Below are 71010 nucleotides of genomic sequence, written 5' to 3' on the forward strand. Positions count from 1 at the left end.
CAAAAGCGGCCGCTCGTGCGTTCCTCGTAGCGTTTCTCTCTTTCGACGGGACCGCGAGGAAGCCTTCATTACCAGGAAACGGAGACACCGCGCGCCGGCCTTGGCGCTAAGCCCCGGCGCTCGACGGGTCTTGCGGGCGGCGGATTTCGCCTCTTCCCGGCGCAACAGCAGCTCGGGGCATCGGCGGCGCAGCTATTCTCGGAATATCAACGCCGAAGGCTGCCGCGAGGAGCGGCCCTGGGTCGTGACCATGCGGGGGCTAATCAGGAAGCGAGCGCGCTAATCGCCAGCGCGGGATGTGGCGAAAGGCGGCGACGTCCGTTAATTGATGTTAACGACCTGCGCTTTTACGCGCCTCACTGCGCATAAGCGGCTGCCATAAGGTGCGTCGCATCTGTGCGACGTGGTTGCGAAACGGAGGAGGGTGATGCGAAATTTGTACGCGCGCCTTCCGTAAGAGCTCGAACCCGACCACGTTTCGACGGAGGCGTAACTCAAAGGCGCCCGTGTGCTGTGCGGTGTCACTCAGTGCACGTTAAAGGTCCCCAGGCGGTCGAAATTATTCCGGAGCCCTTCACTACGGCACCTCTTTCTTCCTTTCTTCTTTCACTCCCTCCTTTATCCCTTCCCTTACGGCACGGTTCAGGTGTCCGCCGAGATGTGAGACAGACATTGCGCCATTTCCTTTCCCCAAAAATAAATTTTCATTTTTCCGTAAGAAGCCGTGAACAGAGGCTACATTGTGTATGCATAGTAACAACTTTCACTTATGTCAACGTCGAACCTGTACGGTTTTCAAGGATGATCTAGTTGCCATGACACCCAGATCTCATGCGGGGACAAAGCTGTGGAATGCCCTTACAGATGCCGTGAAGCAAAGCAGTAATTTTCCTGTCCTGTTAAAAAAATATAAATCAGAGTGATGAGATTCAACTTTCTGAGCAGTTTTTTTTTTTTCGTGAGGAGCAAAACCGCAACACAGGACGGGACAGAGGCAGGCCACAACGCAGCCCGATTTTTTCTTTGTCTTTTTTTGTATGCCGCATTGTATAGAGACTTCGTATTTATGTATGTTTATACATATTTGTTTAGTTTATACCTTTGCTGGCTAAGTAGATTTCAACTTCCTATTTGAATGCCAGAAATTTCATGTGTAATGTAAATAGTTTGTTCAATTATGCCTGCATCCAGCTTCACTAGTTAGGATTTGCATGGATACCAACTAACTTTAGGCTAGGGATCCAAATTTTGTTTCAAACATGCTCTGTATAAATTTTAAGAAATAAAATTCGATTCAATTCAATTCAGCCTTTTTGCCACGGAAACACTCGGCGCCACTGTTTCTTTCTTGTCACCACGAAATGATTACGACTGTCTCACGCAAATTTCAACTATGCCTCATCCACAGCGTCGCACCAAAACTTTGCGTCGCCATTGATTACGTCGATAAAGCTCGGAAAACATGTATCCAGCACCGGCAGAGTAGAAAGGCGAGTCTCAAACCTCTCGACTGCTATAGGCCAGCTCTCAACTGGCTGCTGCCGTACGTGACTGTCGTCATACGAACCCGTCTGCGGCACCGGAGTCCTTCAGTAATACGACACCATGCGGCTGGGATTGAGCGCGTATGAACATAAAAAAGAATGTTTTACTAGTTTGACAAAAACGACGATGCATGGTTGCTCATGAGGTGAGCGCAGTTAAGCATTTTTGCCTGCAACTCAGAGTCTAAAGCCTACTTAATTCTCTTACCGAAGGCGGGTGGGCAGTGTTTGTTTATAGTATATCGCGATGCTTGAAAAGTCGCACCAGTGTGTACAGTCTCCATATATTCGCTTTCAAGACCAAAATTACCAGGGCTGCGAACGATACGAGAATCGTAGGATGAGTCAGGGAAAAAATGTAAGTTGCACTCTTTCTTTCTGGGATCGAATACGTGTTTATTCTCAGTGTCGTACAAACTGACGACTCTCGCATATAGTCCACCGAGTTTGATGACGACGATGATGATGATGAATTTTGAAGGCGCAAGGGCATCTTCGGCCAATGAGCAGCAAGGCATAAGGTGTTTTTCGTTACACAAGGTGGAGCCACAGACCCATTTCCTCGAAAATTTCACCCCAAAGAGCCCGAGTATAGTCTAGGGAAAGCTTGTACCCATTGTATCACCGTTGGGTCCTGGCCGCACAGGAGATCGAACCCCGCACCCCCCCCCCCCCCGCCCCACCCCACCGCTCATACTCCTCCGAATTTTCATTTATTTTTCCTCCCTTCAGAAAAGTAGGCGTTGTGTAAAAAAAAGAAAGAAAGAAACATTTACAGCGACGACGCCATTGCTATAGGACAAGACTACCTTCGTAGCGAGCTAGATTTTTAGGTTTTCCAACAAGAACAAATCAGACTGGGCCAAATTCAAAAGGGTGCGTGTTCAATGTGTGTGTGGGTGTGTGTGAGTAGGCGGGGGGGGGGGGGGGGGGGGGAGAATATTCAATTTTAAAGTTATATGCGGAAATTTTGATACGGAAATTTGGTTGTGACGGTCGATTTCATGCTGGAACAGCGCTTTCTTTTCTCTTTTTCTTTTTTCTTTATTAGAGACAGTTCAAAACAGATTGCCACAGGGGGCATAATAAAAGACCCAAGAAAGAGCCTGACGTGGCTAAGCCGTCCTGGCAGCATTCGTAGCAACGTAATCTGAAAGCATTTCACACCATTCAGACATCATGTGCGTCAGTCTGGGCTCTTGTTTTTTTTCTTTTACTGACCTTTTCTTCCAAACTCTAGCTATTCCTTTGTCCTTCTGCGAGTAGTCGAGCAACAAAGATGATTCCTTGGCTGTCCCCCCAAAATACCAGCACTCACCAGACAGAGTCCACCTTTGTATTTTTGTCACCATGAACAGCTTTTTACTAGTGTAATGTGCGAATGGTTTTGTATACTTATAGCTGTTCTTGTAGAAGAAATTGCTATCATTAAAAATGGACGCAAGTTCAATGAGATACCGGCAGACAAAAATGCAAGTGGAAGCTTACTTTAACTAGGTTGACATGTTACTGCTGGCTTGTCGTAATGGGTTGAGCGAGAGGTCGGGTCATCATGTGCTCTGCGCACAGTTTCGTCTCGGTGTCCTACACGCAGTTTATAATCCTGCTTAAACGACTAATTGGTCAAAGCGGATGATGATAGTGAACAAACAGTGCTTAGCTAGCAGGCGGCCAGGCGGTGCTGCTTGCCGGCAGAGGCGTGTAAGCTAGTTAAACAGTACCTCAAATCGTACAACTGCGAATGTTTATCCAACAATAACACCGTCGCATCCCGTCCCTGGCTTCCTTACTTCGTTAATTGCAATTTTGACAGTAGGTGTAACTCGCACTCAATAGTCAGCTAGCTATGCCAGCTAGCAATGACTACTGACCTTTTTCGGTCGAAACAGAATTTAAAAAACTAAATTCGGCGCACTTCTAGTTCGGCGCAGTATAGTTGAGGGCTCGGGATTAACTTAGACTGCCTAGGGTTCCGTAACGTGCACTGGCATCGCACAACGCAAGGCGGCTTTTTGCGTTTCGCCTCCATCGAAACGTGGCCGCTTTGGCCGAGATTGCATACGGATCCTCCGCCTCAGTAGCCGAGAGCTCCTAAGCTGTGAGCCATCGAGGCAGTGCGTGCATGGTGACCTTTAATGGGTCTTCTGACAGCGCTCCATTACGAGCGCATGTCCGCCCACGTTCAACTTCGTCGATCCGAAAATAAACCGCCCTAATTCAGCGCTTGTGGAGCTGTTCGCGTGAACTTCACTCGACTCGCCACTCATCTGCGCGTCCGTCCGACTACTTTATATGGAAATGCCGCCTCCTTGCATGAAACTCGTCTTTTTACATCTTCTTGGAAAGTGCTTGTCCCAAACGTGTGCTTTAAGTAAAAACCTTTGGCCTAACGTTTGACCTGAGGCAGATGATAAGAGTGGCGCTTGCCAGACGTGACGTCACCACTGAAGTTATGACGTAATCTTAAAGAGGGTTACCGGAGTTATCCAACTACCCGCGCGCGGGTTTGTCTCCACAGCCCGCCTCTATCTGACGCCCACAGAAGTAATTAAAGGCGTGCTTCTTCGCTGCACTGCGCGACCAGAAACCGTGCTCTGCCAGCGTGATGGGAAGCGACTCCCACGTGGTGCTCATTATACGAGGCCGATCCTCGGGGTCTGTTTGCCTTAGACAAGCCAAACACGAGACACGCGCACAGAGAGACAAGAGAGACAGCGTGTTGTAAACGGAAACGCACTTGCAAAATTATTGTCTCGGCAGCGTGTGCGTATAGAGAAGTTGGAGACGCTCCAAAGGGGATCCTAGGCACTACTGCAAAGTCGAGAGGCAAAGGAAAACCTAATGGTAAACAAAAGAAGGAAAAGAAGACAGAAATTTAGAAAGGACGGAAAGAAAGAAAGAAAGAAAGAAAGAAAGAAAGAAAGAAAGAAAGAAAGAAAGAAAGAAAGAAAGAAAGAAAGAAAGAAAGAAACAAACAAACAAACAAACAAAGTGTACCCGCAAGTGGCTTGTTAACAAGCATATGCAGATCGTCAGCCACAACGCTCCCACCTAAGCACACGGCAACAAAGCAGTGCTCTTGTGTAACGCAGTCGCTGCTGCAACGAGTGGTACTGAGTGTTTCGTTGCAAGGCGGATATGCAAATTTAGTGCCTGATGAAGCGAGCTCTATCGAAAGAATGAAAGAATCAGATGGGCTATGTCGTTAGCAGTGATGTAGCGAGCTGTGTTGGAGTGTCGTTCTTAGCGGATAATAATTTCGAGTTCAAGCTTTAGGCATTCTGTTTGTTCGAGAGAGCCAGCCAGGGCATGCAAGTGAACTGCTCATATTTCTGCAAACGGCGTCGACTTAGAATTTGTAGTCTTTGACATATCGAGACATTTTACAGCCCCGATATTCCTTGAGCAAGATATAGAGCTACTGAAAGCGGCATCTGTGGCGAACACCTTAGCCGCCAGCATTGACCTGGATTGCAATGCACAGTTTAGGAACTAACAGAGAAAGTACTATAATGTCGATATAAAAATTAATATTAAGAGATATTATGTAATATTGAAAGTCTGGATGGGAACTACCGCTTAGAATGGGGAGCAAGGTGTTGGAACTTCTAAGGAAGCTGTGCTGACTACTCAGAGCAGTGGGCACAGGTCGGAAATATGGGAAATAAATTACCCACAGAAAAAGAAGTGGCTGGGGCGCATATGGAAGGCACTCTCAGGTTATGAACGGCAGCTTGGCGGTATCCTTCATAACAGCTCTATGCTGCCAGTATCCACATATGGGTCCAAAACTCGGGGGATAAGGTAAAGGCTCGAAATTAAGCTGAGTACAGCACAACGAGCTATACGGAGGGAAATCAAAACGAGTAGCGTTAAGCGGTGCAGATTTAGAACGACATTGAGTAAGTTATAAATGAAGCGAAAATAAATGGAAAATCATTGACTTAGGAGGGACGTGTAACGCGGCGAACCGGTGACCTCTAAGGTTAACCGAGTGGATTTCTAAGGAGTTAAAACGTAGCCTGGGGCGCCAGAGAGTCGGGTGGAAGATGAGATTAGGAGACTAGGATAAGACGACCGCGGTTGGCGCAGGGCAAGGAATAGGCCTTTTGTCCTGCAGTATGTACGCGACATGCCAGGTCATGGTGAATGAGTGCAGCTTCAATCAAACAAATGTTTATGGAAGACAATACTGGCGAAAAACAAAAAAAAAACAAATTATTTCTGTACCGCCTTTCAATGCGTCCTGGAATAATATATACCAGGTGTTTCAGGGAAGACTTTCAAAAATTTTCACAAATAGGCTTTTTGGGGTAAAAATATGGCTTTTGCAGCATAGTATTACCAGTGTTGGCGCACACCGCGGAAAACTGGTGAATCGTCTTAAGTATAGTAAGCTGGTTAACTAATTTTTAATGATTAACTTTTTACCTAATAGAGTTAAGCGCCTAGTTTCAATTAGAGATTTGTAGCCGGACGTTAGTAATAGCCATATCAGTTATTATAATTTAGAAAAAGCGACTACCCTTGGAGCTATAGCTCGACAAATTTGGCTTTTTTTCTTTTTTTATCACTAGTTAAGTGCACTGGGAAGGTTACTTTGCCTGCATGCTTTTCGAAAGCGCATGTATTCTGGCACGATGTTGCCAAATTTTGTCGAGCCACAGCGCCGAGGACAATCGCATTTTCAAAATTCTAAATACTTATATGGCTATTACTCACGACCCGCTACAAATCTCTAGTTGCGACGAGTTACATAGCTGTGACAGTAAAAAAGTTAATTATCAGAAATTAGTTTAGTTTACTACATAAGACAGATCACCGGCTTTCCGGTGTCCGCAACATTGGTAATACAAAGTTTTTACTCCAAAAAGTCTTTTTGAAAATGCTTGAAAGTCTTCCCTAAAAAATGCTTGAAAGTCTTCCCTAAAATTTATAATAAACTGCACATCTCCAACCAATATTTTAACTTTAACCCAATGTTTCGAAGCCGAGTCGGCTTCGAAACATTGGGTTAAAGTCTCTGCCCTCAGTCATCCCTGATGAAGGAGCCGAGTCGGCTTCGAAACATTGTGTTAAAGTTAAAATTTTGGTTGGAGATGTGCAGTTTATTATAAGTCTTCAAACCCAACCAGACAGGCAAATCTGTCAAAATGTTTAGTTTTCAATCTTCCCTAAAATGCACACCCGGTATATGCCGGCCTAAATGTCATTGTGCGAATTCAACATTGCACCATTAAATCTCGAGCAATACACTTTGAATGAGAAGAAAACAAATTTCTTCGACACAGCCGCCTTCCTTGAACTTTTGACAGCGAGTTTTATTACTGCACGGCGACGCATGACGGTTGCAGCGGCATTCTATAGTTCCTACTTCCAGAGTATGGTTATTTCAGTTCACGAGGGCAGATGCGACGTGCGACATTAACGTTGTTTTCGCATTCGCAAATGTTTCAATAAAGCGTGTGCATCTTATAATGAAACTCCACGTTATAGAGACAGCTCTCTTCTGTGCATATATTTGTTGCTTGTTTTTTGTTTCGTGCTGTCGTTGAAAAGGGATGAACTGGCACGAACTGTACCCGATACTTTCATATCCCACATTCACTGGTACATTCACATTATCGCAAAACTGCTGCGTTCAAGGGAACCTCATCAAGTTTTCTTCGGATGGCTCGTTTTGAGCCATTCGTCTTGACGGCGACCGTGTCATCTACTTCTCTGCACTTGTCTTCCGCACCTTTCAACATTAACGGGCGGAACTTCGATTTCCTCCCCTTGATGCAACGGCACATACGCTCCCAGTTGGATGTTTCACTGTGCACGACACATAATTGATCCGTCGTTATTAGAATGGAGAACGGCGCGTGACAATCAGCGCACCGTAATGAAAGGCAGACAGGGACAAGGGCTGACTTACATCTGCATTTTATTTGTTCTAAACTTTCATCCGTAAACGTTATCCTTTTGACCCGAGAGACGAGGGTTCGATCCCGCGGCCGCGGCGGTCGAATTCCGATTGAGGCGAAATTCTACAGGTCCGTGTACTGCGCGATGTCAGTGCACGTTAAAGAACCCCTGGTGGTCGAAATTATTCGGAGCCTTCCACTAGCCTCAGTCGCTTTGGGACCTTAAACCCTATAAACCAACCAAACCAAACCAAACGAAGCCAAATATTAAGCTTTAAATTCATCTTTCTGCGGCCAATGCCCCACCGTGGGCACGCGCCATTTTTCAAGTGCACCTGAACAGCATTTCAGTAGAACTCAGGAGTAAGGATGCGCTCGTCTTTGTCTGCAGCTCATCCGCCCTGTGTTTATTCTCGTTTATCCTTGAGAACAAAACACGTTCCCAGCCGGCGCTGCAATTCGCCGAAGCACTAGCTACGACGCTTTCTCCGCCTTGCGTCCAGATAAGAGCAAGGAGTGCTAAGCCTCGGCTGCAGTCTCTCTCTGTCCGGCCTGCGCAAGCGTAGGAAACAAACCTTCGCGGAAAGAAGCTGTCTCGCCTTCTTCTCGGGACGGCGGCGAGACGGGTGCGAGACCGATGCCTCCTCGGGCTATTTGCGTGTCGCCCGACACCGAAGGGTGCTGACTGCCGCGGCTGGCGCAACCGAGCCGCCCTGCGCGGGCCTGCATGCGCGATCGCTTTTCGACGCAGCTGCGCCGGCGGTTGTAAACAGTGCGCGACGCACATACGCTGCGCTATATCGAGTGTCACACCGCGTGCGCGCAGTGCACCCGCCCCGTGTGCGCGTCGTTTCGATAACCCCCAGCTCTGTTTGCCGCGGTGAGATGATTTAGTATATGCTCCCCGCGCCACGTGCTGTACAGAATTGCATGCCAACGAGACGTCTGTTTTGGTGGGTTTTATCAATGTCAGCCAACCGCGCATGTTTAGTCTGGTCGGCGCGCGGAAGACGGTTAAATTTTACGCGGCCGAGTCTGTGTTGCATTTTTTTCTAAATCCCGTCTGTCAGTCTTCTGCGCTGTTTACCGGTATTACCGAGTAGATACACTACGCGTTTCTCTCTTCTCGTCTGCATTGCATAAGCATCTTCTCCTCATACCACTGGTAATCGCAAGGCAACGTGCTTTGTCGAATGCTGGCAACCGAGTGCGTTCAAAGTCGCGGCTTCGGTCGAACTGTATACGTCTGTACTTCGATCAGATCAGTTTTCACCAGCTGCCCTCCATGAAAGAGCTCAAGGGTACCAGGATCCCTGAATTCTTTATTCTTTCGGAGCCTTTGAACCACAGCCGTTGATGACCGCTTTATTTCTCTCGTAGAGTTTACAGCTGTCGGCAATCACGCACGTACAACAGGAGAAAACACTTCATAAACTATACATACGTTCAGAGTATCAAAAGGAAGATGCTACAGGAGCATATGTCTCCCTTCTTTCGCACTGACTTTCACTCCGACGCATTTAGAGTCACGTGTGTGCTGGTCCCATTCACAGTTTCAGTACTGACTGCGCTTGCACTCATATTTAAGCATAAAACAACCGCAAATACACTGGCTGCCATGCAGGCACGCAGTTCCCACAAATGGCACAGAGTACAGTGATATATATATATATATATATATATATATATATATATATATATATATATATATATATATATATATATATATATATATATATATATATATATATATATATATATATATATATATATATATATATATATATATATATATATGTGTCGCCGATCGCCGTAGCTCACTTGGTAGAGCACCGGACGTGATATTCGGGGGTCGTGGGTTAGGATCCCATTGGCGGCATGATTGTTTTTTCTGCTGCTTTATAAGTAATTTTTTTTAAACGAAAAGCTTGGCACTACAAATTAAAAAAAAAATAGAAACATTCCCCTGTGCACCTTGGTTTCGGTGTCTGTTGGCTACAGTGTGTGTGTGTGTGTGTGTGTGTGTGTGTGTGTGTGTGTGTGTGTGTGTGTGTGTGTGTGTGTGTGTGTGTGTGTGTGTGTGTGTGTGTGTGTGTGTGTGTGTGTGTGTGTGTGTGTGTGTGTGTGTGTGTGTGTGTGTGTGTGTGTGTGTGTGTGTGTGTGTGTGTGTGTGTGTGTGTGTGTGTGTGTGTGTGTGTGTGTGTGTGTGTGTGTGTGTGTGTGTGTGTGTGTGTGTGTGTGTGTGTGTGTGTGTGTGTGTGTGTGTGTGTGTGTGTGTGTGTGTGTGTGTGTGTGTGTGTGTGTGTGTGTGTGTGTGTGTGTGTGTGTGTGTGTGTGTGTGTGTGTGTGTGTGTGTGTGTGTGTGTGTGTGTGTGTGTGTGTGTGTGTGTGTGTGTGTGTGTGTGTGTGTGTGTGTGTGTGTGTGTGTGTGTGTGTGTGTGTGTGTGTGTGTGTGTGTGTGTGTGTGTGTGTGTGTGTGTGTGTGTGTGTGTGTGTGTGTGTGTGTGTGTGTGTGTGTGTGTGTGTGTGTGTGTGTGTGTGTGTGTGTGTGTGTGTGTGTGTGTGTGTGTGTGTGTGTGTGTGTGTGTGTGTGTGTGTGTGTGTGTGTGTGTGTGTGTGTGTGTGTGTGTGTGTGTGTGTGTGTGTGTGTGTGTGTGTGTGTGTGTGTGTGTGTGTGTGTGTGTGTGTGTGTGTGTGTGTGTGTGTGTGTGTGTGTGTGTGTGTGTGTGTGTGTGTGTGTGTGTGTGTGTGTGTGTGTGTGTGTGTGTGTGTGTGTGTGTGTGTGTGTGTGTGTGTGTGTGTGTGTGTGTGTGTGTGTGTGTGTGTGTGTGTGTGTGTGTGTGTGTGTGTGTGTGTGTGTGTGTGTGTGTGTGTGTGTGTGTGTGTGTGTGTGTGTGTGTGTGTGTGTGTGTGTGTGTGTGTGTGTGTGTGTGTGTGTGTGTGTGTGTGTGTGTGTGTGTGTGTGTGTGTGTGTGTGTGTGTGTGTGTGTGTGTGTGTGTGTGTGTGTGTGTGTGTGTGTGTGTGTGTGTGTGTGTGTGTGTGTGTGTGTGTGTGTGTGTGTGTGTGTGTGTGTGTGTGTGTGTGTGTGTGTGTGTGTGTGTGTGTGTGTGTGTGTGTGTGTGTGTGTGTGTGTGTGTGTGTGTGTGTGTGTGGAAGCGTATAGCTATAGAAATCTGCGTCATTTCGCTAAGAAACACGGCGTGCGCTGGTGTACTGCATGTTAACCGGCTTTACAGACATGGGCTAAGAAAGGCCTAAGTTGCGCACGGGCACGTTAAACTGCGAGCAATCCGCTCGGCGACTCAGTACCTCTTCTCGCCGCATCGGCCAAGTGGCGCGATAGCACGTGACCGGCGACTGCAAGGATCCGGTTCTCATCTATCTATCGGTTTACTCAGCTCGCACAGGGCGTAGCTGAGCAGCGAAGATAGGAGTACGCGCTCTATTATTGGCAAGCTCGAGAGCTTTGGCAGCGAAAAACAAGAGGAACTATACAGCGAACAACGGGAGGCGCTTGTCCGCGTTTCTCTACAGCACCGCGCGAACACAGCAGGCAGGCAGCTCGCTTCGCGGAACGCGAGTGATTCTAGGGCCTCTTCAATCCCAATAAAGTTTACCCTCTTTCCCTCTTTCTTGGCGCACTCACCCGCTTTGGGGGAAGGGGCGCGTACCTTGACCCGATTTATGCGTGTTTAGCGAGGAAGCGGCGTTCGGAATGCAGTATCAGTGGCTCGTTTCTACGCCTCCATGGAACACCTGCGCTGCGCCCTTGCGTATATATCGCCACCAGCGCTATATAGACAATCGAGAGCACGCATCTAGCTCGATATAGTGCCGAGTGGCAGGATTTTCCGAGTTTGCGGAGTTGGTCCTATCGTTCATTGGTCGGTAGAGTCGAGTGCACAGTGCGAGGCCGCGAGCAGTATCGCAAAACGACGTAGAAGAAGGAGAAGAGGCTTGAGAACCGAAACTTCCGTGTGCACACTCCCGAGACCAGTTATTTCCAGTTTTTGTTCTAACCGCGGAGCGTCTTGAATTCGAAACCGACGTGGCTGCGGTCCCCTATCGGAACGGGAAGGATCTTTGGGCCGTCATTTGTCTCGCAGCACGGAGTCCAGTCCCGTATATATATATAGCAACCGGAAAATATTTATACACGTTTATACGCTGGGAGGAAAAAAAGAAAAAAGAAGAACCATGCGCTTGCTTTTCTTCGCACGCTATATTACACTTCGGGAAACTGTATACCATCGAGGCTTAAGTATAGGTATATGTGAGCAGGGTAAAAACGCTTCACGGCGCATACTGATGCACATACGTCAGCCGCGGCGGGAATCTGTAGCGGAAGAAAGAAAAAAGAGCATGCAGCTTCGTGGAGTTAATACGGAGTTTTTATTCGTCCTAAAAGAGTGGGGATTTTGCCGGCCAACGGAACCTCTTAATTCAGAGTCAAGCTAGCGGAAATAATTGACATGCTGGAGACTATACGAGAAGAATCCGACGAAGGAAAGCAATGGATCGCGGAGATGGTGCAACGCACGAAAGCTCGGTTTCAAAAGAAATGCTAGAAAAGCTTTTCCAGGAACGACTGGACATTCACTGCTACTTAACATTGCACTAACGTCAGTTTTTTTTTTTTGCTTAGCTAAAACAAGAGACTGAACCAGCCGGTGTTCAGATAACAAGGTGGGGCAACGGAACGCGATGAAGAATAAAGGAGACTGGGAATTAACTGCGCGTTTTAAGGAAAAGGGGCCGCGGAAGTGACGACACAAGACAAGGCTGGCTAGCAACCCCTAGAACGCTGTAATTTTCCTAGTAGGTTACGCCGACTAGCTCAGGTGCCGCTTTTGAAAGAAGACAGTGCTTGCACTGTCTGTTGATCTCTTTTTTTTTTCTATCTGCCACGCTGCACGTATAGGGGGAATCCACAGAGACATTCCGTCGTGAATTTCTTGCCGCTTCGGCATCACTTTTGGTTTGAAAGATGGAGATTGTTTCAGGAGGCTGCATTCTTGAGGAGACTGCGCATTTCCTTTTCTCGATTCCCCCTATACGCGCAGCATGGCAGATAGAAAGAAGAAAGATATCGACAGACAGTGCAAGCGAGCACCGTCTCCTCTTCCACCGCCAGTCGGAATTAACCTTATGTGGCACTCTACTGCACGCACATTTCGCAAAGGCCAGGCGTTTTTTGGATTTTGTCGGGGCGTCCCGAAGACGACACGATACAAGTTGCGGATTCCGCCCAGAAGGACGCGCGCGACACCGAAAGGCATCGATTCTCTGGTTCATCCAGAGGCGCAACTGGAGGTCTAAATCCAGAAGGGCCCTGCCTCCCACTTCAAGCTCTGCCTTCCTCCATCCTTCTCCGGCGTCATCTCATTCTTTGAAGAAAGCGGAGGAAGCATTCAATAAACATAACTGTCTCTCGTGATAGACGCAAGGCTTAGTAACAAGAGTCTAAAGGCCCTTGTTGGACAAAAATGGAAGGACTTCAGTTCACAGTAATGCTGTCAACAATGGTCTTTTTATTCTAATATGAATAAACATTGCGCGAATGCTCGCGCACAGAACGACTCCTTCTACTCGGTCATGCACGATTGGCTGCAGCCACTCCGTTCGAAGTTACTGGCGCTTGCTTACCTACAGCAGGAAATATTCATTTTGGGAGCGATCTTGGACAAGACCAAGTAGTGATAGCTTTGCTTTGAAAACGCTGGAATGTGTCATAAATGTCATGGCTGTGGGGGGCACAAAATTTATGCTGCTACAAGTTAACATTGTTTAGGCAAAACTGCGCCGTCATGCGGCTCCCTCTCTGGTGTTGAAAATTCGTCCAAATGCTCCTAGAGCGCGCAAATAAAAACAGCTCGGAGTAATCGACTGGCTATGGGCGTCCAAAGCCTACTGAACCGGACAATGGAAGCACTGATTTGCGCGAGCTATTGGCCTGTGTGTGTGTGTGGGAGGGGGGGGGGGGGGAAGCGAAACCGAAACTTTGATCACTCCGGCGCAAAAAGAGAAGAAAAAAAGGGGGAGGGCAGGTGGAATGGAAGGCGAGGGTAAACGCGGTACATGCATGAGAAGAGGCTGCTTTCTGGTTCAGCAGCATAGAGGATTCTGCTGGAAAAGTTGTCGCAGTTTCAAGCATTGCAATGTAGTTTTTAGAAATAGCTTACACCTGACATGAGAACTTTCAACACTGTCAGTCCGACAACGAAGGTTTTAATATTATCACCCAAAACAACAGGAATGTCATTGCTTGGACAGGGCATATCTGTGAACTGCGCTGCTCAACGATATGAAAGGCACTGAGTACGTATACAGCTTTTTTCATTATCATCTGACAGTGACTGTGATCAGAGAGCGGCCGCGAGCAGCTATATACTTGCAAATGTGCGCACGCAATCTTTGTAGCCTGTTAGCCACTTGTGTTACTTTGATATCAGCAAGCCATGTCGTGAAGCCGTGAGCTCCAGGCTCTGCATACTTCGTCGAAAATGAGACTAGAAACACTAATCAGCCACAAACATGGCCTGAAGTGGGCTTGCTTGAGCTAACAAAGCCCATTCGTATAGACAATGGAGTCACATGGGCCGTGGACCAAAAATTCAAAGGGCACTTTATACTGCTTACCTGCTGTGAAGGCGAAAGCATTACTGTGTTATCGTGAGCGTTCGACCTCGACGCAGGTTGCGCAACGAGAAATGAAACGAAGACGCGCCTCTGAACGCTGACTCCACAAAGGTTCGAGTGAAACACTCGGACACTGGGTTCGAATACCTGTCGCCAGCTAGCCTCCAACCTGACTAAGAGACATATGTTATATGCAGCGAGAAATCGTATGACACCACCGCAACGGTGTACGACAAACGGCTGCGTCACAATTTTGATACTACTATTAATAATTGGTTTTTGGGAAAAGGAAATGGCGCAGTATCTGTCTCATATATCGTTGGACACCTGAACCGCGCCGTCAGGGAAGGGATAAAGGAGGGAGTGAAAAAAGAAAGTAAGGAAGAGGTGCCGTAGTGGAGGGCCCTGGAATAATTTCGACCACCTGGGGATCTTTAACGTGCACTGACATCGCACAGCACACGGGCGCCTTAGCGTTTTGCCTCCATAAAAACGCAGCCGCCGCGGTCGGGTTCGAACCCGAATTTTGATACGAAAATTGGTTTTTGAGGAAAGGGAATGAGCAGTAACATTAACTGGACACGCCAATCGCGCCTTGCGGGGCAGTCAGCGAAGGCATACAATTGAAAGTGGATATGTCGTCAGTTCGAATCCCTGTCGCAGTCTAGCCTCCAACTTGACTAGCACTTGTAAGCTGTACGCAACGAGAAATCGTGTGACACCACCCGGAACGCTGTACGACAAACTGTTGCGCCACAATTTCGGTACGAATATAGTCGGGAAAACTGGCGCCACACACAGGCCAGCAGTGGAGGGTATAAATGGGTATATGGTCGAACGAACATGTATGATTGTCTGAAATGCCGGCGCTCAACTTGGTGTGTGCGACCTACGACCGCTTGATGACATCGCCCTATTTTTCTTGCAATCGCTGTGATTGTCTGTACCATCTGCGAGTACACACACGTCGCCGGCTTTTCTTGTAATGGGGTTAGTAAGGCAGTCGACTTAAAACCGAACGTGATCTTAAAACCGCTTGAAATAAGAAAGAGTACATATTTAGCGTTTCATGCTTATGCGCATGTGATCGAACATAAGCATGCGTCATCTCAGCTTAATATGCGTGAGCACATGCAGGTGCACATGGCCAGCCAGTGAGTATGGGTCTGAGGAAGCTTGCAGTTGGACGAACACATAACAAAAATAAAAAGCACATGTGGTTATTTCAGCTACTTGAAAATTTCGGTCACACATTTCCAAAAATACTGGCTCGTTATCACTTTTCGCGCATTTCAGATGGACAGTCCCGGTGGCCGCATTTCTAAGACCGATCAGGCACTGTGAGCATAAGAGCATTTAGGCACCACGGTGCTGGAATGCTGATGAATGAATAAGGGTGGCTACAATTGAATGCGCGAGAATTTGTAGCAAATTTCTTCCGAAAATAAACTATCAATTCTGATCTAGTATTAGGCATCTATTCTGCCTCGAGTACATTCAGGTTGTTCCCCAGTGGACCAAAGGCGACTGCGGGGTCCCAATTCTGAGCAACCTCCCATTACTTTTTCTGCTGCACCATGGCGCACGCGGGACGTGACTGAACAGCAGCGGGGCTATCGATAATCCGCGCGTGCAGCACGTTGCCCGAGGAGGTCGTCTTGGCGCCGCTGCAGCGCTTGTTCAGCGCCTCTTTGAGGCCACTGAGCATGGGCGACTTTGGCCGGAAGATGCTGCGCTCCGCCAGCAGAGCCTCGGCCAGCCGGGTGTGCCGCTCGGACCGGATGGCCGCGTCCATCAGCAGCAGGTCGAAGACGTCGCGCTGCGCGTTGCTGCCGCCGATGCGCAGCAGGTCGTAGCGTACGGCCGCCAACTTCTCGGCCGCGTCGTCGAAGCGCCGCTGGCTGTGCGCCACCATGGCTTGCATGACCGGCACGCCAACTTCGGCCATGATCCGCTGCTGGTCGGCGGGCCATCCTCCGTCTTCGCGCCTGCCCAGGTCCCGCACCGGCGGCAGGCTCAGCAGGGCCTCGGGGTCGTCGCCGATGCCCAGGTAGGACATGAGGAAGTGCAGCTGGTTGAAGACTAGGATGCGGTCGTCGTGGTGCCCCTGCGCCACGTCCCAGACGCCCGGCCAGCGGGTCGCCAGCTTCTCCTGAGGCACGTTGCGCAGCTGCAAGCGGTACAGCAGGGACGCGGCGTCCACGTAGTCCAGCATGGCGCCCGAGCCGTGCAGCCGCTTGGAGACCTGGCTGTCGAAGAGGTCCAACGCCGCCTCCATCTCGCCCTTCTCGACGTGGTAGACGGCCCAGTGCCAGAAGTTGTGGCATGCCAGCATGGCGCACGGCTCCCAGTCGGCCAGCGTGCGGCTCATGAAGGCGATGCCGCCGTCCGGGTCGGCCTGCATCTCGTGCACGTGCGCCAGCGCGTGCGTCGCCCACGCGTCGTGGCGGTTCAGCCGCAGTGCCTCCTCACCCGACTTGCGCGCGTCTTCGAACAGGTTCGTCTCGCACTGACCAAAGGCCAGCATGCCGTGCAGGTACGAGTACAGCGGCGTCGACGGCTTATACCGCGGAAGCACGCGCGCGACAGAGTCGCGCATCTGGCGCTGGTAGCCCAGGTAGAAGTAAGTGTCGTGCGCGAACTTGAGCGCCAGCATGTCGGTCGGGTTGTCGATCAGAATGTCTTCCCAAAGCGACGCGGCTCGTGACATGCGGCCCCGGGACCAGGCCAGCACGGCGTCGACGTGAAGCTGCTCGCGGTGCGGCAGTAGGCCTCGGCTCGCGACTGAGTCCAGTACATCGAGGTCACCGGAGAGTTGCGCGTTCTTGAACACGGAGTCTCCGGAGCCTATGAGTGTCAGGCCAACGTTCAGCACCTGCCCCATGGTGAAGTGTGGGTCGGCTTTTTTCAGGCTGTCCAGGGTTCCCGACAGCCCGCCCAGGGTCGGGTCATCGTACCAGCCCACGTACTGGCTGAGCGCCGCGTCATACAGCTTGCAGGCTTCATCGCTCGTCGTGTTGAGCGGCAGGTTTTCCGCCTTCCAAGCAGCGCAATTGCGCCAGTTTTGGCGTAGCGTCAGTGTACCAGGCATGGTGCAGAATTCGACTACACTTAAGAAACTGGTCCGCTTAACGTAGATTCGCACGTTTTAACGCGGCTCTGTGCCCTGTGGTCTGATGTGATAAGCGCTTCGCATAACTCACAGTTCTTATCGGGCCGCAGGCTTCCTCCGCGAGCAGTCGACGCGTTCTACACAGTGTTGAGAACTGAAAAGCTCGCACGGTCTTTTACAGATGTTCCGCTTTCAACAAATTACTCATAATTATATCAACATCTCACTTATAAGCAAGGTTACTTTGGTTTACAATTTTTTTTAGTACATTGGAGCAGTTTTTTGAGAAAAATAATGATTTGCCAATTGGCCTTGTTTAGCGATATGCTGATGCTCTGTTGGCAACGCAGGTATGCGATCTCCGTTGAAGGAGTTGTGGGTTCGCCACATGTTTCATAGGGGACTAGGAAATTAAAAGTTTATATGTAATCAGCATGACCTTATGACAATGTATGCATCACTTCGTGTTACGGCGCATTTAGCCCGGTGTTGTGTGGTGTGCTCGAAGTTCAACGGAGTGCTACCGCGGATTGCATCATGTGGAATTGGTTAGTGAGCTCTCTCTTAATTATTGCTCGCAACTTCGAATGCAGTAGTTTGTATGAAAGAACCGCAACTTACAGCGATTTGTTTGTACAGGCAAAGCCTCCAACTGTCTTGTGGCTGGCCCGCGGAGAAGACAGTTTCATGTCTCATCGAGCCTTTTGAAAAAGGACTACTACGATGTCCTTGGAGTGCCTAGGAATGCAAGTCAAAAAGATATTAAGAAAGCCTATTATCAAGTAAGTAGACACGAATAGAATAAAAAGAATCGTTTGATTCTACAAACAGAGGCTTTAAGAAATATCCCACGCACTTGACTACCGTAATGCAGTAGTGACACTTTCACGTGTGTCGGTGTGAAACTTCACAATGAATCGAAAATTGGTTGTTGTGATTTTATATTCCCTCTCTACTGCATTGTTGGTGTAGGTCATTTGATTTGAGACAATTGCATTTCGTTGCATAGTTTACTTATGTTGTTTTCGCTGTGGTCTGACGAATACACACTGGCTTTTTCATGTCTCTTTCTGATGCAGCTCGCCAAGAAGTATCATCCAGACACTAACAGAGGAGACCCTGAGGCAGCAAAAAAGTTCCAAGAAGTCTCCGAAGCATATGAAGTAAGAAATCTCAGCCTGCAGCTGATACCTAACCCAGGACGGTTAAGGATACCCTCGTAAAGGTTTAAGGTTGTACACTCCATTAACTGAGCATCCGTGAGGGCTTGACAGTCAAGGCATTCAAGGAAGAGTGTCTAAAGTGAAGCTCGCACTTCGTTCATCTTATTATCCTTGCTGCTACTGTTTGTTGGAACGTTACTGGGGAAACGCTGAGTAGAGTTGGGTAAAACAGATGCGTATAACATGGGGAAAATAGTTTTTGGTTTAACAGTGACCTGAAAAAAAAATAAGCCAAAGGTACCAGCACATTTTGTAGTGGTTGTGTTTTTGTTTATTTATTTATATGGCACTGCTAGCATCCAGTTGAGGCTGTTAAGCAGGAGTGGGGAGAATGAAAAACAGAACTATTACATGCACAAGAAAAAAATCAAGACACAACAAGCTTGTGTTCACATACCGACATGAACAACTGACGAAATGCACTCACAGGTAACAAAACGCCTGCTACAAAATCTGTGCAAAAACAGAAGCATACGTTGCAGCACTTCAGTCATCCAAGATTATAACTGATTACAACAAAGGTTACAGCAGAAGAGCTTTAGTAAATGTATCAGTAGTTGGTCCATTCCACACAGAAGCCATGTTTCAGTATGGCAGGAATGTTCCTTCAATTTTTTATTGTGATGCGATAATAAACATCAAACTGTAACTTTATCTTTACTTGGGATGTTTACCTAAGATTACAGTGTGTGCCATTCTTGTCCACCTTGGGGCTAGTTTTGTATAAATGCCTTGAGTGGTTGCTGCACTCACATTGAAAGGAGCAGGCAGGCAGTTTTATAATGTATTGCTATGTGTTTTTGTAGCATTTTACAGGGTTGGCTGGTAATAGATCTTACTCTGGTTTGGCAGCATAGGTCGACCGCAAAGGGCATTCCCCCTTTTTGGAAGGTCCCAGGCACATCCATCCTATATATGGCTCCCAAGACTGAGGTGGTAGCCAAACTGTCATGAAAACCTTGACACAGATGCAAAAGCAGCAAGCCAAAGCAACTGCTAGCTTAGGGGTGCTGGTGGTAGCTCCGGCAGCCCTGGCAGCCCTGGCCAATCCCAAATAATACCCATTTTCTGAAGTTTCGCCCTTCTCTGTGCGAGCTAATGCTGAACATTAGCATTACATAACTGTCCTGTGAGTTTTTTTTTTTATGTAGTCATTACTTCAAAACTCGCTTCAAGCCTTGCAACTGATTGAATAGTGAAATGCATGATGACAGCTCCAAAGGCTCTAATTGCTTTAGTCACAAAAATAATGTGCATGTTTTACAGTCATGTATAGTGGTAGAGAGGTAGGAGGAAGCATGCAGTAGTTGTAGGCTGGCTGAGTCTTTTGAACATTTTAGTGCTTGCATTGTTTTCTGCAAAATCATCTTGTGCACAGGTTTATGTGTCGGCTGTAGCCATCATCAAAATTGGCTTTACTAGCATCGCATCTTGCAGTGTGAATGATAACAAAAACAGTATGATGTGTGGCCCTGCAGGTGTTGAGTGATGACAGCAAGAGGCAGCAGTACGACAGCTGGGGCTCGGCGTCAGGCTTTGCCGGCAGTGGCGGTGCTGCGGGAGGCCCTCAGGGCACATGGGGACCAGAGGGTTTCCATTCAACGATTGATCCGGAAGAGCTCTTCCGCAAGATATTTGGGGACCTTGGTGGCCGGACGGGATTCTCCGACTTTGACTTCTCAGAGTCTCAGTTTGGCTTCGGTGGTGCCCAGGAGGTGAGTGCTCTGGATGTGTGTTAAGCACCAGTGGCCTTGTTGGTGCATATAATTTGAAAAGTACTGAGCAGCGCACGGACATGGGAGAACAGGAGGCAAGCATACATGGCGATAGTCGGTGTACCATTTTAGAGCACAGCTCTAAAATTGTTTGGGCATGTGTTCCTGGGTTGAGCGGCATGCCCTGCCTTCATTGGCGTAACCAAGCGCGGAGCGCAGTGGAGGAGAAAAGCGAAGGAGAAGGCGACAGTAGCATGAAGGCAGGTTGCACGGCTGCGACCCATCGGGCCAGAGCAGTGAGCGCTACCGTCTGCTCGCCGATGACATCATCGGTAAGGTATGTGTCGCTCGCCTGTGATGGCGCTGTAGTAGTGCGAGCTGTAAACGCACCGGATGTTTGCCCGAGGCAAGGCTCATCGGCGGCAGAACGCTGCGTGCGCTGCCCAAGTCGAAACCCAGAGCTGCCTCCTTTGGGCACTGCATGTTCCATATGCGGTCGCCTACAGTTCGAGTACCACAACAGCTGCTCTCAAAAACCTCATTACTGAGAAGGGTACTCGTCAGATAATTTTTTCTCCTTTATTTATCTCATCTCTGCTGTTTTTGAAGCTATTTTACTAAAAGTGAGGATGTTCAAAGGGCCACCAATTAGCTTGCTCGGCATGTGCTCTTTTTGTATTCTGTTGTAATTGGTGTTATCAGCTGCTCAATGCTGCATCTTGCTTGTGAAAAAGATGCATGTGATATTATTTGTTTAATTAAAGGATTTTAATGCGTCTCAAGAAGGGTGACACGTGAGGAGGACACAAGTGGGGATTTGATTATTGAACTGAAAACGCATATCTTGGAGCTAAATCCCAAAATAGAGAATGCATTTAGCATAGCCATTAGTAGAGGAAGAACAGACTGCCCACTGCTGGCATTCAGCGGCCGTGGCATCACAGGTTCATGGGCTTGACCCCAGCAATAACTGCATTTCGATGGAAACAAACTGCAAAAGTTCCTGTGTACTCAGAATTTGGTTCACATTAAAAGATTCCAGGTGGCCTAAAATTGTTTGGAGCCCTCCACTATTCCATGTCTTATAGCTTAGCCTACATGCCACTTTGGGTCATTAAACCTACCCACCTAATATATATGCATGTGTAGGTGCCCATTGTTATTAGATATTCCAAATTTTAGTGCTTATATTTTGTCAAAAGGAAATAATTTTGATCATTTTCCAGTTTTACTGCCGACATAAAATAATAGCTAATGGAATTACATAACGTAAATAAACTGAGGCAACTTCCTTTACCTGTAGAAAGGCTGCCATGGAAGCAGTGGTTGAAAATCTAATAATAATAATGATGATAATAATAATAATTGGTTTTTTGGGAGAGGAAATGCAGTATCTGTCTCATATATGGTTGGACACCTGAACTGTGCAGTAAGGGAAGGGATAAAGGAGGGAGTGAAAGAAGAAAGGACGAAAGAGGTGCCATAGTGGAGGACTCTGGAATACTTTTGACCTCCTGGGGATCTTTAACATGCACTGACATCGCACAGCACGCCTTAGCGTTTTGTCTCCATAAAAACTCAGCCGCCGCGGTCGGGTTCGAACCCGAGAACTCCGGATCAGTAGCCGAGCGCCCTAACCACTGAGCCACCGCGGCGGGTGGTTCAAAATCTCCAAGGAGCCATTTTGTGAGGTGCCTTTGGGGATGATGCTGATGGTGGCAGTGGTGAGGTTGTCATGGAAACGGTGCCCTTGATGTATGACGCAACCAGGGTTCCCCTCAAAATCTTCTGGAGGTGAATGCCCAGAAATAACCCTGAGTACTAAAAATTAGGCTTTTAGTTTCGGCTTTCGCCGGTACGTGCCCGGTAGTCCCTCAAAATCTTCTGGAGGTGAATGCCCAGCAGTGAGCCTGTGGTGGGAGGTTTGCAGTGGTAGGAAGAATTTCAGAATACCAGCATTTACTTTCATACTGTACTTACTGCCTTCAGTCTCCTTTTGAGTTGAGCCCACTTCCTTCTGATGTTTTTCTGCGCGTAGCTTTTGGCTTTGTTTCCTTCATTTGTCTAATGGCCCTATGCTATAGTGAAGGAGTGAAAGCTTTGGAAGAACAGGCACTCAGGAGAGCAGTGTACCAAAGTGCAGAAGTGACAGAGCTGCATGTGTTTTTGCAGTGTTCACTGGTGCTCCGAGTTTGAGGACATGCACGCTAAACGTACAGGGAAAGGGCATGAAAAAATAAGATAACAAAAGTGTTGCTTCTGTTGTCTGAGAGCTAATCAAGTAATGGTTGCATATATTGGCGGTCACCAGGGCAGGAAGGCAGTAGTGACAACGTTGCAATACATTGTGAGGAGAATCCTGCCTGTACAGTTTGTTACTCTGCATCAATCAGTGAGAGAGCGCCATTTTGTGCTGCAGTATCAAAGCTCACAGAATGGATGAGGTTCTTGAGGTGATGTACCAGCAGGCAACAGCGCCCAACCATCACTCAACAAAAGTTTTTTCTCGAATTAATTTATAATTATTTTATCTGCGATTTCTATTAACTACATCATAGCAGCCCGTGTGCATGGCTGAACAGTCCTAAAGATGTTAAAATATTTAATGGTTCTTTTGTGTTTGTATTGAATGAATACTTGATAGGAAAATCTGTATTAACGTACCATAACATATATCAACTTTTTTGATAAACTGCACAACGGACAATAGGAAACACAACCATTAAAAAATTTGCATATGCTGAATGTGACAAACGTGCTGGTCCTGTCGCGTGTTGTGAAACTTGTGGTCAGCTTAACTTAATCCGGCCGTGTAAGTGGTTGCAGCTTAGCAGTTTGTGTTTCTTAATGCTTGTCCAAATTCTGCAGGTGATCTTGAACCTGACCTTCCAACAAGCTGCCCGAGGAGTCAACAAAGATGTGACGATCAACGTAGTTGACACGTGCCGCCGTTGTCAGGGCACCCGTAGTGAGCCTGGCACCAAACTAGTCCGGTGCCCATTTTGCAATGGAAGTGGCATGGTAAGTGATTGTGAAATGTTTGTTGCCACTTTGCTTTGTTTTTCAGGGAATAGAAAAAAAGGATTGCCTGTGGCTTCTGAGTACGATATCTAGGCCTTCCTTTTTCTTGTCTGCTCACTTCTCCAAAATTGAGATGGGCAGACTTTGAAGCTACCAATATTTTAACTTTACAGATTCTGCTGAAACCCTTAAGTTTCAACATAATACCATTCTGTTAATTAGATTGCCACATAAGGTGTGAAAGGCCGTCAAACAGAGACACAGTTAAAGTAAGGTACTGAAATATCAGCAGCTGGGTAAACTGGCCTGGCTTTCAGACAGTTAGTATAAAAGAGGCTGACTGTGTAATCACCACAGTGGGTACAAGCTTTTCCCGGGCCTGGGGCTCAGCTTCTTTAGAATATATTGCTTGGGAAATGTAGACGAAAACACCTTGTGCCATGACGCTCTTGGTCGCAGATGCCCTTGCGGTATAAAAATGCTTCATCATCATCACTGTGTAAACACTGCAGAGGGTGCAGAAAAGCAGAGAACATGGCGAAACATTGAGCTAAACGAGTCAATACACAGTCGACAGCTGATTTTTCGGACTGTCTGGAGACCGTGAAAGCATCTGAAAAATTCGGCAGTCCAAAAAATCAAATTTCACCTTAAAAATTATTTTACATCAACTTCTAATTGTCAAAATGGTGGAGGAAAGGGTCAGCAGTTTTGTGCACATTTTAACAATTCACATGATTCGAAATCGCACCGCACATTGTGTACACAGATGACGGGTGGTGGCGACTGCTTTCATGACCACGCTGTTCGATGGTTGTACTGCCGTTGGCACGTCGTAGATGAACGCGTGGGCTAGGGTGAAGTCCAGACGCGTAAGCAAACCCGCTGTACGGAGGGTGTGTAACAAAAAAGGCTAGGATGGCGATAGAAACAAGAAAGAACCAACAAACAGCTGGAGGAGAAGGCGGAAAAAGGTTTATTGAAGTAAAAGGGGAAGAACGGTTGTGGCTTGAGGGTCCAGCCAGTTGATCAGGAGCCCTCGCTCTGACAACCTCCATGTCTATCTTGGTGGCCCAGTGCTGTGTTTCTACATCCGAGTTAAACAGTGTAGCCTCTCACTTCTCAGGATTACTGAGCTGCAGCTCCTCAGACAGACGGGGGGATGCCCATTGTATATGTGCTGTATTGGCTCTGAGGCCACAACAAGTACTTCATTGGCATTGGTTTTTGTAATTAGGCCTAGCATCTAAGCCAAAAACCAGTCTCAGGACCGGCGATATATACATTATCGTATGCACTATGCAGTGGTTTTCGTATAATGAAAGACGTTTTGCCTGTCATCAAAACGCAAGCTTTGACGGTATTGCAATAGAACGGCTGGGGCTGTGTTGCATTTTGCTGCAGGTATGTGCTCTTTTCTCTGAAAAGCACTGCCATTTTCTTCCATTCGCCATCTCTGTGAAGCCATACACCTTCCACGCGCTTCGCTGCTGCATTTTTGCATTTTCAGGACCAAAGAAATTGGCATAGGTGAGTTCCGCAAACCTTGATTACTATTCAACATCCGAGAATGCTACTAACTCACAACCTGGTGTATGCGATGTGTGAACATGGAAAGAATATCAGCCCCACCTAGGAGAGGCACCCTTTACCTTTCAGTTTAAATTCCGCTTTAGGCCGCCGTGGTGGCTCAGTGGTTATGGCGCTCGGCTACTGACCCCAAAAGATGCGGGTTCGATCCCGGCCACAGCAATCGAATTTCGATGGAGGTGAAATTCTAAAGGCCCGTTTACTGTGTGATGTCAGTGCACATCAAAGAACCCCAGGTAGTCGCAATTTGCGGAGCCCTTCACTACGGTGTCCCTCATAGCCCGAGTCGTTTTGGGACGTAAAAACCCTACAAATCAAACCGAACTCCACTTTATTTGATCAAGTTTTTGATCCTCCTAAAGGTCTGAACTAACGAGGTTCCACTATACACATTATATGGCAGATTGGCAATTGGTGGTTGCGCAGTGGTGAGTGTGAATGAAGCCTTGAAAGAAGTGAACGGGGCACTTACACTTACACTAAAGCGATAACGTTACTGGATTAATGCCTATATGCGCAGAATTGATCATTCTCTACCTTACATTCATAGATTATTGGGAGTTCTCATACGTATTACTGCTGCTGCAGTGGTGCAGCGGTTAAGGTGCTGCCACCAGTGGGGCTTGTGAGACCCACATTGCTCTTCCGAAGCAACCTTTTGCTACCAATAATTAGTTTAACTGCCATCTGTCATGGTGGGCAGTTTGCTGACAATCGGTTGGGCTGGTTGTGATGATGTCACAAGGTCATGGGACCTAGGTGGCCCACCTGCCCCCTAGGTGGCTCCTTTGGGGATTTTTAGTGGATGTTTTGCTTATGGTCAACAACGCTGACCACGGCGCTGGCTTTTCTGCGACATGGGGCCATTAACGCTGTCACGTTAAAACTAAGCAATCACTTGCGATGCGTCCAAAATTTTAGACACACTTATACATTGGCTGTATGGGCAGGTCGCAAGGCTACAAGAAAGTCCGAATCATCAAACATGTCTGTACATTGAAGGGTACAGAACGTAATGTATCAAACACCTTGCAGACTGAGGGTCCTGTTAGTGTCAAGAACTTAGGCTTTCTTTCTTATTTTTTTTTGCTCTTCTGCCTTTTTACTTTTCCATGCTGTGCCCCCACCACCCAAAAGTTCTGCTGTGCCTTGCCAGTGTGAGGGAACTCATCTTCACCCTCTTTGCATGCTCATCTGTGCAGGAGACGATCAGCACTGGTCCCTTTGTAATGCGGAGTACTTGTCGGCATTGCCACGGCACCCGCATGCATGTCCAGAACCCCTGCCAGGAGTGCCATGCCAAGGGCACCACCGTGCAACGCAAGACTGTCACTGTCCCTGTGCCGGCAGGTGCGTCAAATGAACCCCTGCCATTTCAAGCAACATTTTCACCAAAACTAACGTTCGCGTTTATGTTACATTTTATATTTGTGGTTACATCCCAAATAGCAGATTGAATAACAAAGGAACATATACAGCCTTGTTAGGTGGACTGCATATGCGACACAGAACGTGAGTGGGCTCCTTACTGCTGACACATGTACTCTGTGTGATGACTGCAAGAAAAAGGGCATTTTGTAAAATAGGTTTTCTCTTGTCCATTCTGAGTAAAGTGGTGCATCTTGCATGGATTGAACTCGCAGATTTGTTTTTGTTGCACTGATGTGTAAAAGGTACTTGGTGCGAGCTTCTGCTATGCTTGGTCATGTTCAAAGGGGTTGTATGCATTGAACCATGTAGTAAAATTTTTCTCTTTTTTTTTTTGCGGACATTTATTAATCAGCTGTTGATGGATTCTGGTTTGACAGAAAAAAAAATGTGGGGAGGCCAGGGAGAAGCATTGTCTGTTTTTTCATCGTCAGCAGCAGCCTGACTGCACCCACTGCAGGAAAAAGGCCTCTCCCATATTTATCAAATTAACCCTGTCCTGTTGCACAAACTTCTTAAATCTCATCTGCCCACCTAACTTTCTGCTGCCCTCTGCTGCTCTTGTCTTCTCTTGGAATCTAGGTCATTACCCTTAACTACCATCGGTTATCTTGACTTTGCATTACTTGCACAGCCCAAGCCCATTTCTCCTTGATTTCGACTAGGACGGTTGTTCCTTGACCCACTATGCCCTCTTCCTGTCTCTGAAAGTTACACATATCATTGTCCTTTCCATAGGTCATTGCGTTGTCTGTCCTCAGGTGACATAAGCTGCTGTATGAGATTTGGTTACTCTGATCGCATGTTGACTTATATTGGTGAACAGATTTCGGAACTGTGTTTATGTAGCTATATAGTCATTTCTGTAGGATGAGAATGTTTCTCTGTTAACTCAGTCATGTAATGGCAGCCCATGCTACATGACATACTACATAACGGCATACTACATAACATGGATGCTTGTGTGGGATGTCTGTTGTGATGGAATGAAATTTTTTGTCTAGAAGCTGGAATGGTGAGCAGTTGTTCTTGTTTACTGGTGTCTTACTGTAATCAATGAAAAAAAAAAGTAAAACAAGTGCTTAAAGAAATAAGGTCTTTGTGATCAAGCAACCTAGAAGCAGTGGTGGTGGTAGTGATGGCATGAATTATTTTGCCTAACAAAATTATCCCATCTTCTGTGTGTTCAAAATTTATGCACATTGGCAATTAATTATGAAGGATTTGAATTTCTTTAGTTTTTAGTACTAATTTCTACCTTTACAGATATAGCTCTCATTTTTGCCAATGCAATTTGTCACGCAGCTTGCATGAATGACCTGGTAGATAAATTGACATGCTTGGTGATGTTTTGTAACACCAAAGTCTGTGGCTGCTTTAGTGGGCTTGGGGTCCCATGACAGCCAAAAAAATGCAATGACTAATGATGTGTCAACTAGGCTGTTTGGTGTTAGCTGCTAGTCTGGCTTGGGCATTGATGCTCTCCTCTGATCATGTGTCATGGCACTGATGTGCAAGTTTCATTTTTAGTTTTTAGCTTTCCTTTTGATTTGTTCAGGCTAAGAGTACCTAAGTAGTATGTTATCATTGTCACTCTTTTCTTCAAGTTAATTGAACTAAGTTTTATTCTTATATATTTACAAATTTTTCTTGCATGCTACCATTGAATTCCTGCAGTCACTTTGGTTACTGTTTTGCTTGAACACTCATTAAGGTTCTGATATCTTTAATTTAGTAAATTTGTTGTAAGATTAGCATCATTTTTCGTCCTTTTTTGCTGAATGAACAGTACTTTTGTCATTAATTGGCTGCATCCAGCATTATTGAGAATAGGGGAAACATTTTTTTGCAGCCTACTGAAGCAAGCTGTATGGTCCTTTACCTTGACTGCTAAATGGCTGTTTTCATGAGGCATACAGTAGGCTTTGTGCATTCTTGTAATGGAATACTATCTGCACTGGAATATTTCCAATGCAAAACGAATCATTCAAGGATACTCAGCAGAAGAAAATATGTGAAATTAGTTGTCAAAAGAAACATCAGTGGCAGGCTATCACTTGCATGCCTCACAAAATTTTTAGAGTAATAAAGGGAGTTGGGCTTTGCAACCTGCTTTTAATGGGTTTTCATTGTGGACTTTTTGTTGAGCAGTATCATATTGCTGAGTTCTGGCCGCATATTTTTGACGACAGTAATGTGCGGTGGACATATTGAAGCTTTCATCTTGCCATCACTGCAGGTTGTGCTGTCAATTCTGGTTGTTTCCTCTTTTTCAGGGGTGGAAGATGGACAAACGGTGCGAATGCAAGTGGGCAAAAAAGAACTCTTCGTCACATTCAAGGTTAGCTAAAGCTCTTCATTTCAAGTGCCTACTCTTGCCATATTTATCCGAATGTAGTTCGACTATGACTTTAATGTGAGGGCTACTTTTGCAGGTGCAAAATAGGAAAAAAATAATGCGCAGTCGCTCGCATGATATGATGCGACGAATCTGCATTAGCCGGCATTGGTTTCACACTTCACTTTACATTGATTGCTTTCCCATTGTTTCCATGGGCTTCTGGTGGATGGAGGTTTGTGGGTGGAGGCTGGAGGTTAGGAGGAGGTGGGTGGGTTGGTGGTTGATGGAAGCTCATGAGTGGGAGATGCATTTTTACCAGCGGGTGCACCTGTTGCTGCCCACTGGAGGGTGCCTGCAAGATGAAGGTTTTAATAAAACAGCGGGTTTCTGCTGACCAGGAACTGTACTATACTATGCAGGAAAAAGTATGCGAATGTAATTCTAGGAACAAAGTTACAACAAATTACTCTACTTGGACTGAGGTTTATGAACAACTGTACCTGCAAAAGTGGCTTTCCTGTTCCTTGTCTTCATGGGAGGGCACCCAAGGCTGCTCGAGGGTTTTATGCAGCCCTTAGTTTTTCATTTTGACTCGGCTCCATTCTGTCCTTGCATTATTTATGTAAGGGGGCGAGGAGCATTGCAGCTTCAGAGCCAAGGTAAAGGCACATGGCTTCAACAGATCGACACTTAATAGTTTTATCATCTGCCTGCATGCTGGTAATTATTTTTTCTGAGATTTGGTCCCGTTCTCCTAATTCATTATGGCATTTTTAACATTTGTTTGTGTTCGTTAAGTTTTTGTGATTGTTAGGCTGTCATAAACGATCTTTCTTGGCTCTACTGTGGTAGTGCCACAATGTCATTTGTGCTTTGCAGCGGGTAACATTGCTCCCCGTTTCAGCTGCATAATTTAACTTTATCTTACAGTCCAGTTGTCCGACAATCACTGTCCGAAAGGTGTGGGGCACATTCTTTCACCTTGCATGAAATGAAGTGCTGTTTGCTTGTTGTTTGCTGCAGGTTGCACGAAGTGACTACTTCCGTCGGGACGGCGCCGACATTCACACAGATGCTGGCATCACCCTTTCCCAAGCCGTCCTTGGTGGCACTGTGCGTGTACAGGGTCTCTATGATGACGTTATGCTGAAGGTTGGTCTGAACACTTCATTTTGTGGCTTGCAAGATCAAACAAGGCCTTGTTAAAAGTGACTTTTGTTCTATGCAAGCTGCATTTGCCCTTCAGCAAAAAAGGTCTAAATCAAGTATATTGTTCTTTTTGTTGGCAGTGTTAGTACTAAGTTTAACATATTTTTTTTTGGTAAATCTAAGGCATAGAAATGTGGGGCTTTCTGTCAAGTATACAGGTTTGTTGTAGTCGCTGAACGGTTTTTCGGACCCAGCGGGACCCAGACAATAATAGTCTGAATAATCGAACAGCCCAAAAATTCTGTGAACTCCAAAAAAAATTACTTTTCTGCGAAAAATCGACTTTAAAGGTCGCCATTTCACTTGAAAGCGACGATATTAGGCTGTATCTGAGCCAGAGGCATGCTTTCGTCATGTTCGGAGCACCTCAAGTCAGGATATCAAGCAGTGCGACGCAGCCGCAAGTCATGCCGCGAACAAATGCACGTGCCATGCGAAGCAAGAATAGTGTTTCTGTGGTCAACGACGGTCATGAAGACGGAGAGAGGGAGCCTGCAGGAAGAAGCGAGCGCCTCCAAATGAACTCCACCCCCAACCCATTTTCAATGCAATCCTGCACTTTTCTTCGTAGGTCGCCTCAGTGGCGATGATGAGCATGCCATTATCTCGAGTGGTAGCGATGAAGAACAAATAGCCAAACCTATCCAGGCCAGTCCATCCTACTGACTCCGCTTGAATCCACCTTTCATGGTGGCAGAAAACTGGCTGGTTGTGACAGAAATGCCATTTCGTGTCTATGTAGGGCGAAAAAAAGTTTAGCAGACGATTACGCTTCTCGTTAATGCCATTTTTGGGCTCAGCTGCTGTGGTACACGAACTGTAGGCGCCCTCATATGGAACACACAGTGCCAAACACAGGCTGCTCTGGGTTTGACTTGGGCAGCATGTCGCATGCTGCTCTGGGTTTCGACTTGGGCAGCATGTCGCATGCTATTCTGATGCCATCTCTTGCAAGTGACGCATACCTTATTGATGATGTCATCTGCAAACAGCCGATGGCGTGCGCCACTCTGATGCTGCGGGTCGCCGCCGCGCAACCTGCTTTCATGCTACCACTGTAGTCTCCTCCTCCAGTTTCCTCTTCACGCTCTTCACTATTGCTATCTTTCATCCTGCACTGCGCTCCGCACTCGGTTATGCCAAGGCGCGCCACTAGGCTCCCAAGAGCTCCACTCTAAAACGAACTTTTGTTCATAAAGTGATCTCCTTGGTTTGCTGGTGCCTATTTTAGTCCGAAAAATTTGAACTTTTGGACTCCGCAAGGTCCGAAATATCGATTGTGAATGTGTACGTGCTCCTGTGAGATGCGTGATGGTTCCGCGATAAAGGCGAATAATTGCGGAAGTCTTAACTATTGAAGTCCGAAAAATCAGTCTGCTACTGTAATGCCTTTCTAGTTTTACATGTAGTTACGGCTGCCAAGCTTCACTATTGTCATGTGTGCCATGTCTTGTTGATTTTTTTTTGCCTACATTAACTCTTTGAGACTGCAAGACTGTATCAGTTTATGCATAGCATAGCATGTCATTGCAATGACATGCAATGTGTTTTATGAACATGAAGAAGCTGTGAGCCTTCCTTTCAATCTCCCGCGATATCCCCTTCAGGCACTGTGTACTGTCGGGGGCAAAACTGGTATACTCCACGCAGCGGGAGCCGGTGTAACAGAAGACTGCATTGTAACGCCATCTACAGGAGGCATCTGGGATCGAGACAGCCAGTGGGAGCCCTTAGTTATTTGCAGGCATGTCACTTGACTCGTTTCAATGCTTTGTGCTTTAGATGGTGCTACGATGCAGTTTTCCGTTGCTCCAACTCCCGCTGCGTGGAGTATACCACTTTTGTCCCCTATAGTACATATTTGGGGACATGACAATGAATGCTATCAAATTCCTGGTCTACGAGGTGCAGTGTTTTTTAATGTGGATATAGCAGTTTTACGGTAGCTCTGATTCGGCTCCTCCTGTGAGGGTGTGTTTTTGTTTGCTTGTTTTGCTAGCATGAGTGCTTTAAATTGCATAAAACGGAGTGATTCGTTTGCATAACAATTTCATATGACAAGAATCAGTGAAAAGAAGTACCGTATTTACTCACATAATGGATCAACTCACCCCCCCACTTTGTCAATGATAGTGTACTTTTTTTAACCTTGCAATGTGCACCTGACCATCAGGGCTGGTGTTTAGCATGCTCACTTTATCCCGTCACGATAGGCTGCTGCCATCGACTATTGCAAAATTATCAGATCTCGCCATGATCCAGTGAACATTTTTGATGGGAATGATTCTAAACACAAGCATGCACGAACACGAGTGACGCGGTGATGGAACTTGTTCATCGTGCAGTTTTTTTTTTTGTTGATGATGATTGGATAGACGGACGGTAGGACAGGTGGGCAGAACAGCTGGTGGCCAGGCGGCCAGACAGACATGTTTTATGAAATTTCGACTCTTACCAAAAAAAATCTGTTGAAACTTTTTCTTCCCACATCGATGTTAACTGTTATGAAAGAAAAGTGGGAGCATTGCCCAAGTAAATACGATACAGTAATTGGGACCTTGAAAGCAATTTTGAGTCTAGGTGTTCATAGATGAGGACCCAGCAGAAATTGCAGAAATAATCGTCGGGAAAAGGAAGGAATTTTTCCTGTGGATTCTTGGCATGCTCTTTGCAAAAGGGTGAAAATTTGAAGATTTTCTTTCTGTGGATAACGGTTAGTGCCTGAAGGGTATCTGCTCATTTCTGCTGGTAGAAGTCTTTCTACTTCAACCTTTTGTCGTGCTCAAGAGAAGTAAGTCAAATGTGTGTCTGAACTTTACCTACAGATCCCCATGGGAACATCGTCACACACCAAAATTAGGCTCGCAAACAAGGGCGTCAAGCGATTAAATAGTTCCGGATATGGCGATCACTACATCCACATCAAGATCCGGATACCACAGTGAGTTGAATGTTTTAAATCTGTTGTGTTATCATATGTGCTGAAAGTTTTTGCCATCTGTATAGACATTGTCAGCTTTTAGTGTGACTCTTATTGCTTGTGTACATGCAAGCAAAATGCAATATGAACACACTCCAAAATTTATGTATACCAGGACAGCTCAAACAAGTACCGCATTACAGACAATGGTGGTGAAATTTTGCACTTTTGTGCTACTGCATAGCACCTGTGTCATCTCTCTTGCTGGCAGCAGAATGAATTTTCTCTTCTTTCTTTTCGTGTGCATACACTGCAATTTTTAAAATAAATTTTGAAGTTGCTGTATATAGTCGATGGGCTAATAGTAGGTTGAAATTTTGTACTTTGCGAAATGTATGTAGGTGTGGACTACACAGTATTTCTTCTTCAGTATAGCCAGATATGGCATGAAATTTCCAATACTTCCTATGGTTTGTACTGGGTGCAGACAGTCTTACAGCAAAAATTTAATCCTGTCACCTGTGGGCTATGCACAGGGTGCAAACTGCAGACTGGAAATAATGGTACATAAAACCAGCTTGGTCTTTGCATTGCTTGTGCAGGGACCAAAATGCAAAAAAGTGAGCAGAAGCTTTGTGCAGGGTCTTTTATTCTTTGGGCTCTTTCGCCTGTTGTTTTGTTCAAATTGACATTGGCATTGTAGAGCAATAGAGCAGCAGCATTGCTGGAGAGCATAGCATTTGCTGAAAACACAGAACCAAAAGCTAGTTGCAACCACATAGTAGAACTTGGCGGGACCTGAGAAATGGTCCGAATAGTCGAACAGCCCGAAACATCTGTCAGCTTCCAAAAAATCACTATGCCATGAAAAACCGGCTTGAAAAATGGCGAACTTCGCCGTTTCCTGCGTTTTGAAGTCGGCAACCAGGCTCCTCGGTGGATTCTGCCGAACTGTCTTCATTGTGGAACACACATGTGCCTGCAGTTCTTACGATACATCTCTTACGTTATATTTATGCTGACGTCTGCACAGCATATATTCACTTGGCAGAGAGCCCCATTTCATATCAGTGCTAGAAAAATAGGCGCCAGCACATGCTGTTGCGCTCATAACAGCTTGTCACGCATCCGATGGGAACCAACTGAGGTTTTTGATGAGCCTCTAGGTGCCCCTTGTCAAATGCACCCGACTTGCATAAACATTCAGTTTATCATATTTACATGATTGTAAGTCGACCCTCCTCCTATATCTCATATTAGAAAAAAACAAACTTGGAGGTCATTTAAGCTTGTCCTTTAGCAGTAGAACGCAATAGCACCCGGCCGGCGCCGCTTATCGTCAGCTGCTATCGGCTGCCACGCACGGGCGTGCCCGCTGGCACATTCCAAAATGGAAATCTATTAGTCACTGTACTACTTGTCCACATTTGCGCCATCGTCCTCACTAACGTTGCCGTCGTGATCGCTGCGGCGGTCCCACAGCACGTCGTTTTAATGTTGTCTTGCAGCGAAATTCCACACTTCGCAAATAGCCACACCACGACATCGCATGGAACAGCTGAAAATTTTGTCTCGCTGCAGCTCCCACACCTGTATCACCCGTTGCGAACATCAAACTTACGGCCCGGGTGCAGTCGTTCGTTTCTTCGGCTTAAAGAGTGACAGCCATCTTGAATGTAGCCGTGAACGAGCGCCAGACGCTTATCGACCCGCAGCACAAATGACGACTGACGAAGCATTACATAAAAAACTTGTAAAGCGCGGCTGGCCGGCAGTCGTGAAATGTGTCAGAGCCAGAGAGAAACTACGCGTGAGCGGCTTCGGCTCTTCCGTCAGCTACCGATGCTCCTCGGCACCGCTGCCGTCCCGAGTGGTGGTGCAGCCGTGATTGGAACAGCGGCCCTTCCATTAACTATCGACACTCCATTGAGCACGGAGTGTGCAGTTGAAAGCAAAAAAAAAACAAACTTGGATGCTTAATTCTCCTTAAGAGTAGAACGCGATAGTGTTATCGGGCTGCTGCCGCATATCAGCTGCCACAATCTGCAGCCACATGTGGGGAGGGTGGGTGCTGGTTTGCTGCCTCTCGACAGCCACCATCGGCCGCCGAGCGCGAGGAGGGGGTGCCGGTCCTGCACATTGTCATAGCAGCTGCATACGCGCAGCAGAAATGCAACCATGCTGTAGCATCCCCGATATCTCATTTGGCTTGTCTTTATTTATGGTGCCATGCTTTGGTTTAGATTGTGAGCCGAACCCCCACTCCGGATTTGCAAATTTAAAAAGATAGTTTGACTTACAGTAGTGTAAATACAGTACTTTGCTGTTTGCATCGACAGCTAACTCCAACAATTTCTAGCACCATTGAGCTCGCACTGCTTCGAGAACTGAGCTCCTATCACATCGTGTAGGTTGCAGTTCATATTGAGCACGATTGTAAGTGTTCTGCAGTGACGACACAGTTGACAGTACCTACCGGTGGGGCGGTTCTGGACTTCCTAAATTTTTTCTCAACCCAAGCAAAATTTACTCAAATTAAAATTTCAGATTACAAGCAACGAAGTTGGTGTGTATTATGAGCCAACTCACGTATCTCTATCTGGAGGGTGGAGGGCCTTGACCTTTATTTTAGGTGTCAGTAAAAAGTCACTTTTTGCTAACTTTTGAAGTAATTGTCCTCAAAAGTTCTCTGTTTATTAATTTTAAATTATTTTGATCATAAACTACAGTAACAGATGAAAGCATAAAAAAATTATATTGTGGCTGAGATAGTAACACTGTTTATGTAAAAAAAAAAAGGTTAAAATGCCAAATTTTTTGCTTTCTTGCTAAACCAAGGAAATGGAAAAAAACTCTTGCATGGTTTCACTAGTGAAGTCGGGTGAAAGAACAATGCAAATGAAGTATTATAAAATAAGATTTGTCGTACTGTTTCACATTTGCTTTTAAAATTTTTAACTCCAACGAACTTCTGCTTCTACTTGGAAACTTCAAAGAGCACTCACATGAGCAAGGAATTTTTGTAGTGAAAAATACTTTGTTAAAACTCCATTCGCTCAGTCGCCAACTAGCCAATTTTTTTTTTTTTTTTTCAAAAGAATCTGCGGCTGTCGCTTTTTTGGTCTGGGACGCTTCGCATGGAATGACCATCCTTTGGTGGAATGGGATGTGTGGGGAAGTCCAGTTACAAAATTTTGCATGAGGTCCATTATGTGCTGGTGCTCCTGGGTTCGATCCTGGCAGTGGCAGCCAGGTTTCGATGGAGGTGAAATGCAAAGTCGCCTGTGTACTATGTGATGTCAGTGCAGGTTAAAGGTTTTCCAGGTGGTCGAAATTATTCTGGTGCCCTCCACTATGGCACCTCTTTCTCTCTCTCTTCTTTCGCTCCCACCTTCCTTCCTTCCCTTATGGTGCAGGTTGGTTGGCTGTTCGCCCAGATAAGAGACAATTATTGCACCAGTTCCTCTAAGAAATTGTTGATGAAAAGAAACTCTTTTCCAGCAACACATGTGTGGATATCATTGATATTCTAGAGAGCATTTAGTGGATTTGTGTGAGCAGTGAACTTTTTTAAAGACATCTCTTAAGAGCTCTGTGACTCTTGTGTTTTGTCAACCTGCAGGCACCTAGATGGAAAGCAAAAGGCCCTGATACAGGCATATGCTGAGCTGGAGGCTGACACCCCTGGCACTGTTGATGGCATAGTCAACACAAGGCAAGGTAGGAGCATATGTTCTGGCAGAGGTAAACTTAGTGTATTGCATTGAAACACAATTGGTAAGGCCCCTATCTTCCTGCAGTTCTTTGAAAAATCATGGATTTGAGCATTTTTTATGCAGTTGTGTGTTAGCAGCTGCATTGTTATTGTTGTGACATCAATAGGGATGATAGAATGATAAAGAAATGACTACCTTATCAAATTTACACATAGTCCAAGGGGAGGGAGGAGATTTAGACCCGGGGGAAATTTATGATTATTATGATTCTAATTGTTATGATTCTAACCCCGTTTCAAACTGTCCCGAGTCGACTACAATCGTGGTCATAAACAGAAAAGAAGACTGGAAATAGCACTCTAAAATATGGATGAAATGGCTACGTTGATGCTATCTGAGAGGCAACATTTCAGATACGCTTGACACGATCGAGCACAAGAGAGCCTAAAATGCACTAATGAACACAGCATTCCACGCAGCAGCGGCCACCGTCACCGCCATACCACTGCCATGCTGCAACCATTTGGTGTTTCGTGCTATCCAGTTCTGCGCCCATTCGCCATTTGTTTCTTTCTCTATTCCACTCAAGTCTTTCAGTGCCTTCTCTTTGTCGATGGCCCACGCCACCATTCTTTCCATAGCCACCCTCTCCTTTGCACTTCAGGCAGGATGCAGATCACGAGATTGCAAAAAATCGCGAAAAAATTTTTTCAAAAACAGGTTTTTTTGTACTAACTATACTTCAGACTATATATCTCTACCAACTATCCACACTCAAAACAGTCCTGAAGTGCAGAAAAAATAAATATTTTAGTTACACGGCTGAAAACGAAGCGGGAGCTTCGAAATTACGTTCCACTTCACACGATTGCAATTCCGAAACCACTCCCCTACCGCTACCATCCTGCTACCATTTGAAAGCTCGTTTTGCACCCTTTCATTTGACACCTTTCAAGACGACACCAGAGTGGTGCAGCCATAGCTACAGTCATATAAGTGCACACCGACTTCTCTTTATCTCCAGCTGTGATGTTACAAATACAGACTCTGCCTTACAGGCATTTTCTCTGGTTTGCCTTGGGCAATTGAGATGAGGAGCGGAGATGCTATCTTTACTGGCTTTTATATTATGCATTAAGTTGAAATGTTTGGTTTCATAAATTTCCAGTCAAACCATTTTGTATGTTCTATTCATAGATAGGCAAGTGTGTAAAAACAGCATCACTGCACAAAGTGAGTCTTGGATGCAGTTCTGTAAACATTTATACAGTTAAACCTCGATTTAACGAAGTCGGTAAAATCGGCAGTTTACTTCGTAATATATTGAACTTTTGCAACATCGAAATTCACCTCCTAGCATGCTCAGAAACCGCTAAAAACCGCGCTGCGGATAACTCACAGGAAAAGTGTTTATTTGCGACTAAAGTGCTCCTTGTGCCCTTTCTTTTGCCAGCAGCAACGGCATCTCGTGCGTCTTGTGCTTTGAGCGAGGCCGCGAGCCGCGCCCCGGCACGTCTATCGCGCCAACCACCTTGTCGGTGACGAGAATGACGCATTCGTCTTGAGTTTTGGTTTTGCTGTCATCATCATACTCTTGTAAGTGCCCCGAGCGCACCGCAGATATATGCCAACGTGTTCCGTCGCTGTCACCGCTGCGACCTCGTGGCTGTTGACAGCGGCCTTGCGACGGGCCACTCCATCGGCCCTCTCCCTCCCTCGCATTTCCCTTACTTTTCTGTCTTTCTTCATGTCAGCGAGAACGAGGAGTACGTCCTCCAATCACCAACCAATGAAATGAAATCAGGCCAAACCCGCTCCTCGTTTTCTGCCGTAAGCACGAGTGTGTGTCCTTTTGCACATAATATGGCATCGTCTGAGTGAGAAGCGAGGTTGTCAGGTGTGAAGCGCGCGACGGGCTTCACAGCTGACGGATGTGCCAACGGCACTGACCCTTCCAGTCCTTTTACCAAACTTTGCGCATCTGTAAACGCGAGAAACGCGATGGGCTGCCTTTGAGCACAAGCAGCACGTCACTTACGTGGGCGATTCGCCGATTTTGGGTGAGGTAGCGGGACCCGTGGGCTGGCCTGGCAGGCTGCTAAGACTAGGCAGACGCTCGTGCTAGCCTCGCCCGTACTGCCTCAAATGGCGCGGTGCGCTCACCACTATGATCATCGTCATATTTAAGTCTGCCATGCGCGCTGTATATGAAAGCAGTGCGGTGCCCATATTACATACGCGCTCCGATGCGCTGCGCGCTTTGGCACGCGCTCTGCTCAACCACTCATGCCTGCGATACAATTTTTTCTGCAGGTTCGTTTTCAGCCAGTAAAGAAATTTCGTTGCATTGAAAGTGCGCTAAAATCTAATTCATTATAATGAGGCTAAAAATACATGGTGTTATATGGACACGAAGTTATAAAAACTGGAATACTTCGTTTTATCGAGGATTTTGTTACGTTGAAGTTCATTACGTCGAGGTTTAACTGTAATAATTTGTAAACATATTTTGGCTGGTGGCCTGTATTGAAGGGCCTAATTAAAACCATAAGACTCCTTAGAACTCATATTCTGGTTTAGCTATTCAAAATCTAATTGCATATTTGAAATTACTGAATGGAACAAACTTAATAGTGAGACTGTTAATCATAATTCTTTATTGATGTTTGAAAAGTGCCTGCAAATGTTATCAATTTGAGTTTGTTTATATGCTTGTATTTTGTTGTGTTTTTTCCCACTCCGCTATGATCTGTACTAGATCACAGTATCTATAAATAAATAAATAAATATTTGAACTCCACATACAAAAGCACACTTTTGTGGTAATTATGATAATAATTGTGCCATAATTGAAAAAAATTATTTTAAGACCAACATCCGCCCTTAAATTGTTAGAGTCTAAATATGAAATTTGACTTTGAATGGCTCAACTAGAATATGAGTTGTAAGGAGTTTTGTGGTTTTAATTGGGCTTATCACGTCATTTTGAAGCTTGCACTTCGTTTTTCGGCCGCGCAATCTCAAAGTATTAATTTTTTTGGTACTTTGGTATCGTTTTGAGCGTGGATACTGTGGGGAGTTATAGTTCAAAGTATGTTAAGTATGAAACGCTATTTTTCTAGAAATTGTTTTTTTTTTTGCAATTTTTTGTGATCTCAAAGACCTATATCCCCCCTTACTGCTGTATGCTTGGTGTATGCTGCTGTTCACGAGGTATGTGCAGCAGCACATGATTTGAGGAAAAAATTCTTGTTAGATTCGTGCAAAAACAGTATTTACCTGAATTCTCCCAAAAGTGAAATTCTGGCAACAAATGAAGTTCTGCAGATATCGGCTCGAGCAAGCTTGCGGTAGGGACAATACACTGACATTCTTCTATGGTATACTGGACCCTTTGGAACGAAAAATACTAGCAGTAGTGAAGAACATTTAGTTCAAAGCAAGGCCCAGCAAATGTTATGGGGCTTCCTCTTGTCACAATATTGGGCCGTCCATGAACGAAAGTGAGTACGAAGCAGGTGCAAATTTTTGTGCGGTTGTCTCACTTGCGGGCACTGTCACAAAAGCAGGTGCAGGATTGTTCACTGGGCCATGATTAGAGAGAGCGTTCAGTCGCTGTGGGGGCATTGTATCAAACAAGCACCAGTCTTCAATTTGAGAGAATACCAAGCGCTGACATTGAATTGCCGCGGCCACCTTTGATGTAAATTAAGGTACATTAAGATAATTTAAGGTAACATGTGTGCAAGGCATCTTTAGCGAAATAATCATTTCATGTATCCTGCAGAATATCACAGAGTCTTTGTTCTATATTTGTGGAATTTTCACCATGGAAAGTTAGGGGCCTTAATAATTAGTGTGGTAGGCTGCCAGAGGTCACCATTGTTGAACCAGTGTGTTTTTGGGTTAAGAGCACAAGTGCAGGGCTGTGTACCATGCATTATTACCTTGTGTATACTTTTTTGCTAGTGCATTCTGGAGTGCGCCAGCTCTCAGGTTATCACACTGTAAACTTGTTATCCGGAAATTAAGCTCTGAGAACATGTTTTTACGCAGTTTGTTAATAAGAGTATGGCATTCATCACTTGAAATAAAGTTACACAAATAAGCACCAACCTCAAGTAATGACATGATTTTAGTGCTGTAAGTGGCTTAGCAAACACCACTGACAGTCTGCGATTAGTTTTATGCATGAATTGGATTTGTTTGGAGCTTAAGGATGCTGTTGTCTGACATTTCTTGATGTTAAGTTGCTTAGGTGGCCACTTTTCCTTAACCCCTGCTGAACATTTTGCACTGTTGGAGCAATATTCAGCTTGCAACTTGTGCAGTCCCTTCTGTGAGCTTGCAAAGAAGTGTTATTTTTGTTTTGTGTCATATTCCTATTATTGTCAACGCTGATATTCATTCAGTCATTGTTCTTGTTGAACCAGTGTTCAAAGCTGTTGTCATATTTTGTAAAGTGATTACTGTTTCATTTATATACAACAGTCCGTAATCACGTCTGAAAAATTAGAACCGTATGGTCAGATCAAATTTTCAGTGCCATCACTATACTCTGTTTCATACATAGCTGGCAACGTTGCCAAAGCTAGCGCGCTAGTTCGCGCAGGATAAGTCCGCACCCAAAAAGTACCCAGTTCTCTGTACTACTGAAGTGAACACAAGCCCATTTCATTGCGACAAACCTTAAGTGCTGTAACTGGCACATTTTGGACTTTGTTACCTCTTTCTACTTTTTCCTCCTGCGACTCGTCGAAACTTTGAGAAGCAAGAATTACATTTGGCGGTATGATACGCGGTTGGTAGGGTGAATTGCTCCTACTCAATCTGCACCCAAAAAGTAGGTTACGGTCTGTGCAAATTATAGCCAGCGGGCTCACAGCTTCGACCATGATTTTCAACGCTGTCACAGTGTTTTATATCGCTCTTCGTTGTCATCCAGACACTCACCGGAATGTCGAGAAGAACGAATGATATGTGGCGAGGTAATATGGTTTCACAAATGCACCACTTCAGCAGCCTCCACAGCGTTGCCTGCTATGTATGAAACTGAATATAGTGCACATTGCATTTTTTTGCTAGCATGAGTGCTACTTTGACAGTGCACATAATATATAACTGCACTCCCTCTTGTAATTGCTGCAGAGGTATAATTGCTTGGAGAGCAGTAAGATAAGTTTTACCAGCAGATTTTGATGGCCGAGCTTTCTTTTTCTGCATTTAGCTTCTCTTTGCTTTACCTCTCTTTCTTGTGGGGCCCATCTATCTTTTCAGTTTGTGAGACATGTGTGAAACATTGTAGGCTACAGTCTCCATAATAGTTCATGTTAAAAGGTCACTAATATGGCCTGGTAACTGCATTCACTATGATTTCTCAAGCCTCCTGCATTGCCACCTTGCTTTATGGTAATGCTGCTGAAAGCTATTCGTTACAACTTTTCACCCAATATTCAGTTAGTGCTTGGCAGATAAGTTTTCATGAAATTACCCTGCATCATTTAATTAGGAAGGTGCAACACAGAGACAATACATTAACTGAGTTACTTCTGCTTCAGCCAGCATGCTTTACTGAAAGGTTTTTGTCACCAGTGGGGTGACTCCCTTTCAAAGAAAAGAAGAAAAATTCTTTTTCTCCTTTTTTTGTTTTGTAGGCGACAAGAAAACGTATGCTGGCAAAGATGAGACCCCACAAGAAGGAGACATGGGTATTCTTGGGAAAATTAAAAAGGCTATTTTCGGCTGAGCTTCAGCTTCTTCTTTTAGGCTTTACTTTGAGGTATGCCTTATAGTCTGCTTCTGAATGTTACTTATCTTGCTGCCTTTTGAATGTGTGACATTGATTTACATGTTTATTGTCTTCCGCAGGGAGAACTGCAATGGACGACCCAAGCGGTTTAGTGAGACAGATTCGAACTGCCCTGGATGAACCTGTAATAGAGCCAGTAGAAGACCAAAATAACAGCAAAGCATAGCGTCTTATTTGTTTTGTCCCCATGAGACATTGTTCTTAGGCCCAATTACAACTTCCAAGCCTTCATTTTTGTTGAACCGGCATTAATAAACGAAAATATGTCGTTAGAGTCGTTGATTATTCTTGTGGCCATATGACATGTTCATTTTGCAGAAGCATTAGTCTAGATGTATTCATGCTGATGATCACACCTCCACATAGTTGGGTTCATGTAACATATATAGGACTGGTGTAGGATAAGTTTTTTTTACCTCAACTCAGTGGCATCTGCTGTAATAAATGAGTGCACTTGATTGAGCATTTTTTTCAATAAGTTTTTTTGTAGCTCTGATTGCTGCCTTTCTCCACGGCTCACGCAAATGCAAAAAGATGTAGTACTTGGCTTATACGCAGTTGCCTGGAGGCTACTGGAAAGCAACTGTCTCTGGTATGGATGCGTATACATACAAATGTGCCATAGCGTTGATCTGTTTCTTAAGGTGCACATCGTTCTTGCCTTTTAGGCAGGTGTTAACATAGGTGTTTCGTGTGGGGTAGGATTCACTCTTTTTGTTGCTACTTTTCAGAAGTAGTTCATTGCTGAAGTTTTCAGTTATACCTCGATTTAATGAAGTCAGCGAAATCGACAGTTTACTTCGGTACCATAGTCCTTGTATGGTAATACTGAAATTTTGCTACATCGAAATTTGTCTCCTAGCATGCTAAGAATCCGCCATTGCAATTAAGTGGTCCTTCACTTGTGGCCTTTCTTTGCCAGCAGCAACGGTGCATCTTGCTTATGTTGCCAGCTTGTGAGCCACCTTGGCACATCTATTGTGCCAACCACCTCATGGGTGGCGGGCACAACACGCCCGTCTTGAGTTTTGGTTTTGCTGTCATCCTCATCCTCTTAGTGCCCCAAGCACATTACCTACAAAACGACGCATTCCGCCGCAACCACAGCTGCGATGGCCGGCGCCGCCGACCTTGCGTGGTCACGACGAACCGCTGCTGCATTGTACCTTTAAAGGTGGAACTTAATTTGCCCCTAATTTTTCCTTGGGCTATCTTTCCCAGCCAGCAATGAAATTTCATTACATTGAAAGTGCAGCAAAATCTTCATTATATTGAGGCTAAAAATACATGCTGTTCTATGAACATGAAGTTATAAAAATTGGAACACTTCGTTACATCAAGGATTTCATTACATTGAAGTTCATCTCATCAAGGTTTAACTATACTGATGTCACTAGTGGGCTACATTGACTGAATGACGATGACATTTATGAAAAAAAAATAATTGTGCCGAAGACCTTGCTCTTGGAATGCATAGTGCCGAGCATCATGATCATTCAGGTCATAACCACTGCAGGATGAAGGCCTCTTCCATTAGCCTGCACTTGCGCCATCCTGTGCTAGATGCAGCCACGGTATCCCGAGAAATTTCCTAATCTCATCGCCCCACCTTATTTTCTCATTCCCTCGGCTGCATTTACCTTCTCTTGGAAAACACTTTGTTATCCTAACAGGACATCTGCCTCCTGTTCCCTGCATTACATGTGCCACCTGAGCGCTCTTCCTCCACTTGATTTCTTGAACATGTGGCACTTTCTAAATGTAAATTCAAGCTATTTCATTCGCCTTTCAGCTCTGGCCCCACAGGTGAGTATTGGCTGACTTACAACTGCCTCATATCTTTCCCTGAAGGGATATCATTAAGCTGCTGGTAAAAACTTGAGAGTGCCTGTGTCCTGCAACCCATTATTTTTTTTTTTTCGTTTTCTTTGTCATGTTCCAGATCTGTGTTTGTTAGCTGGCTTAGAGAGATGTTCCTCCTTCCTATTTAGTGATACCTCACCGCTTGTTATGAAATGTTGTTCTCCTCCCAGATTCTTCAGCACTACCTCAGCTTTCTTCATATTAATTTTTAAGCCTACCATTGTACTCTGCCTGCTGATGTCCTGAATCATGTGCTGTCCATCTGCTGAGTTGCTTAGGAGGGCAATGTCATCAGCAGATTGGTTATTGAAGTGTTCATAATAAATACTTTTACCTGGTTCCTTTGAACCAACCTTGTAAATACAGCTTGTAAACATGGAGTGAACAACAACAAACAGATTATGTCTCCCTACCTGATACCCTTTTTTTTAGTATTTTCTCACTTCTGTGGAGGACTTTTGTACATATTTTGTAACTTATTTGGACATGATTCCTCCACATCCAGGTTACACAGCGCTTGCATGACTCCTATACTGAGAAATGATTTTTATGATTTTTGAAAGCTACACGTATGGGGATGTGTTATGTCCGCTTTTCTCAAACCTTAGTCGTGGCATGAACGTGGTCTATTGAGTCCTCTCTTAAATCAAGCCTTTTTCCATGGTCAATTGGAGTGAAATGTAGCTCTGACTTTGTTAGCGATTACCTTGGAAGGTTTCTTGTAAGCAACAGGAGGTTAGCTAATCCGTCAAAATTTTTTGTCAATACAAATAGTGTTCAGCGATTAGGAATAAAATAATGGTCGCTCTGCAAAGCTGTTAGGGACCAACAGCAGTCTAATGCTATTGTGGACATGTTCTAAGCTAAAAGAAGGTTGGCACGTAGCGCAAGATATTTGGAGGAAAAAATAATTCTAACAGAAAACCCTAATTCTTCGAGACAAATATTGCGTGAGAATTTAGATTAACCCACAAATAAGAGGGAACTGGAAAATAGCTTCATGTTTGTGTGTATCCCATACTACTGCAGAAGAAGTGAAGCATGTTCAGGGGTTTCTTATTTGTAACAAGTACTATGCTTGGGCTGTTATTTTGGTACTAATTAGGCCCAGCATCCTTGTTCCAAATATGAAGCTTCTGAACGTCCCTCAGTTCTATTACTGTAGTAGTAGTCAAGCACCCTCAGGACTGGCTCACAGTGCACTCGGAATTGTCCAATGTACTGTGTATTACACATTCTGAGCCTTTTACTTATACCCTCTTTATTGGTATTATTTGCCAGGCTCCTGCAGCTCTGATTTCTTCAGCTTGCTCATGGACACTGTTTTCACTCCTCCTGCAGACTTGTGGGATCACTGGTGGCCACTGCTCTCATATCCTGAAGCCTTACCATTTGTCATCACAGCCTCTATCGCCTGAAAAAAGTCTCGTCAGTCCAGCCAGCCAGCTAGCTATACTACCAGCTGTGTTCCATGCCGGCACGAGATTTGTGCAGTGACTTTTGATAGATGCTCATTTCATTGAATCCTCGCACTTTGCTTGTCGCTTGGCTGGTTTATTTCTGTCATGCCAGTTCAGTTTGTGCTGTTGAGGTATGCTGGCGTAGCTGCGCACTAAGTGAGCATCCTCAACTTGCTGTCACACTTTCATTCAACCAGCAAGCGCCACTGGCTCCAACTGTAGAGTCCTATGTGTGGGATATATAAGCTTATCGAAACCCGCTGTCATGCGAATGTGTATTGGATGCGTTGAAGTTTCACGGCTTTTTCTGCTTCATACTATTTCTGTTTGTGTTGCTTATGATTTATCATTTCGCATCACCCACTTTAAAAACATCGGCACCCATCCAGACTTCATGTCTTCCTTGTAATCAGCTACGACATCGTTTCTTATTTCTTTTCACGTTTACCTTATTAGAAGATGCAGACGTGGTAACGCAGCTAGGTTATGATATTGTCTGCTGAGGTATGCACTAGCTTTCTGAAAGCTGTGTACTAAGTACCCTCAGGTAATCATTTGCAACTGAGTGTGATATGGATATATCACTACATTGCTGCTTAAAGTTTTGTTCCATTGAAGGGGGTCTCTAGTGATTCGAGGACAGGTGGAGAGGGAAATAATTAGAGAGTGAAGGCAGCTGACATCACATTTTACACATAATTTTATACAATGGGGAGAAGTCATTTTTAAATGTTGTTTGTTTAGTGACACAGACCCCTTAGTGATGCGATCCATATGCTCTGCCAGTGTGCCCGTTGTTGGGTAGCCTTGGAGTTGAGTGGCCAGCTCTGGACTGACTGTTGGTGTGAGGGCACAGTGCCCATACTGTCGGGTGTGTTCCCTCTTGTCCACTTTTTTTCGCGCCGTCTATTCCGTCGTTTCCCTTTTAGTGCAGTAGCACTACTACCCGCATTCTTGCAAAAACCTTATGTCTGAAGCCTGCTTTGTAGCAGTCTGCCCACCAGGCTGTTGGCAACCTGCAAGATGTGTATGTATATATGTGAGTGCTTGTTTGTGTGACTTTGTTCACTAGAGGTTGCTCCGGTAGAGCAACCTGGGTCTCAACGTCGCACGTGCACCAGAATGTTGTGAGGACTCCCAGGGATCTATGACTGTAAAGTAGAGAATGACAAATTTCACATATATGGGCACTGACCTATTATCGCTATCGAAATTCTATTTGTGAGCAACGAAACCGAACACTGGAACCAAAATGAAAACCAAAGTGCTACCTAATTTTCATTTGGCCTAACTACCCAAATCGACTATCAATTTTTTTCTTCTAGCCTTTGTGTAGTGCTGCCAGCTTTTTATTTTTATCCACCTCAGGCTTTAGAAAACATGGTAATGATTCTTACTAAAAATCAGTTAAATTTTTGAAACAATATAGAAGAAATGTTCTGACCACCACTGGCAAGAATAAAAATGGTTGCCTGCTTCAGATGCATGCAGTCCCTATATTCTAGCATGGGGGGTCTCGGATCCCTTGTCAATGCTAGTGGTGGGCCTGAGACCCACCTGGCTTTAAGCCTTGCCGCTACTGCTTCAAGGCGGCACTTCTACTAGTGGGGAAACGCAAAATGCATGCTGATGTACTGCTTTACCGCCTCTTTTAACCTGGTTCAGGGAGGCTACTCCTAGCTGCTAAGATTCTAGGGGCTGCTGAGAAGTTCCTGTCTTTTTCAAAGAAAGAATAGAGTCAGAGTTTTCAAAGTTCACATTTGTTCAACATATTTCCCCCTAAAACTAATTCACTTCTTACATCGTTAATCCAACCTTTCTAGTCAAATTTTTTTTTTTATCTATGTGATAGGTCGTCAAACAAGCTCTTGGCAGCATGTTTGACATCAGCAATGTCGTCAAAACGACGACCCTTTGGATGTTTCTTCTAGTTAGGAAACAGATGATAGTCAAAAAAGGCCAGGTCTGGTGGACATGGGGATGGTGGACCAACCGAAAACCCGGGTCTTCAATCTGACAGCCACGACTTTGGACATGTGCGCAGGTTCATTGACCTGCAACAAAAGGGACCCTTTGTTCAGCTTTCCCCAGCGTTTCGTTTTAATTGCCTCTTTCAGCTGGTTTTGTCGCAGAACTTTGTCACAGAACATTGGACACCATGACTTTTCTGGCCGATTTCTGGGTGCGGAATTTGTTCGATCGTGGTGACCTGCTGTAATGCCATTCTTTTGACTGTTCCTTGGTTTTGGGATTATAATTTTGGAGCCAGGTTTCATACTCAGTCACTGGTTTATCCAGAAAGTCCTTTTAGCATCAAATGGGCCAAAACAGCTTTGTATGCCTCAACTCTGCCTCCTTTTGTTTGTGCATGTCCAGGATATTGGTAATAATAAAGCCAACACTCTCCCGGGAGATGTCCACTATTTGGGCTATCTTTTTGGCAGATATTCTCCGGTCCTCAAAAATCAGCTTATGGACACCATCACTTGTTGATGGGTCTATTGAGGTTGTGGGGCGCCCACTGCGGGGTTCACCATAAACGTTGAAATGCCCAGTCCTGAAACGAGAAGCCCAGGTTTTGACTTTGCTGTGCGAAGGACACTTCTCCCCTATAGTGTTTGCGACATCTCAGTGTGAATGTCGTTTGTGGACTTTCCCTGGAGAAACAAAAATTTCATGATGACCCATAACTCCACAGACATATAAAACTTGCTTCTGCCTCTGCCATCTCAAGTTCTACCTGAAATTAAAAATAGTCATAAAAATTAAAAACATCGATCCGATACTTGCACAGTTACATAAAAAGATATGCTTTGCTACCCAATTAATTTTTTTAAAGGGGGCAAAGCCAGGAACTTCTCAGCACCCCTTCGTATGTATTGACTTGCATTTTCCCGCCCCTTAAATTGTATGTTATGCTATAATAATCTGTTTTGGATACTGCTCTGACTCTAGTGCACTCATGTCCCTTTTTTTCCGGAGTGGGGGTGGGGTGGAGGGTTATCTTCTAGAAAAAAGTTTTCAAGAAAACTTGCTTGTCTCTAGTTGAAATTGACGCGCACAGTGGCATAAGACTTTTGCTTATTCCCAATGCTTTGGTTCTACCAGCAAACATACGTGTTTAGGCTTTCATTTTAGCCCAAGTATGTTATTGTATACCTTGATGAATCTCCTGAAAACGTCTTTTTTATTTATTTATTTAGAGGACTCTGCCTTCCCACAGCACGTTTACCACTCCACTGCTGACAGCACCACTGGCAGCACCCGCCGAGCTGTTTTCCTCCTGTTACCTCCGTGCCCCATCCCCCTTTCCTTTTAGACGCGCATGACAATGCGGGTTAAGACAAGGATGATTGTGTCCGGCATGAAAAAAAAAAAAAAACTGCTTCCCTTCCCTTGTGCACTGACCACGCTTGTGACAGCCAACGTCAACGTGCACGCATACGGCTACAGTAAAATATTAAAATATAGTTCACTTTAGCACGGCCCCGCGGTCTTCCTACATCTCATAATCAAAACCCAGTTTACTATTGCGTAAAACTAAAATATTACTGACTTTATTTATTGCAAACAACAAGCTAAATTGTTTTGAAATACGACACTGGCGAAGCTAATGCTACAAATGCGTGGCCGAATCTGGGCGCCGTCAACGGTGTTTTGAGCGGGACATTGAAGCGAGGCTACCGTTTTGGAGAATTCAAATTTTCGTCTCTTAATTCAAGCGATGAAGCCTGTTCCACTGTAAAACACGGTGCCGAGGTAAGTTAACAGCGTCGACTATTACTTCTACCCTTGCCATGCTGTGTTGGCTTGAGGCTGGTTGTTTATCACTTCGGAGAGAGGCAGGTGCCCCGGGGCTGTTCTCACCATGTGACATCGTAGTCCTTCCTGTGCGCCACTTAGTTTTCGGTGCATTCTGCGGTAAAGTGTGCACATTGAAAACAAATTTGAGTGCGGACAAGGATTAGCGTTTTTGAAGTAAACCGCTCTCTCTTGTATCTTTAGCCCGCACTTGCAGTTCTGTGCTTGATTGGCGGCACCACGAAAGGTCTGCATTCAGAAGCGCCAAGGTGCTGTTTATCACTGTATGATGTTTTAGCTCAAAGCTCACATTTTCTGCTCATATCACGCGCTACTGCTGCGTCTCCTTCTGCACTTGAATAAGTGACGCCCCCTGCTGATTTAGAGCGAGCGCTGTATTCCCTGACATTTCTGCTAAGAGGCTTCGAACATTCGCAAGAAATATGGTTGCGAGCTACTAGCAACTTCTCCTTAATGAAGACTAAATTTAGCAGCAAAGACTGCACGTTTTAGCAAACTGCAGTTGCTGCTGTAAAAAGAAATTAAAACACTTGTCGTTTACATCCCTCTCCAAGAAATAACTTGCTTGTGTTCGCATGTTGCTTCATGTCGGCTTCTCGCACTTCCAAGGCACGGAAATGGCTGCTTCGCCACAAGACACAGCTGAAGGCTCGAATCTACAGCCTGGCGATGTCCAAAGCGATGTGTCCGAGGACCGTGGAGCAGAAGATCTGTCAGTAGTTACATTCACGACGCAGACCAGTGACAGTAATGGGGGAAGAAAGGAAGGTGATAAACCTCAAAGCACTGGACGCCTTGGCGAAGCACCGTTGGACGCACCAGCAGCAAAGCAGGTAATGAGCCAAGGCACCTTAAGCTACATGTGTTTTGGCTCCCTGTGCCTCGGACAGGAAATGCGTTGTCTAGTGCAGGTATTTTATGTTTTAATTTTGTGTTGTAGGAATTGTGTATGGATTGTGTGGGTACTGCGGGCAGAAAGACATAAGATTCTCTTCGATTTGGCTGCACCAGTTCAAACAGTCCAGCATTTTTGCATTCGTTTTTTCCAGTGCCATGCAAACCGTTCACTTATTCATTTTTGAAATATGCGTGCATTGTTCAGTATGACCTCAGGGCAGCTTGTACTCACTGAAGTGTAAGTGCAGCAATGTGCCGACAAGTGTGTGCAGATTAAAGATGGTGTCGTGTAAACCACGGAGGAAGAAAAAAATTTAGGAGAGGCCGTTACGTCACATTCTTTTAATCTGGACATGAGGCTCACCCTTGATCGTTTGCAGTCGTCTCGGCGCGCTTGCACATGCGCAGCAATGAAGCAGACGCTGCCGCTGCGCCCAACGTTACTATTGGCTATGGCATTGGTTAAAGACTCCCAGTATGCCTTGTCAGACACGTGACTTCCGGCACTTTCTATGTCCTGCAGCTAGGATAGCGAAGGCCTGTTCTAGGCTTTCCTTCCTCCATTGTCTAAAGGCTGATGGTTCCTTTATGACAGAAGGTAGTGCAGATCCATAGGGGGTGTCATGTTTGTAAAGCTGTGCTGTCGCCTGTGGGCAGCAGTTGAATACATATTTCCAGATCATGTGTAGTGCATGGAACCATTTTGTTTATGCCGCCGCGGTGGCTTAGTGCTTATGGTGCTCGGCTGCTAACCCGAAAGACACTGGTTCAATCCCTGCCGTGGCAGTCGCATTTTGATGGGGATGAAATGCTAGAGGCCCATGTACTATGCAATGTCAGTGCATGTTAAAGAACTCTAGGTGGTCGAAATTATTAGTGAGCTCTCCACTACGGCATCCCTAAAGGCTGAGTCACTTTGGGACGTTAAACCCCATAAACCAAGCCTTTAAAACCAAAACCAAACCATTTTGTTCAGATAAACAGCAATCGGGGGCTTGTTGAGGGCAGGAAGTCCCCAGCACCTTGATTCAACTTATTAGCTTACTCTATGGAGTTATTAGGTGTAGTCAATGTAGATGGCATGCAGCTGGCTGTTCTATGGCAACAATGCCATGGTGAGCAGACGTCAAGGCCTGCACTCAGTGATTCGTTTTGGAAGCGCCCTCACAGTGTTAATGCCTAGCTGCACTTCAGCTGCCTAAACCAGTGTCTTAGTGCTCCCTGGATTCAGTATAGTGCACTCAAATTGAGGAGGCCTGCAGTCAGGTGCAGTGCGCTCGTTAGGAATGATAAGGTCAGGAAATTCGCAGTTATTTATGGAACCGAAAGATCTTTCATTCAAATGAAAATTTGGAATGGTCCCCCTCTTGCCACTGGTGCACTAGTGTCTCCATGCTGGCGTGGCATAGGAGAATGGTGGCAGCCGTTGACACCAACGGTGCATTGCACCTTACAGGCCCCGGTCATTCTACCTAGTTGCAGCCTATGGTTGGGTTGTTTCCTCATTGGGGCAACATCTGAGTACACGGTTGTTAACCTACTGAGATGTCATCAATGCAGTGCGCTGTTTTTGTTGTCAACAGCCACATTCATTCTTTCACGACAGCATGCGTACTAGTGCACCAGCGGTAGAAGTTGGCAGTTGCTCGTGTGGACTGTACTGAAAAGTGCTGCACTGCTGAGAACGACGACATTCAGTACATTTGAGTGCGATACCTTTTAGTTATTTGAAACAAAGCGCAACACAATCAAGACACAAAGTAACACAATCGCAAACATCCTCTTCTCGTCATATGCCTCATCTCTGTTGTGCTTTCTTCTAATTATTCATGCGTTACAGTCCAGGATGCAAAACTTATTGAAAGCCCCTAGAAATTGGAGATCACTGAAAGAACTTCTCTCCTACATTCTGTTCAACATAGCTGCTAATGATGGTGGTAGATTTTGTGGTACAAGTTTTCATTGTAGTGCATTGCACCTAAATATAACAAACTAGCTTCATAGGAAGTCAGATTTTGTTCGCAAGAGCTAATACCTTTTACATGAGCCAGAACAGGCATTTGTTTGCCACACGTAAGACGGCTGTGGTTGTAGTGCGGTCACACGGCTGCCTAGGCTCTTGTAGGCCAGAGGCAACAAAGCAACACATTTTATGGGCCTTATTCAAAATGAAACGGCATGCATTTCAGTTCCTGCTTTTCCTTGGCTGTTAAAATAAGATGAGCAGCACAGACTAAGACACTTGGAAGTGAGAAAATTGTCTGTGTGTTGTTTTAAACGCTCAGACATTAAAGCATATCTAAACGGGAGCATCTGCACCCCAGCAGCCACATCTGTTTGGTTTGATGGTTTTGAGAGAATCGTTGACACCTAACCCTGGGTTTCTGTTTTTTAAAATTCCTACTGATAAGGAACCCGGTGATGATGAGGAGCTGGAGGTGCTGCTTTGTCTACTCGAACAGCGGCTGTCTGCATCTGCGGGCCCTCCAACAAATGAGCAAAACCAACAGCTGTGGGAGACACTGCAGTCTCTGGTACCCACATACAGGGGTCATGTGAAACTACTCAAGCAGCGGATCACAGAGGTGAGAGGCACTGTAAAGTGGTAAAACTGGATGTCGTCGTAGCACAAAAGTGCTGTGTGTTAGACATTGATGACGAAAGCTGTCAGACTATACTAAGACTTGCAAGATAGCAAGAATCGTTGAGTGAATGACACTCATAGGAGCACGGCAAAAGCATGCAGTCAACGGTGGAAAATTTAGTGTCAATTTTTTAGCAAAAGTGTGGTCGGTGCAGTGAACAAGAATCTTTATTTTTATATAGTTGCTCTCCTAGTTTGGCTTACACGGAGCCTTTTGGAGAGTAGGTTGAGGCTGATGCATTTGGTTTTCATATTTGATTCACTTTACTCTGTATTTCGCATTGCTAGCTGATTTGCATTAAGCAGCTTTGATGACGTGTGTAAATTGTTTAACAAGAAAAGGAATTGTATGTGAAGTCTCAGGCACTGTTGTGTTTCATGTTTTCCAGACTGGAGTTTATTTGTTTGCTCTGTAGAATACTAGTTCACAAGTCAGTACAGTTCATCTGTTGTAATGGGCATAGTATACTGTACTGTGCATTGCTTCTTGAAGGGGCTGTAAACTACATCATGAAGTGAGCTTTGACTAATGGATTACCCTCAGGGGTGTTAAATGCGCACATTTCACAGGACAGGCTTTTGTTAAGGGGGGAATAATGAAAATCTCTTGCAAGCAAGGCGGCTTATTATACACTTCTGCAGGTGTAAGTCTAAGGCAAATGAGTATGAGAAAGCTTTGGAAATGGCAAAAGCTGAATACTGTACATTTGATTTCACCTCACTCGTTGCAGGCTGAGAAAAAATTCTTTCAGGATCACATTCCTTGTAAGGCACCCTGCAGTCTTTGAGACGTTTCTCGGGATCGTCATAAGAGTGTTTCAGGGGCCCTGTAAATAACGATGGTCATCAATTATTACAGTGCTTATCACAGTAACAGATGTGATCACTTTCCTAATCAGCCGCCGCAGTGTTTCAGTCGTTATGGCGCTCTGCTGCTGACCCGAAAGGCGCGGGTTTGATCTCAGCCGCGGCAGTCGAATTTTGATGGAGGCAAAATTCTAGAGGCCCGTGTTCTGTGCGATGTCAGTGCACGTTAAAGAACCCCAGGTGGTTGAAATTTCTGGAGTCCTTCACTACGGCGTCCCTCGTTGTCTGAGTCGCTTTGGGATGCTAAACCCCCTAAACCAAACCATAAACTTTCCTAATCTGCATGTTTAACAGTGATACCATACTAACAATTCAGATTAGTGTCTTGTTTATTGCTGATTGTTTCTCCTGCCTGTCTTGTAGCTTGAGCAGCGGCTGGCAAAAAGTCAACAGGAGTATCTTCAATGGCGGGAGAACCTCTTGGATGAACACAGACACAGGTCTGTATTATTTGTCAAATCGCTGTTCTTCTCTTTGTACTTAATATATAACGATGGGCATCAAATTTTTAAACTAGCAGTTGGCTCAGCAACTGTGCTATCCTGCTTGTCAGCCTAAAGTCATAGGTTTGATTCCTACCTGTGATATTTGCATTTCAATGAGGGTGAGATGCAAAATCGATTTTATTAAGATTTTCATGCCTGCTGAGGAAGGCTAGCTAGCTGAAGGTATAATCCATAATACCCTTCACTAATTCTTTCTTTACAGTCCACAGTGTAACTCTGCAACAGAAAAATGGCATGAATTCATGGAACTTCCAAGCTGCAGGCCCTAAAACAGAAGGCAGTGCTAAGCAGCTAGTGACTAACTTTTTTGCAATTGACAGCAATCTTCTTGCCTTTGCTATTTTATGCCTTACCTAACCGGCCTGTAGTCAATATGGGGAACAGTGGCATGAAGGCAGTGCCAAAGTGGGCTAAAACAGTGGTTAATAAGCACAGGAAATTATGTCAGAGGTTTACAGTGAATATTTTACATTATAGATTTTAGCTAAGTTATCCTGTTGCAACAAAATGTGAATGGTGAATGTGATTGAAGCTAAGAATGAGGAAAGACAGGTCTCCTAGTTGAGCCACTACTTCTGGTGTCATCACTCATGAGTTATTTGTCACCTGCTTCAGAGTTTGAATTCACAGCATGAAACAGGATGCTCTTTTTATTGGGTACGATTTAATTCCATACTCATCCATTGGCATTTGTAGATTAAAGGCTGTGGAGGAGGACTACGAGAGGCAACACAGGCTGGACCTGGAACGGGCAAGCAATGCAAGGCAGCAAGCTGAGAGCTTGCTGCTGCAGCTCGCAGATGCACAGTTGAGTATGCGGGGAATGCTTTTTTTTATTATTATTGTTTTGCAAGTTGTGTTGCAACTCTGAATGAAAAGCAAAACTCACAAAAACAAGGCAGTCATTCTTAAATTTCTTGCTAGTTTACTCTGAAATATTGTGTAGCAAATGATGTGTTGGTCACTGTTCGCTTATCTACTGAGTACTCGCTTGGTTCAGTTGCAGAAAATAAAACCTGGGAATGTTCAAATTGGTTCTTTTTGTTGATAAATTCCCGTCTTTTACTCTGATGCCTTTGTTGCTGTGCTGGCATTCACTTCTGTTCATACCTGAAGAAGTCACTGTCATTTGCTTTGGGAAAATAGCCATTAATGTTTTCGAACTGCATCTTACCGAAGCCGTGGCCTAGTTGGTTGGGCGCCCGTCTCGGCTGCGGGAGGTGGTTGGTTCGAAACCCACCGCCGGACACCAACCGGTAAAAATGGGTACAAGCGGTCCCCGGCCTGGCGCCCGGCTTCCTTTAGGGGTGTTCGCTTGGGAGAAGCTCCGTAAACCCTGCTGCAGCCCTCGCGGGTCGAGTTCTCGCCTAGCTGCGAACGTACACCTTCGGCCAATGTGGTTCGAAGGTATCATTCATTTTTATGTGCTGAACTCTTGCTGAGCGGACTCATTTAAACTTCGCCTAACTCGCAACACTCGTTGCGACCTCTCAACTTACGAACCACCTTTGCAGCCTGATTGTGTTCGAAACTGGTTTTGCCCCGGAGGGCGCAGTGGGGTTTGTGGAGCTTCTTCCAAGCGCACACCCCTGAGGAAGCCGGGCGCCGGGCTGGGGGACGCTTGTACCCATTTTTACCGGTGGGTTGCCGGCGGTAGGTTTTGAACCAGCCACCTTCCGCAGCTGAGGCGGACGCCCAAGCCCCTCGGCCACAACTGCGGTATCTTACGTATTGTCTGATACAACTCAAGAACGAAGCAGCAAATGCCCCTCTAGTCAATGGCATTGACTGATTCTCCCCCTTGAGCAACCCCCTTGGACCTGCTAGCGTGAAACCATGACGTCATGAAAATCAGTCTGCGCCATTGGCTTGAGGGCATCCTTTGAGGGGCATCTGCCACTTCGTTCTGAAGTTGTATCCAACTGTAGTCAGTCTTCACAGCTGTGCAAAATGCTGTGGTGCCAGAGGAGAGGACGGAAAGGAATCACACCCCAGCTGGAACTAGCCCCACCTGCAAATCTTTACCGAATTGTATTCAGTAAAATCTGCAGTGTGCTTTGCTTGTTTGCTGGGAAGAGGCTGCGTGCATATTTCATGCATTTTGTGAAAGGCAGTACACTAGTGAATAAAGCTGGAAAGTGAAAGGAGTGACATTTTTCAATTCTTGGTACCCTGTGCAAGGTTTTGGGTGAGAAAGTGAGCTGTATTCCATTGTGTTTTTCTTCTCAGGCTCTTGAGCTTTAACTGTTTTCCATTGCGCATTCTTTTGCTATTGAGCCTCCATGCTTTAAAGGGACCCTGAAATGATTTTGATGGTCATATTGTAGTGCAACAGATCTGTAAAGGTTGGATCTCTGCATGGACCCTATAATTTCCAAATAATTTTTAAAAATTGCTGCTAGCAGTTGCTTGCAACGGATTAGGGGTACACCTCACTGCACCTTCTCAGCTGCCCGTACCTCGATGACGTCAGTGGGCTATCTGGCTGAGCCTTCTCATTGGGAATGCCCAGGGGGCGTGGGCAGGATGGGGCTAGATGGGTCGTGGAGGGGTGCATTCCCGAACTGTCTTTTTTTAAATTTTTTTTCTGGTATGTCTGCATGTATGAGTTGAAGAATGTGAGAAGGAGCACCATTTTTAATTTGCGGATATCTCAAAGCTAGCTGAAGATTCTCGTGGTGCAGTGATGAGTAATGGAATACTAGTCTCTCATGTGCTTTTCCTAACCTCAGTAAATATTATTTCATCATCCCTTTAATGGTTTGATGCAAGTGAACAGGTACTTATTTTCTAGTGTGAAACTTCACAGTAATGGTTGACTAAAGTGATCTCGTTTACTGACACATCAATGGAGGTATGAAGGGTTCATGATAGCTCTGTGAAATTTGCACTGCTGTGTGAGATTGCGATGGCAAAGTTTCAGGATGTGTATATATGAGAAAACATGAAGTTGAAACTGTTATAAACAACCAAGTGGCTATGTATGTAGTTTATACAGTAGACTTTCATTAAAAACTTCAAGAGACCGGTAATTTTTGTATGAATTATCAGAAGTGGGCTTTAATATGATCCAAAACCAATGTGACAGTCCTATATGGATGTCTATGTATAAGAATTGTATTTTGGAACTCTTTCTCTAGGCAACTATCTAAAAGCTAAATGTGTTAGCACAACATAAAATTTGGGTGAAAGGCACTGATTTGTTCATCTAACCAGCAGTCTCAAACCTGTTGTGTGGTTGAAAAATTTAGAGTAAAACCACATTAACTGGGATGTTGAGGGACTGGAAAAAACATCTGAATTATCTGAAGGTCGAGCCATGGAACAGCTACAAAATAAACTAAGAAACCATTTGCATCGTAGGAAATTTTAATAGCGAGTTTAGAATAGGGGGACCATATCGATTGGGGGACAGGGGAACAGCGGGGCACCAGTGCGCATGTGCAGGACAGTAACCTGAGGGGCGTTTCTGTTCCGCGCATGCGCACTGGCGTGCATCCCACTGTTCCCCTATCCGCTAATTGGGAAGCTCCCTCTACTCATAAAACTTTTTGATGAGAAAATAGGCAGTGGTTGTTTGCTGTTATTTTTGAGGGCAGTGACGATTTTTCGCAATTCCCTCATGATGTTCAGCATGCCCACTGTTAGGAATATCAAAGCAGAACTGCGCCAAGTTAGTAAGGCCTTCTGCGGCCTCCTTCACAGGTGTGACGCATTAGTGGTAGAGCCTCCTCACAAATGATGTCGTAAGGAGGCTTCACCATAGAAACAGTTTGCAGCTCGCAATGAGCGCACATTTTTGGCGCACAAGACCACGTAGACAGAAGCGAGGGGAATGCACATTTACGCCGGAATGGCGATGAGCCTCCTAAAAGAAAGAAGTCCAGTTAGGCACCAGTCAGCACCCGAACCGATGCGCTGTTGGGCTTAGATCTCTGAAGTATAGCCAATGGCTGCTGTTGCCACGGGCTGGCAGCATGGCTCAGAAAATGAAACTGCGCCGGCTACGTGTCGATGGAGTCCCTCCAATCGCTTGGAGTGCCGATCGAACCTTGTCTTAGTGAACTTTTTGGAAGAGGCAGATTTTCAGCTCATGTGGCGCCGCAAACCTGGCATATTCAACCTCTGCTACAGCTTTTTCACACTTCAGGGGTGTTGGAGCAAGGCAAAAAGTTTGAATTAAGTGAAACCGCTGTACAAATTAAGTGGGTTTAAAATGCTTTGAAAATATACCTGGCCAACCATTTTTGAAATTTTTTTAAATTAACTGAAAGCGTAAATGACCGAATTTGAATTATTGCCAGCCCACCGCTGTTGAAGGCAGTGATATGGTTATCTGTTTTTAATGGTTCGAGCAATGGCAAAGCTTTGTTGGAATAAGTGCTCTTCAATTTGCTCTTTTCCCATTTTTGGCTCTTGCAGGTTTAAATTACGAGCATTTTCCTTAACCTAAGCTTTACTGATTTATATATTTTGCTCCACAGAGCAGAGATCAAACGTCTAGAGACAAAGATGAAATCAAGAATACAGCAGCTGAAGAGTGAGCACCTGAAGGAATTGCAGGCATTGTCTGAAGAAATGCAAGTGGAGGTATGAGTCTTATGCACTATTTACGCAGACATTTTGAACGGCAGTTCAGTGCAGCTTCAGTTGAACTGAACAGCAGCTAGCGGTGTCAGACGGCAGCTCAAACTGCTGTTGAGATCTCAACAGCAGTTTAGTTTGACTGAAGTTCGTAGTCTGCTGCACTGGTCAACTTACAAGATGGTGGTCGACGTGCCCACTGCTTTTGTTAAGTCAGTGGCATATTCCGCTGCCATTTGTGCTCTGATTGTACAAAAAGTTGCTGTTCTGACTAGTATAAGTCTCAACTTGTAACTTTCACTTACTGAATGATATTAAACATGCAAATGCGTGAAGCAATATCAGAAACTGCAGCCTAGTGGCAAATCATGTTACGCCTCTACTGAATTGTCTTTGCTATGTGTCATGCTTAGCTGAGTCATATGCAGGGTACAAAACTTGTGTAGAAATTGTGACTAAGTGAAGTAAAGTATGAAACGAATCTTTAAAGTGAGGGATACCAAAATTTAGACATTATTTAATGATAAATTTCCTACACATAGCGTAATCTCGTGACCCAGAGGTTGAACTGAGTTTCATGGAACGTGCCATGTAAGTGCAGGTGAGTGTTGTTCAGTGTTCAGATCAGCCTCGTTTGGGAAGCTAAACTGCTGTTCATCTGAAAGGCATTTGAAATCGTCTGTGTAACAGGGGTATTACTCTGAAACATTCCTTTCACTTTACATGCTTTCTTACAGCATGGGATTGATATCTTAGATAGGTGTGTCCTTGTAGCTGGCTTCAATACTGAGATTTATCTTGAGCTTCTATCGGCATCTTGCCCATTGCACCTTTATGTACCGTATTTACTCGCGTAATCCTCGCACTTTTTTTCCCTGAAAATCAACGCGAAGTTTGGGGGTGCGATAATTATGCGGGGAAAATTTTCAAGCAAATGTTTCGGAGTGTTAAATGCAAAGATGAATGGGTGCAAGATCAGGATTGTCAGGTCCGCAATTGTAAATATAACGAAAACATTACTTTCAAGCGTAACTTACCTTCGTTATGAAAGTACAGGGTGAACGTAAGCTCAAGCTGCTAAAGCACTTTATTTGCCGCGCGCAACCTCCCTGTCACTACTCGCGTTGCGTACGTCCTGCAGGCAATTCTACTCTTCATCAGAGTCCGTGTCGACACTGGAATCGATGGTTTCTTCATCTTCCGATGCTTCTTCGTCGTCCCACACCAGGTGGTCCTCGGTCGCATCCAGGGCGTTAGAAATTCCTGTTTTCTTGAAGCTTCTGGCCACCATGTTTACATCAATCATCCCCCATGCCTCTGATACCCAGCTGCACAGCAGCTCCACGGACGGTCTTTTGATCTTGCCGCCCGGCGTCAGAGCATGTTCACCTTCGGCCATCCATTCTGCGTACAGCCTCCGGACGTTATCTTTAAATGGCTTGTTCAAAGATACGTCAAGAGGCTGTAGCATTGATGTGAGGCCGCCGGGTATAACAGCCAGGTCTGTGCGCAGTTCCTTGAACTTCGCCCGAACCGACTCTTGAAGATGGCCCCGAAAGCTATCAAGTTCGAGGAGCGACGGAAAAAGAAGCGCTCCCGGTCGCCGCCCCCACACAGTCTTCACCCAGTCCACCATAAGGTCCGCGGTCATCCACCCCTTTTCTTGGACGCGCACGTGTATACCAGGGGGGAGCTTTCCTTTCGGGAGGGTCTTCCGCTTGAAAATGACGTATGGTGGGAGCTTCCGCCCGTCCGCCGTCACGCCTAGCATGACCGTGCACCTCTGTTTTTCGGCACCTGTAGTCCTGACGTGCACAATCCGAGCGCCTGTCTGTTTGACTGTCCTGCTGCTGGGCATATCGAAATTCAGCGGAGTTTGGTCCGCGTTCCCTATCTGGGAGAGCAAGAAGCTTTTCTCCTGCCGGATCCTGATAACGAATCGATGGAAGTCCGCTATTTTCTCTTCATAGGCTGCGGGCAGGCGCTGGCAAAGCGTCGTTCGCCTCCTGAGCGAGAGTCCATTGTGCCGCATAAATCATGTGGCCCACCCGTTACTAGCGCGGAAGTCTTGCACCGGGATGCCCTCCTTTCTTGCGATTACGAGCGCCTGGTTCCGTATCAAATCAATCGACACAGCACACCCATCCGCTCGTCGAGCCTTGATATATTCCAGTAAAGAGGATTCGACGGCAGGAAATTTCCCAGTCTTCGGTCCACGGAAGGCAGACACTGGCGGCGCGGTTGCCATGTTCCAACGCATACTCAATAGCTTTTAGCTTAAAAGCAGCTGTGTAGCTTGTGTAGCGTCCCATGGCGAAGCGGCACAAAGAGCACGGTGCAACACGCAAACAAGGCAAACGAGGCCTACGAGACACCGGAGAGCTGGAGACACCTTCGCAAAATGGCGTAGCGGTGGTGAGTGGATGAGCGGTAGCGGCGGTGGCAGCGGATGATAGCACAGTACCGCCGCCTAGTAGCACGCGCGCCCAACCATGGCAGTTAGTTGTGGCCGCAGTCAATAGATGGCGATCGCTACGACAAGCAGACGGCTCGCGGCAGTGATTTTGGGGGTGCGATGATTATGCGGGGGAAAAAAAATTTTCCAATGTTTGATAGCCAATGTGAGGGGTGCGAGCATTACGCGATTGCGAGCATTATGGGAGTAAATACGGTATTTTTCAGACCACTTCTTTCGCGACGTCTGTTATGGTTGTCAAAGCATAATGCAGTGTTTTCTGACTGTTTCCTGTAAAATTTGATGGCAGAGCATGCAGTTTAACATGCAGCTGCACAGATAGGCTTGTCACACACAGTGCTTGCTTTTTGTGGCCAGCCTTGCGCAATAGCTTGATGCAGAAAGTGTGTTTCTGCTCACTGTGTCGGAAGATCTACTGTATTGGGCAAACATGGGCGGAGGGTCTCACCTTTACTATTTCTTTTTAATGTTGCTTGCTACTACAACTGCTAGCAGGTGTACATCACTCCTGCGCAATGCCTGCCTTGAAGCATATAGGGCAAGGGACCAAACACGCAGCATTCTGCTTACTCAAAATCATTTTGTTGTGTACTTGGGGCTTGGTTTTATACAAGACATGTGCAGACTACGGTGTCTTGAGACTGTTGCGCTTCTTGTTGCAGTTGAGCACTAAGAAATCACTGCATGAGGAAGCTGCAGCACTGAGCAGGGACTTGCAGCAGCAGAATTTGGCAAACAAGGCCAAACACGATGCAGAACTGTCTTCTCTTCTGAAAGAAAAAGTGAGTTGCATTGATTGGATTGACATGTTCTCCTTTTTGTGACTGCCTCAAAAATATTGCCAGAATGGCACCCTGACTGAGCATGTGTGTGCAGGGTTGGAAAATGCGCAGCTCTATATTCTCATTTTGAGTCAGAAGCACGCAGAGGCATTTCACCTTCTGTGTGACGATTAACCTTTCCCTTGGCATTTCATGTGCTTTGTTGTAGCCATAAGGTTTGAAGGAGCAGTCGGCATATAGCACAAGTGTGTCAGCAGTTTTGGGTGTTGACACAGATGGCTTTCACAATGCAACATGAAGCTTGAGAATGAGCTGAAAATTGAGCTGGGCATGTTTTTCCAAGGCTATTTTCTAGGCTTTTGATATCTCCACATTGTGTGACAAATGCTTATAATCAACAAAAGCAATTCAGAAACATGAAAAGGCATACCTCATGTTCAGAGTTTGCTGGTGCCTTTTCTAGTCAGTCCATGATGAGAATGTAACCCTTGTGTTCCATCATAGTTCTTTTCAGCCCATGTGTGGATTTCAAGGTATGTCTGTGTTGAAATGGAGTGCTACGGCAAGATTATGTTATGGATATTGTCATTGTTCTTAACTGTACAATTGCCATGTGACAAACTTACAACTATATCAGCTTCTGACTAGTTTTACTTCGGGTGCTGGAAAAGTTTTACAAACAATTTGAAAACTTCTGGGTTTGACATCTCGCAAGGTAGAGACGTGTTGCAAGCCCATCCATGGCCCCCCTCATCGCACTGGGTGCCATTTGGCACTGCACGGATGTAGTAGTGCATAAAGTATGTAAACTGCTTTTGCCATCATCATTTTTGGTTGTGCTTGAACTCTCCAGGTGTTTCTGCAAAAGCCTTTTCAGATTTCCCTAACATTTTGGTTTGCTCAAATTGTTGCTTACCTTGTCCTTGTTCAAGTAACATGGTGCTGGTGCAGTTTTGCTGAATCACAGTGACTTTAATATTGATTAGGAAAAGCTTGTCCTGATGGTTAGTTTGTCGTTGACACATTTGTGTGACCTTGTGTTCAGTTCACTCCTTATTTGCAAAGGTAATCTGCATTTAAAGATTGCTATGGCGAGAGTCCCTCCAGTCAATGACCCTAGAGGTGACTTTATAATCAATAATATGCCCAAGCTTTACTTGTAGGAAAGCACCTAGATAAACTACAAAGATCAGCAGAGTACCGGCAGCCTTTATGAAGAGAACAAACCATAAATTTCAAGCCAGTGCTAACATGGTAAACTGTCTAGTGACAAGTCCTTACACCTTGGGAGCATCCTCGCTGTTAAGGTAATTAGAATTAAGCATGCACTGGAAGTAGGCATCATAGTCAGTCCTTATTGTCAGAATTCTTAGAAGTATGAAGGCTTGCTGCTAGCACAAATCACTATGGTAACACTTCCCATCAGTTTCAGTTCGTGTAAATTATACATGTTGATTGGACACAGGGAAATGTGAGCATTCTTTTTTTGTTTGTTTGATATTTGCTGCTCTCAAACGTGGAAACCAATAGTCTAAAACCATCTGTCAAGCCTGGTTTGCCTCTAGCAAGAAAAGTGATCAAGTGTTGGCCCTGAACAGTGAGGCTTGCTTCTGGTGCCATTGGCACTCATAGTACAGCTCAGCCTAGAAGCTTGAAGGGTCTAATCCAACCCTAGGATGTAATAAAGGACACAGTACCAGCCTTTTCTGAGTTGTGCTAGGTAAAGTGCCTGCTATTACAGCTACCAAGCTGCTGGTAGGCCAGAGCAAGCTGCACTGTAGTGTTGCTTGGTAGCCATTGCTATGTACAGGCATTAAAGGTAACCATATACCAGTGTAAACTGATTGTGAAACTGAGATGTTTTTAGCATGTCTCTCAAGATAGCAACAGATTACATGTTGTTTCTAGCAACATATTTGCTGAGTATTATGTTCCAAGAAGCATTATAGGTTGTTGATAATATAGTGCTAGCTTTGGCAGGATTTCCTCACTGGTAATGCTACTGTAGACGGGCTATGTCTCATCAAGAGACCTTCACACTTGTAAGTTGTTGCATAGTATGCTTGCATAAATGTGTTTTTTTGCATTTAACAAATAGAGTCAGAGTGAATGTTGTATTCTAATGGGTGCTGCAGATTCCTTTATTTATAAACAAAAAAGAGAGAGGCAGTTTCATAGCTTCTTTGTACATGGATGTGGCTTCTACGCAGTTGTGATGCCAGCATGAGTGTCCTAGTGAATGCTTAGATGTGCTTAGCTGAATATGGCAATACCTGACTCCTCTGAAACTCTTGCATGATGTTTCTTTCCATGATTTTGTAGGCTGCAGAGTTTTCAAGAGATTAGTAAGGTCACTGCACTGAGTGCCTTTAGGCAATACCACAGGTGTTGATGTATCAATGGCCAGTCACTTAGTGGTTTTGCAGCATCTGAACTGCCACAAGCACTTACACAGCTTTAGCCATCAGTGCATGGTGCGGGAAACAGTAGTGGCTAATTCTATCTCGTGTAATGATGCAGTACCCTGCAGAGTAAAATCTCTAACTATGGTTGTATTAATTCCTTCATTCATTATTTAAATGATTAATATCATTTGCAGGCTGAACTCGAAGCCCAGCTGAAGGGACAGGAGGCTCTGAATGAAGAAGTAATGTCTGTGCTCGAGAAGGAGCGAGGCCTTAACCAAGAGCTTACTTCAGCCATGGGCCAGCGTGAGAAGCAGATTGCTGTCTTGGAGCATGAGGTCTACAAGTTGCGGTCAGAAGAGAAACACAAGGATGCACTACTTGAGGTGCTAAGCAGCAAGGTCTCCCATGACATCACACTGGAAGGAGAGGCTGCAGCAAGGCATGGAACTTTGCCACAGCTTGTCTCCCAGGGAACATCTCCTGCCAGTAGCAGCCATAAAACCGACAGTGGTGTGCAAGGAATGTCATCCAGGGGCAGAAGCCACGAGGAGGTCTCTGTATGCAGTGTTGCCTCTCAGGTGTCGCCGCAAGAACTGTCAGATTTAGACCAGATGCTAAAGAATGTCACAGCAAAACTTAATGAGAAGAAGGCTGCCGTGGTTCAGGCAAAACAACTGCTTCGGAGCACAACCAACGAACTTCACAAGCTGACTAAATTGGCGGAAGAGAGGGCTGAGCAGTTGAGGCGCTTGCAGCATCGAATGCAGAGTTCCTCGACAAGAGCATCCACTCCCGTTGGTTACGAATACAAGGCTGGAGAAGACATCCACGACATTCGCACCACCAGCTATGGGTTTGTACCATGCCCAAGTGCTCCTTCTGCCAAAGCTGTTAGGAAAGTTTGTTACAAGAAACTGACCCCAACTTCAAAAGAATCGCTGAGCACACTCGCTAATGTGTCTAGCATACAAAACAATTGCGAGAGTTCGGGAGGTCTGCCTCATTTTGAGTTTCATTCGGAAGAGATGTCCTGTGCGTCTGATAATGTCTTTGAGTCCACTCGCCTCCATGAAAAGTACTCAGCAGTGAAACATGCTTCTAGCAAGGCAGCACATTCTGAATCGCAACTGTTAGGCAATGAACCTATGCTGGGAGGCAATGAAAGGCCACTACGCCGTGCGGAGGATTGCTTTGAAGGTGATAGGGAGCTGAAGGAGGAGTCCTATGTGCCTGAAACAGTGTTGAAGTCGGAAGTAGATGACCGGGATCAAAGGTCACATCGTACATTTAATTTTGGCTGCAGCCAGAGGATATCAACATTGGGTGGACCAGTTAAGAACACTACTCCCGTCAAGAGCTCAGCAGGAATTAATGACTCAAGAAAAAAAGTCAGGCACAGCAGTGCTGCTATGGAAGAAAAGAGCCCAGGTCAGAAAACAATATCACGCAGCCCTTGGGAGCGCAACCAGTGCTCTGGTAAGAATGGTAGGAGCCACACTGTGCAGTCCACACCTTCGTACGATTTCCCTTTGCTGGGTAAGAACAAGGTCTGGAGCTACGACCCTTGTGACTGCAGCGATCTACCTGCAAAGCCTGCCAGTGATAGCCCATGGCCAATCGCACCAAGAGAAGAGAAGAAAGGGGCACGGAGGTCCCTCACATTCCCAGAAGAAGCAGCTTTGCCTGCGGTGCCGTTTGCATGCTGCGCTGGAACAAACTCAGACACCTCACTAGGTGTCTCGAGAGAGCTTTCTTTCCGCACCGCCCCTTTCTCCACGCCGGTAAACGTCACAGTTCACGTGCAGGCTTACCCGGAACCAAAGGATTTTCACAGGTAGCGGTTCTCTAGTGTGCCTTCATTTTCTTTTTTCTTCTTTTTAGGTGGCACTTGTGATTTTATGTGCTTCCAGTTCCTTTGCTGTGGAGGCTGTTGTACATAAAGGCTCATATAGTGTCACTTTTTTGTATTTTCCTGTAAATAAGGTTTTTGCATTCTTCTGGTTTTACTGGCTTTCTATCAAGTATATTGTACTGTGCATAGTAGAATGCTGTTAACTGATTTTTTACGGGGACTTCAGCCAATTATAATGACCATAGTACTCTAAAAAAGGGGGGCCAGGTGCCAATGGCAGGTTGTAGTAAATAATTTAATGATTTCTGGGCTATGTAATGTGCTACTGTGAGCTTTTGTATAAAATGAGAGAAGTACATTAGCAGCCACACATTATGGATGTAAAATTTCGGGAATAAACTAAGTGATGGAACTTTTCTAAATTGTTTCCATCATTTTTTATAGCTGTCTCCACTCTACTTCAAATGTGGGGCACATATGCCACCTGTATTGGGAGGATGGCTTTTTTTGCGTACATAGAGGGCTGTGGTATGTAGTCATAGGAAGGTTTTTAAAGAAGGAAAGGGGACGTAGTTGTTAGAGTAACATGCATTTGTCATTAACATTACCGAGCTACAATTATGTGTAAACAAAACCCAGTCTGTTGATTTCATTCGTATGAATATGCCTAGCATATTGCAGCAAGGTCGTAAATTGTAAACTAGCCAAGACGTGAATAAAAACATTGCTTTTGCCTTAACAGCAGCTGAAATCGATCACTGTGACATGCATATTTGTGGCAGGCGATAAATGCATGAAGTACAGTTTGCTCCTGTGGATCACTTGTAGCAAGTGTTGAACTTTGTTTGACATCTGATTTGAGCTTCCTCATTTATTTTCAATACCGCCTGTCTTTATCTCTGACTATAGTAGGTGGGAAAACAAAAGAAAAAATGATTTCAAATAGTGCACTCACTGATTGTGGCAGAAAGTCAAACATGGACAAAAAAGAACAAGGTAAGCTAGAACACCAATAAAAAAAATAGCTATGGCTTAGCTCTGGTTAAATCTGGAGTGACGTGATAGCTACTTCTGGCTGAGTGGAACTCGCTCAGTTGAATTGCAAAGTCAGTCTTTCGCTGCTCCGTTTCGCTGGGCGTTCTTTCTTCATCTTCATCCCACTTGACATGGTGCATGCGCACAGCTGTTGCATGCCGCACCACCAGCAGCTGCTCTGCACCACATAACCAACGGCGGCACCACATGATCAACCCACGTGACCTACGACGCCACCATGGAGCTCAAGTGGTGCTATGGAGCTCAAGTGGTGCCACGCTGAAGGGTCGAAAAGGTGGCATAGTGTAGCTATCGCTACAAAAACAGTATGTGGTATCTTGGAGCCAGGTGTAGCATTCCAGTGAAAAGTTCAACAAATGAACATCAAACAAAAAGAATAAACACCCTTCACGACAAATTAAGAATTCATCGAGGTGTTGTGAGATGTTTGAATATATATATAGACATGACTATGTATTGATTGGTCGGCATGAACTGAGATGAGTCTGCAGTAATGATCAAAGAATAGAGGTGATTCCATTCTCTGATCTAGAGGGGAAGTAAGAATACATGAACACATCATTGTAGTATGAGTATGCTGTTACAGTACATGCATGTTTATGCCTTGATGCTCGTGACTACGAAAAAGATATTTTGATTGGTCTTATCTTATAGTAGCTGGGAACCATCTGAAATAAAGTCGTGCTTGTTGCACTCTGGATGACAGTGTCGCTAAACCCAAAATAGCTGCAAAGTTAGTGGGTGAATTGGTGCGCTTATATTTGTTATGGATAAACCACAACACTTTATGATGACTTTTTCTAGTTTAATTGCATTGGTCACTGAGTGAGGGAACTTCTCTGTGTTACAGTACTCAAATACTGGTCTGATGAAAGTAGTATACCGCAAGATTGCGAGCATCCGCCTTGCTTGAATAAGCGCCCATCCCCCTTTTCCTTGACATTTTTAATTTTCCTAATAAACTGAGCTAGTGCCCATGCAAATATGCCCCATATCTGAGAGAAGTTCAAAAGCACAGCATCAAGCACCCATTGTTCAGTATCTCTGCTACATTCATCGCAGGGGTGGGGGGTAAACATGGCAATGAGATCGTTCAGAGGGTATGCCGAAGCTCAAGGTCAAGCACTTCCTAAAGAAAAACTTGAAAGGTCGAAAAAAGGAACCAGAAAGGTTTTGGGAATTCCATCAGTGTGATAAAAGGAGCATAGGACAGGGCAGGCAACAAATTGTAAGCCGTACGCAGTGGTGTTGACAGAGGGCTTCCAATCACGTGGTAACGCTATTTCGTCAGCATCCCTGTTTTCCACAGAGCTCTCTCTGTTTCTTTAACCTTTTTCTTAACCGATAATTGCTGATTTGCCCCCTACTGCTGTCCAGATATTTGCTTGTCAATTTTCTAGTTCGCTTTCTCCATTTCGTGTCAACATTCCTTATGTACAGGTATCTGAAATCTTCCCTCGCCCACTGCCTTTCCCCCATTTTTCTCAATCGTTCCTGAAATGCTATCTTACTGCTAGCCTCTCTGCTCTCGAACGACGCCCATCCCATATCACCCTGTACTACCTGATTTGGTGTATTGCCATGTGCTCCTAAAGCCAGCCTCCCAACGCCACGTTGTTTAATTTCTAACCTTGCTTGGACATCTGGTCTCATGCACAGGACCGCATTACCGAAAGTCAGGCTAGGAACCATCACCCCTTTCCAGATCCCTCTTACCACTTCATACCTATTGTAATTCCACAGTGCCCTATTTTTCATGACAGCTGCATTCCTACTAGCTTTATTCATTAAATATTTTTCATGCTCTGTGCATGCGATGCCAGCAGACGGAATTCCCGCTTGACCGAAGGTCAAAGACGTCGGCTACAGCAGCGACACCAGCGGCTGTTACACCAACTATCTTGACTTTGACATTTGTCCTTCGGTCAAGCAGGAATTCCGTCTGCTGGCATCGCATGCGCAGAGCATCAAAGTGGGTTCTGCATAAAACGCCGGTGCAGTTTCATGCGTTCAGCCCTCGGTGCAAGAGTATGTTATTTTTACACCGTGGTTCAGCCTAACGCTAGGTGTGTTCGATGCGACGCCTTTCGTGGAGACCGCCAATCGCTCGACCACAAACGTAGCCAGGGAGATGCAGCTTTTCGCTTTCGACCTGGGTTAATCAGAGCTATACCACCGGCATTTTTTTTATTAAAACAACGTTTCTTCGCTGTAAACGTTGCGCAGCGTAGATAGCCCTCCACTACTGCACCTCTTTCTTTCACTTCCTCCTTTATCCCTTCCTTTACGGCGCGGTTCACGTGTCCGCCGATATGTGAGACAGATACTGCGCCATTTCCTTTCCCCACAAAAATTGTGGCTCCAATTCACGCTATGATGGTGGTTGGACAGTGAAGCTGTAAAATGACACCCAGTTACCCATGTGACGCCACTTGAAACACCACCGCCTCGAACAGCCCCTGCCAAAAAAAAAGTATACAACCCAAGGGGTTCGCTTCTAAATGGTTTAACGGGGCTCCCATAGGTCACCGAGCTGTACAAAGCTTGGGAGGATTGAGGACGCGAAGCCATTCCTCATTCTACAGATTGCGGTCGCTAAGGGTGCATGACGAGGCACGCTGCAGGCCTCAAAAGCAAATTCCTTAGGCTGTATACTTTTGGCGGTGGGCGTGCCTCAGGGCGTGATACAGGTACCTACTGACCAACGGAGACCTACCGTCGATTGTGAGAAAAGGAGACGCTAATTTCACTTCGTACACGAAGGCCTCAGGAAAGCTTTCGCACTTAACATACACGCCTCACGAACTCTCCAGCAATAATTACACGTTCACCAGTTCAAAACACGGCCACAGGTGAACGATACGGCATACTGCAAGTGAATCCGGCTACTAGCTGCAGGGGCACTCCAAGCTATTGCATTCAGCGCCTTAACTATTAAGGGTCGTGTACAGAATATTTGCTAAAGTAACTTTAAACCCAAAGTGCAGGCCTTGCCTGCAGCCATTCGCGACGCTGTACTACAGATGCTGCTACAAACTGTTAATGAGAAAAAAATGTGGCTCCAGTCCATGCAGTGAAGGTGGTTGGACAACGGAGCTGTAAAACGGCACCCAGTTACCCACTGCGAGGTCACTTGAAAATTCACACTCGTGGCTCTACAAAGAGTGAAACCACTGTTCTGTGGACATAAAGCTGCACTCGAACACATAATATGGAGATGCCCCAGGGCATGGCAGAATTAACAATGCAGAGGAATGAGAGACCACACTCCGAAGCGCCGACCTTAGCATACAACGCTACGCTACCCGCCTGGCAGCAGAAGATGCGCGACTATATCGTTGCTAGTCTCCCAGCTGCGACGCTGCGCTTCCCCGGATGCCTGCGTGCGGACCCGGAGGGTCACTGGTATTCTTCTGGCGGAAATAAAGTTTCTTCATCATCAACAGAGACAGGTGAAATGTACTTCAGCTATATGCTGTATGCTTGATTTCAAAGGAGATATGCTGTTGAAGCGACAGCTTTACTGGCCGCGAACTTGCGATTTCGCCGTGGCCGTACTCTGAGGAGGCACATGACATCACAACGCGTGCCTCGCCGCGGATATTTCTCGCTCTCG

General features: G+C 45.4%; 3 protein-coding genes across 4 annotated transcripts; 2 read left to right on the top strand and 1 right to left on the bottom strand.

Moving 5' to 3' along the window:
• Window positions 1-12982: 12982 nt before the first annotated feature.
• Window positions 12983-17348, bottom strand: LOC144128998 (tetratricopeptide repeat protein 38-like). Its single transcript, XM_077662856.1, has one exon. The coding sequence runs from the start codon at window positions 17182-17184 to the stop codon at window positions 15652-15654; it is 1533 nt and encodes a 510-aa protein (XP_077518982.1). The 5' UTR covers window positions 17185-17348; the 3' UTR covers window positions 12983-15651.
• Window positions 17349-17538: 190 nt separating this feature from the next.
• Window positions 17539-42451, top strand: LOC144128999 (dnaJ homolog l(2)tid, mitochondrial). Of its 2 annotated transcripts, XM_077662858.1 has the most exons (12): window positions 17539-17753; window positions 17845-17987; window positions 18285-18368; window positions 19907-20143; window positions 23012-23164; window positions 25957-26104; window positions 28459-28523; window positions 29547-29675; window positions 32558-32673; window positions 36275-36372; window positions 42023-42147; window positions 42237-42451. In XM_077662858.1, the coding sequence occupies exons 1-11, from the start codon at window positions 17648-17650 to the stop codon at window positions 42112-42114; spliced, it is 1371 nt and encodes a 456-aa protein (XP_077518984.1). In that variant the 5' UTR covers window positions 17539-17647; the 3' UTR covers window positions 42115-42147; window positions 42237-42451. The 2 variants fall into 2 exon arrangements, with proteins under 2 accessions (XP_077518984.1, XP_077518983.1); XM_077662857.1 differs by lacking the exon at window positions 42023-42147.
• Window positions 42452-49136: 6685 nt separating this feature from the next.
• LOC144129000 (uncharacterized) lies at window positions 49137-67089 on the top strand. The gene is made up of 8 exons (XM_077662859.1): window positions 49137-49259; window positions 49932-50155; window positions 52631-52804; window positions 54094-54170; window positions 54933-55043; window positions 58721-58826; window positions 61959-62078; window positions 64678-67089. The coding sequence occupies exons 2-8, from the start codon at window positions 49940-49942 to the stop codon at window positions 66322-66324; spliced, it is 2451 nt and encodes an 816-aa protein (XP_077518985.1). The 5' UTR covers window positions 49137-49259; window positions 49932-49939; the 3' UTR covers window positions 66325-67089.
• The last annotated feature ends 3921 nt before the right edge of the window (window positions 67090-71010 follow it).

The sequence above is a fragment of the Amblyomma americanum genome, chromosome 4 (assembly GCF_052857255.1).
Source record: "Amblyomma americanum isolate KBUSLIRL-KWMA chromosome 4, ASM5285725v1, whole genome shotgun sequence".
In the NCBI taxonomy this organism is placed as follows: domain Eukaryota; kingdom Metazoa; phylum Arthropoda; class Arachnida; order Ixodida; family Ixodidae; genus Amblyomma; species Amblyomma americanum.

Coding starts and splice junctions, on each gene's coding strand:
- LOC144128999 (XM_077662857.1), top strand. CDS start 17,648: ATGACAATGTATGCATCACTTCGTGTTACGGCGCATTTAGCCCGGTGT. Junction 18,369..19,906: donor AAGTCTCCGAAGCATATGAA/GTAAGAAATCTC, acceptor GTGGCCCTGCAG/GTGTTGAGTGATGACAGCAA. Junction 23,165..25,956: donor TTTGCAATGGAAGTGGCATG/GTAAGTGATTGT, acceptor TCATCTGTGCAG/GAGACGATCAGCACTGGTCC.
- LOC144129000 (XM_077662859.1), top strand. CDS start 49,940: ATGGCTGCTTCGCCACAAGACACAGCTGAAGGCTCGAATCTACAGCCT. Junction 50,156..52,630: donor ACGCACCAGCAGCAAAGCAG/GTAATGAGCCAA, acceptor CCTACTGATAAG/GAACCCGGTGATGATGAGGA. Junction 58,827..61,958: donor CTGAAGAAATGCAAGTGGAG/GTATGAGTCTTA, acceptor TTCTTGTTGCAG/TTGAGCACTAAGAAATCACT.
- LOC144128998 (XM_077662856.1), bottom strand. CDS start 17,184: ATGCCTGGTACACTGACGCTACGCCAAAACTGGCGCAATTGCGCTGCT.